Source organism: Echiichthys vipera, assembly GCF_963691815.1.
Source record: "Echiichthys vipera genome assembly, chromosome: Y".
Taxonomy (NCBI): domain Eukaryota; kingdom Metazoa; phylum Chordata; class Actinopteri; order Perciformes; family Trachinidae; genus Echiichthys; species Echiichthys vipera.
Window position 1 is genome coordinate 10,330,527 of NC_139849.1, and position 72,089 is coordinate 10,402,615.

The 72,089-nt window shown below is 43.8% G+C and overlaps 1 protein-coding gene across 1 annotated transcript; it reads left to right on the forward strand.

Moving 5' to 3' along the window:
- Positions 1-24,430: 24,430 nt before the first annotated feature.
- On the forward strand, positions 24,431-34,052 carry LOC310966237 (uncharacterized protein; the record flags this gene model as incomplete). The annotated part of the gene is made up of 7 exons (XM_083940089.1): positions 24,431-24,575; positions 26,773-26,879; positions 26,956-27,039; positions 29,692-29,833; positions 29,994-30,281; positions 30,958-31,048; positions 32,647-34,052. The coding sequence occupies 7 exons, from the start codon at positions 24,431-24,433 to the stop codon at positions 33,608-33,610; spliced, it is 1,821 nt and encodes a 606-aa protein (XP_083796215.1). The 3' UTR covers positions 33,611-34,052.
- Between the last annotated feature and the right edge of the window lie 38,037 nt (positions 34,053-72,089).

Sequence of the window (72,089 nt, forward strand, 5' to 3'; positions counted from 1 at the left end):
TGACTCACCAGGACCTCCTTCCTCACTGGTGAGCCTGACCTTTTACTGGACAGGGGTTCAGAATCCCTCCCCAGTGTGCTGGGGAGCGGAGTTAGTGACCTGGCAGGAGCTGGAGAACGAGGAGTCGGAAGCCCCTCCCCTCGTCCCTGACGTCTCTCTCGGTGTCTGGCTTGAATCCGTCTGTCCACACGGGAAGCCAGCTCGATGATATTGTCGAGAGAGGCAGGAAGGTCGTAGGACACCAGCTCATCTTTGATGTAGTCGGCCAGTCCAAGCAGGAAAGCGTCCACCTGAGCCGCCTGGTTCCACTCGCTCCGCCGAGCCCGGATGCGGAAGTCAATGGCGTAGTCAGTCACCGAGCAGCCTCCCTGTCTGAGACCCAGAAGACCCCAAGAAGCGTCGGGACCTCTGGATGCTACACCAAACACCTTGCGGAGCTCGGTGGAGAAGGCGTTGAAGGATAGGCAAGCAGGCGTGTGGCGTTCCCACTCGGCTGTTCCCCTCAGCCGAGCGCGACCAGTCAGGTTATTTATCGTGAACGCCACCCTTGCTTCCTCGGAGGCGAAGGTGTGAGGTTGCAGAGCAAAGAGGATTGAACAGTTTGTGATAAATGGATTGCAACCCTCTGGATCCCCGGCGTAGCGTTCTGGGACTCCCACTCGAGGCTCAAGGACGGGACCAGGATATACCGGAGCTGGTGGAGGAGGATGACTCGCAGGAGCTGGCAGAGGGATGGACTGGGCGAGTGTAATGGTGAGTTGTTGAACCTGGGCGGATAGCGTGGCTAGCGCTTGCTCTTAGCTGCTGCTACCTGAATGTTAGCCGTGGTGGAGGCTAACATCACCTCCTGGTGCTGGATCTGGGTCTCCACCCGGTCTAGGCGAGCCAGTGGATCCGGGTTGTGCGCTGGGTCCACACTCATGGCCAGATTGTACTGTAACGGGTTTGGTTGGGACCCAATAGCAGCACAAATACAGGCAGGTATCGTTGGTAACAAACTTTATTGGCATGATGCAGGGAATAATCAGAGTCACGCCGCTGCAGGTAGCCACAGAGGAGACTTGAGTTACACTCACTCTGAAGAGCTGAACCAGGTAACCGCCAGTTAGCCACAGGAGCCGACAGGCAGAATCCAGAAGGGGACAGGCGAGGATCGTGGTCATGGACGGAAGGCTGAGGTGGTTGTTGGCTTGTGAGTGAGTGTGGAGTTGGGGTTTAAATGCAGCCAGAGCAGAGGGCACAGGTGAGTGGAGTTGGCTTGATGAGAGGGGTGTGTCTGATTGACAGATTGAAGCAGGTGCAGAGTGTGAGGCAAACAGGAACTGTGACATTCTTCCTGAGGAGGTCCTTTAAGATATGCCGGACAATGCTGAGGATGTTTTATGATTCTATTGTGATCAGTGCGATCTTCTTCGCTGTCACATGCTAGGGCAGTGGGCTGAAGGTTGCCGACACCAACAGATTTAAAAAAAACTGATCAGGAGGGCCAGTGATGTCGTGGGGGAAGAGCTGGACACACTGACGACCGTGGTAGAGAGGAGGATGCTGTCCAGGCTCCGGTCTATCCAGGACAATGTCTCCCACCCTCTCTACGACACACTGGCCCAGCAGAGGAGCACCTTCAGCAGAAGAATCCTTGCACCCAGATGCACCCAGATGCACCACAGAGCGCCACAAGAAACTTTTCATTGGGATGCATTGTATAGTTTAATACTATACAATGCATCCCTAGGAGAGCCTGTCACCTCCTCTCCGTAATTCAGACACAACCACAGACAATTTTTTCTTTTGCACATTAGTCTGGTATTTTTGATCTTGTATATATATCACTACTGTAAATGTTCATTTCTGTAAATTTAAATTTGATCTTCATATATATATATAGTTATATATATTTATATTCTGTTTTTCTGATATATGTCCTTATAATATTTGTTGTTTGTATATCTGGAGTTTTGTAACAAAAATAATTTCCCCCTGGGATTATTAAAGTATTTCTGATTCTGATTGATGAGGTACATATTTTGGTTTTACGGTTGGCAGGATGAGGTGAAGCATGATCTTTTTTACACACTTCAAGATTATGGGTGTGAGTGCAACTGGACAGCTGGGGCCCTTCTGTGCATAGTTTGCATGTTCTCCCCGTGTCAACGTGGGTTTTCGCCGGCTTCCTCCCACAGCCCAAAGACATGCACCTGTTAATTGATGTCTCTAAATTGCCCGTAGGTGTGAGTGTGAATGGTTGTTTGTCTCTATGTGCCCTGCTTTCTTTAATGCTTTACAAAGGCAAGTATTACTGACCCCCACAAGGAAATTGAGTTTCCAGCAGCTTACAAAAGAACGAGGGAGGTAAAAATACAGTATGAGATAACCAATAAACTCTTAGCTAAATAAATACAGTATACAGAAAGTATAAAAAAAAATAAACAGTAAGCAATAAACTCTTAAGCAAATATATATGAGGTAGATGTAAGAATACAGGTCTAATAAAATTGACAAAAAGTTAAATCAGATGAGTTAAATGTAGAGGAAATGTATAAGATATGTATAAGAAAATATGTATGACTGTATATGACAGAAATGAGCAGCAAGACTAAATTATTGCACTTAAGTGGTGGATAAAGTTATTGCACAAAAAAGATAAGTGTCCAGGATGATGGCCTTAGGGACAAAGGAGTTCTTGAGCCTGTTGGTCCTACACTTGGGCAGGAGCAGCCTTCCACTGAACAGGCCCCTCTGGCTGCTGATGACGGTGTGCAGGGGGTGGCTGGCATTTTCCATATTGTCCAGCAGCAAGTGTCGTCCTCTCTGTCACCGTCACCAGCGAGTCCAGTTTCATGCTGACCACAGAGCCGGCCTGCCTGATCAGTTTATTCCGGTATGGTGGTGTCCTTCTTGGATATGCTACCCCCCGCCCAGCACACCACAGTGTAGAAGAGGACACTGGTGACCTCAGACTGGTAAAACATCCACAGCAGTTTGTTACAGATGTTCAAGCACCGCAGTCTCCTCAGAAAGTACAACCTGCTTTATGTCTTCCTGTACAGGTGGCTGGTGTGTGTTGTCTGGTCCAGTTTAGTTATTGTCCAGCCACAGCCAAAGGTATTTGTATGAGTCCACTGCCTCCACTTCAGCTCCCTCTAGCAGGACTGGTCGCGGTCTTGGTCTGGTCCTCCCAAAATCAATGACCAGCTCCTTCGTCTTGGAGGTGTCGAGCACCAGAGAGCAATCTCCCCCACCAGACTGCGATACTCCTCCTATCTGTCATCCCTGATACATCCCACAATTGCTGTGTCATCGGCGTACTTCTGTATGTGAAACAGCTCCAAGTTGTGGCAGAAGTCCGAGGAGTACAGGGTGAAGAGAAGAAGGGCCAGCACTGTGCCCTGAGGGACTCAAGTGCTGCTGACCACAGTGTCAGACGTGGTGTCCTTCAGCCTGAGATACTGTGACCTGTCAGTGAGGTAGTCTCTGACCCAGTCTACCAGATAGGGGTCCACTGCCATCCTTCTCTCTGACACACTTTATCCGGGCCTGCTTCTTTCCTGGGCCGGAGCTTCCTCAGCTGTCCTCTTACCTGGTCTGTGGTGATGTGAGGTGAGGATTGTGTTAAGGTGGAGGAGGAGGGGGGTCTTGTTGTGGTGTCGGGGGGGGGGGACACAGAGAGAGACAAAGACAGTGGGTCGTCCTCTGTTCGAGAGATTGGTGGTTCGATCTCCATCTCCCCCCGGTCCACATGTCGAAGTGTCCTTGGGCAAGACACTGAACCCCGAATAGCTCCCAGTGCTGCGCATGGGTGTGTAAATGTGGTGTGAATGGTTAGATCAGATTATATGGTATGTAGATGTCCACTGCCATCAGTGTGAATGTCTGTGTGAATGGGCGAATGTGACAGACACTGTGAAGCGCCTTGAGTAGTCAGATGACTAGAAAGGCGCTATATAAGTACAAGTCCATTTACCATTTACAAAAACAGACAGACAGACACACACACGTACAGAGATGCAAGCAACCACAAAGTAACTTGACTTAACTATGACTTACATTATATAATAATTATGCTGGCAAACATGGAGTTGAATTAGTTACATGCATTGATGAGACATGAATGATTCAGATGGACAGGATAAAAGCTCAGAATATCAGCAACAGGATTATACCCTGGCAATCTAGGCCTATAGCAGTATCATTAAGCATGACAAAATCAGCTTGAAAATAACAACATTTCTAAGAGCTTGTAAGCCCTAGCTGTAAGCTTTATCAAAGAGGAAAGTTTTAAGTTTACTCTTAAATATGGGGACAGTGTCTGCCTCCCGAATAACACTTGGGAGTTTGTTCCACAAGAGAGGAGCTTGGTAGCTGAAGGCTCTGCCTCCCATTCTACTTTTGGAGTCAGAATTTTCAGCCTCCGCGAGAAGGGAGTAAAAAACGTGGAAGGAGGCAAAAAATGCAATGTTTCGTTCAGCCACCAGGCAGCGCAAAGCAGTTGTGGATGGGTGCGTTCAGGGTTGGTCCCTTATCACACAAGTGGAGTTTGGAGCAAATCAAACTATGTCAATGTAAAATATGACACTTCCTGTTTCCATAAGGGAGGGCGACATGAGCGAGATATATGGAGGTGTTAAGGTAGTCATCCTTAGCCTGTATCTTAATTTTCATGATGATACGAGTTCATTAAAGACATTAAAAAGTCAAACATATTTTCTTGGCGAGGAATTGTGTCGAATTGTAACTTGGATTACTTAAAAAAAAGATTTTGGACTATAGAAATAAATAAAATCCAAATAATACACCACGATCTAATTGTTTGTGAAGCTTGGATTACTTTACAAGATTTTGGACTAAATAAATAAATAACCTCCAATTAAATGTTCTATTACATGGTGTTAATGACAGGCTATTTTAGAAACAGTTTTAAAATAGCTTACAATGAAATGAATAAAAATTAAATGTTGTCAAATGTTTTATGGCACTGGCTTTCACAAATAGCATTCATATTATGGCAATCATGCACGTCGATAGACCTGGGCATTCCGGGCTATAGCCCCAGATGTCTTGGAAATAGCCCCTGACCTCTGTTCCATCATCAAAAAAAAAACATAATGATGATGAAAATACGCTCAGTATGGTAAACTTTTATGTTGTTTGAATTACCAGCAGCCACAGATGCAACATTGTAGGAGTGAAAACAACAAAATTCTGACGTATCCACACTGACAAGTGATAACTTCAAAATCAAACTTAAAGCAGACTGACTTGCTCTGTTTCGGTTAACAATGACAGTGACCCTGTTAACTGGAGACTCTCAGCTGAGTGCCTCAGCGGTTGGAGATGATGAAAACAGGATTATGTTTTTAAGAGAGATACTCAGACTGTATACAAAGGAGATATGTTTTACTACACCAGGGTGACAGGTACTGGCTGGTGGCGCACCAAGTTAATCTCTTAGCTTTCATTTATTTTCTTTCAACGGCAGGACTACAAATCTCCTAAAAAAGTTTTTTGAAGTGGTGAATAACATTCTACCCACACGTGTTTACACAGGCAGGTTTCAAAGGCAAATAGATTTATTTAGAAAATGAATCAGAGATAGATATTATTAGGAAGAACTTGCTCTTCTCCTGTTTATTGTAACAACAAGCAACGAACAAAACGCCACTGACACATTTCCTCAAACAAAACTATAAAGGCTGATCAGGGAGGTGACGGTATGTTTAACATTGTAATGAAAAACTAAACATTGAGGCATTCACAAGGTCAGCTACGTTTCTACCGTCACTATGGCAACCACAGACTCTTTCAGCTGAAAGTGTCCAGTTAACGGGTCCCTGGTTAAACCCAAGAAAACGGTCAGGAGAGAAAACATCCGTCGGAGCAGTGATGTCTTCTAGACTGCACAGTTTTAGGAGACCTGCAGTGGATCAGCCCGGTCCACTTGACATCGGGTCAGTGCATGACAGTGTTTCTGAGGCTGTAGGCTGTTCTAATGTCTCATTCTGGCTGCTGGGGTCTGTGCTGACCTTTCTTAACAGAAACATTAACCTACTCAGTAGACCTGCTCTGACTGGAGTCACACATGAACATAGGTCTTTCCTTTCCTTCTCAAACTATGTCACAATTGTATATTCATCAGCTCATTACACAAATATGCCTAACCATCTCAACACATAGTGTTATCACAACTATTAAAACACATATGCACAAGTAACTGGACCACAAAGTTGTCAGGCATATTTGTGTAATACTTTGTTGCACTATTTTACACTTTGCTGACAACTTTGTGGTCCAGTTACTTGTGCATTTTGTGCATATGTGTTTTAATAGTTGTGATAACACTATGTGTTGAGATTGTTAGGCATATTTGTGTAATACTTTGTTTCACTTTTTTACACTTTGCTAACAATCTCAACACATAGTGTTATCACAACTATGAAAAAGTGCCCTGAGATTTTACAGAAACTTCTCTTCAGCTATAGCCAATGAATATTATGCATCTGAACAGTGTAGCTGACCAATGGGGATGAAAAAGTATGAACACCTCTTTTAGAGTTTTAAATCACACTGTCACAACAGTTTGTTGTATAACTGAACACATCAAAACTGAAATGCAACCTTTCCCTACAAACGGAGGAATGTAGGAATATACAGGACATATGTCTGAAAAAAGAAATACCATACCGTTACAAAGTATGTGTAAAAGCACTTTAAATTGTGGTTTGAGGAATATTTGTTGAGTCTTTTCATTGTCTCTTGGAGCATAAAAACGGCCCAACATCCGAAAGAGACTAGACTTAGATGTCCAAACACCATTGTTCCTTCACAGTATGGCACAAGGCCATTTGTTGGTCATCGTTGTGTGTCATTACTGGGAGCTTTTAAGTTTGTTACACAGATGTTGGATTTTGGGGGACATCTTGTGCTGATCAAGCTGCATGAAGATTTTTTGGAGCACTTCAAAAGTGAAGCGAAAGGATTTTGGATAAGCTAGGTTGAGTACATAAATCAAACCTAGAAGCAGGGCACAAGCTGAGGCAACCAAAGTCAGTTCATGCAACACTGCGACGCCCTCAATGACGATGCCAATGTCTGCAGGTGGCTCCTGCAATCCTTCTCCCTCCTTCCGAATCACAAAGACTGCCATGGTGAGCTGCTCCAGGTCCCTCTGAGCATCATCTGCTTCAGAGTCCTACAGAGGGGTACAGGACACAAACACAAATCATCATTAGTCTCACTTCTTACTGTGATAAAGTGTTTGGGTGACGTACCAATATGTGTTATGTGCTGGGCTATTTCTTGGCTGGGTGTCATCTAGGGCGGGGGGGCGGTGCGCGATCATTGCGGAAATAATGAAAGTAGTGGCAAACAAATACTGCATATCTCCAAAATCAGGCAGGTTTTCAGGATGCCAAGTAGCCTACTCATTTTAATGTAACAACTGCCGATGACAGCCAATGGCAAAAAGGAAAAAATATCTATCATGGACTTCATGATCGATTACCATGGCAACAAACAAAGCTTTGATTTTTTCAGGTCAGCCCTAGTGTCATCACACACCAGAAAAAGCAGAGAGGTGTATCATCTGGCAATCTAATTGTAAGCAAGAAAGCTAAAAATTTCCAACATGTCAAACTATTCCTTTGAACTTGTATAATCAATTAAGCCCTTCTTACTTACTGTAAATATGTATGTATATATGTTGTGTATTGTTGCTGGGAATTACATAATGTCAAATATGGTCATGATAATAAATACATGTCAGCAATAAAACCATGGTTCAGGTGTTATGGGTGTTCTAAAAAACAAACAACTAACAAAAATCTCCCTTTTTTAGTACACTAAATCTAGGAGAAGGCACAGAGAGATGGAGAGGGGAGGAGAAGAAGAGACGACAAGGAGGCGAAGAGAGAAGGAAAAAAGAGTAGAAGGAGAGGGGAAGAGAAGAGAGAGGGCTAAGAGAGGAGAAAGGGGGAGGAGAAGAAGAGATGAGGCGAAGAGAAGATGGGAGACAACGAGAAGAGAGAAAGCAAAGAGAAGATGGGAGGAAAAGAAGAGGAGACGAGGAGGAGAAGATGGAAGGAAAAGAGGAGAGGGGAGAAGAGGAGACGAGCAGTAGAGAGAAAGAGAGGTGGAGGAGGAGAAGAAGAAGAGGAGAGAAGGAACATGTCAGTAATCCAACTATGGTTCAGGTGTTATGTTTGTTCTAACAGTTAAGTTTTCTTCTGTCCCTTTGACAAGATGTGCTGACATATAAACTGTTGAAACTTACAAGATATTCTTTGATCAGGTCATCTGAATCTTCTCCCAGGTAGATGGTGAGGGCTTTCAGCACACATTCCCTCCGAAGATTAATGTCCACAGCCTAGAACAACAAATGTTGATTAATTTTAAGTTCTAAATTTCATAAGACAGACACCCTTACTCTTATTGCTTAACTCTTACACATACTTTTATTTAAAAACAGTCAGTCAAGCCCAGAGCTTCATTATAGAAAGAAAAGGGGATGAGTTCAGTGGTGTAGTTTTTGAGTCACTAACAACATTCATGCATATGAAAGCCATGATTAGCATTGGCCTGCCCATATTAATGTATTTATGAAGGGTTCAGATATATTTTGACAGCCCTCTTAGTTACGAAGTGTCTCGATTGATGGTACAGATTTACCTGGTCCAATGTGTCCATGATGTTTGCAGTCTTTTGGAGTGTTGCTCCTCCTTTGGCACGGATGACTTTGATCAGCTGACTTGAGTGCATGTCTAACTGGGCCATGAACTTCCCCTCAAGAGGAACAGCCATGAGCCTCTCGAACTCTGTATTTATCTTTTTTTTTAAAAACCACAAATGACAGTAGATATTGTATTATGGAATGGAATAATGTATTATGATGTCATCATGTATGCCAAAATGTCTATACCCCAAAAAGTATAACATCTGTGGAAATTCAAAATGTAAATTCTGTCATTAAGTTCAGTGTTATACAATCTCAACCACATCAAGTTATGACCGATTCATGAAAGTTAACTGCAATAAATCCTGAAGCACACAGACTTTCATCACTTCAGTTCCATTCTTACCTCTTTCTGTGTGAAGAGTGCAGGCCATCTGTCCTTGAAGTCCTGAATGCTTGGTTCTTGGTTTACCATCTCATGCCATCTGTAGGCAAACGTGTTAGCCATTTTGTCTGCGATGACCCTTTCATGGTCCCTTATCCCGATCTCTGTCAGAAGTTCTAGTCTCACTTTTTCCAGGCGGTCCAGAGTCTCACCAGTAGGAAAGGATGGATAAAAGTTAGCTTCAGAACGTTTTGGCTTCTTCACTTTTTTAGCAGGAAAAGCATCTGTAGTAGCTTTAGATTTCAAGGAGTTTACACACAGCTCTGGACACCCCTGTAATTTGAGCTGAGTCCTGTAGTTTGCCATTTTGTACTTCAGTCTTTGTTTCCAACCGTAGCAGCCATTGAATGAGCCAGGTTCTTTCAAACATGGGTGCTTTTTGATTAGGGCCTCTGCAGCTGCGCAGAAATGTGCATCCTCTGGATAGGCCTTTTAAAGGTAATTTTCTTCTGCTACTCTTTTCAGGATATCAGACAGCATTCGGGAGCTGACAGTCAACATTTTAGTAGAGCTTGAGCAGTTCAGATCTTTTTGTTAATGTCGTCCCACAGTCCTTGCATCTCCACATGAAGCATAACACTGGAGAAACAAAGAGACGCGCTTTACTGGGTGTATATAAATAATTTTGGAATAACACAGAGGCAGGGTTGGGCAATATTACAATCTGTCAATATGGTGATATGAGACTAGATCTCATCTCAGCTTTTGAATAGCATGAATACGATTGTGATGTGATCCCCCCAAATCATTTAAACACAAAATGTGTAAATCAAATGTAGCCAGCCCTCTCTTATTAGATTTCAAGGGAGAAGTTCGTGACAAAATGTAGGTGAAATAAGGGAGTTCCGCGGCAGATAATTCCTATGTAAAAGCTCCATGCCGTGGCCCGGTCCGATCGGCTGAATACGTCCGAAGGACTCCGAGCTGCACTACGATTGTCTGTGTGAGTATATGAGCACACTCACACCTATAAATAAGGTCCAGGTGTCAAATAACCGGAATTCCCCTTTAAGTTGTTGCTTGTCCGTCTATAAATATTTATCAGTTGCGTCCGCACACGACACACACGTTTAAAATGACGTGTGTGTGTGGAAAACCGAGTGAATGCTAGTATGGACGACTGCAGTCGATGTCTGACGGGCGCGGAGAGGAGGAGGAGTACGCTCTTAGTGCGACCACCCAAGCGCCCGAGAGCCCAGCTGCACGCACCCTTTCTCCTCGAAACATTCATTGAAAACAATGCATGCGGCAGCACGCTTCCTGGAGGCACCACAGTTAAAGCTTAGTTAACCTTACCTCCCACATCACCCGTGGCCGTGACCACATGAACTGTGCTCACCGACAGGCATGTGAAGCAACACGTGCGCGTGCCCGAACACGGCCCAGCTTGCCGCTATATTATGCTAATGCTAATGAATAGCTAACAGTGAGCCAACACACTGCATGAACACTCAACTTTAAGCTAACGTTCCGATATTAAACCAAGAGAGTCCCGCCCGCAAACAACTAACCTTACTAACGTTACATGTCCAAGCACAAACTACCAACAGGTCTGATATTTAACGTTAGGCTAACGTACATTTCGCTAATGTTAGCAGGGCTGAATGATAGCTGGTGTGGTTAGGTCCGTTTACTAAACATTTAACGGACTAAACAATACAGTATTTTTATATTTAACATATTAAAATATTTGTTCTACATTTGACTTACCCTCAAAGACGATGGAAAAAGTAATATCTTCGGTCCTTATTCCCAAATTGTTGGAGCCGAAAAAATGGCGTCTCAACCGTCCACAGGTAGAAAATTCTGGAGAAGGCGGAGACGTCATGACGTCAGACGCACAGCGTCATGAGAAACCTAATTGACGCAGGTTCACTCAAATGAGAATTGCAGGTTAGATGTGCACTGAGGGAACAACACATAATAACAAGTTGATATACTCCACAAATGTACAAATGCCTTCACTAAAGAAGAAATCTTAATGAAACTCACTCAGAACCTTACGTAACTTCAGCTACTGCTGAAATACACTTTTTAGAGTGTAGCGACGTGCCTAATTGCAATACTCCTTCCTTCCTCATCTGCCTTTCCAGCCTCTTGCAGAACTCGTCCACTTCACTGAAAACAGACAATATGATAAATCCGTGATTTTTGACCATTTTGATGCACTCTCCTCCAGCATCTGCTTCTTCTTCATTCTGGCTTTTTCAGCCCCTCCGTTTTCCTTTTTTTTTCTTTCCCTCCATCAGGTGTAACTGAGCAAATCAAACACGCAAATCTAATTCCTTTTCGACTGTAAGAAAATCCTCTACTCCAACCTTGCCCGCTTTCTCTCTGTCTGACAGCCGCTCATTCATCCCCATTCGTTCATTGGATAAACGCGGAGCGATCACTGGAGCGATACGCAGTTCACATTTCCCATGAGGCTTTGCTCCGACCATTCTACATTAATGTATAAACCAAAAAACAATTTCAATCGTTGATCATTTTATATTTGTGGTCATGAAAGTTATGTAACATCTGAATAAAATGATTAGATCAAGATAGGAGGCTAAACAAAAATCCATAGGCTGGATTAATGAGAGTGAGTGTGACACTGTAGCAACCATGAGTGAGATGTAGAGACACAACAAGTGTTAGATAAAGTGCTTGGACTCTCCGTTACTACGGTTTATAGAGATTTCTGAGATTTTCACAGGAACGTGCTTGATTCTGAAGAGTTTTAACTCAATGGGCCAGTCATGAATATGACACGGCTGCGCGGGGCAGTCTGCCGGCCAGTTCACTTGAGCTTATTGGCCACCTGCCAACCAGGAAATCTCCCGGTTGTCCCGATGGCCACTCCACCTCTGCCCCCAACCCATTCTCCCGCAGCACCTCCCACAGTATCTTACGGGGGACCCTGTCATATGCCTTCCACAAAGCACATGTAGACTGGATGGGCATACCCCCCCTCCAGGATCCTTGCGAGAGCCAAAAGCTCCCTTTCTCAGCCTCCTCTGCCAGATCCTTTGTTACCCTCCTTAACTTCCTTCCAGTTACTCCTGCTTCCCTCAAGAGGCGCATGGCCGACAAGCCCAAGAAGCCTCGACATCCGACCACCACTGGGTAGATGGCAGTCTTCCAGCCAGCTTCCCGACACTCATCAGCGAGCTCTGTGTACTTGGCCTTCTTCCGTTCGGAGGCGGCCTCAATCCCCTCCTCCAGTGGTACTGTGAGCTCGATGAGGTGCACAGCTCTTGCCTTGCTTCACCACACAACTATGTCTGGTCAGAGGGATGTGGTGGTTATCTCTGTGGGGGATTTGAGCTGCCTGTCCAGGTCAACCCTCATGTTCCACTCCTGGTCGAGGGAGAAAGGGCCTTGCTGTTTGCCTTGGCCTAGTGCTTCTCCTTACTCCTCCTTCCGAGACAAAGATGGGTCCTCTGCTGATGGTCGTTGTTTGCTACTCTGTCGACACTCCTCTAGCACTTCAGCTAGCTTTCTGAGGACCTGGTCCTGGCGCCATCTCTAGCGCCCCTGTGAGAGAGCGATCTTGCAGCCTGACAAGAATGTGCTGGAGGCTTGCGTTGGGGACATTGCAGAGTGCACAGGATTCTTCTCTACCAAACCACTGGGGAAGGTTCCGAGGGCAGGGAAGCGTGTTGTACGTTGAGCGAATGAGGAAGCTGAGTCTTGCCTGTGGGATCTTCCACACTTATGACCAACTGATATTCTGGTTCGCGATTCCCTCCCAGGTTGTCCAACTTCCTTGTCAACCCTGTGACACAGCCTTGATCTTGTAGCGGTCTTACTCTGTCCTTGTCACCTCTGCTACCACCATCTCCGTCCTCTCTTTGCGGTTGGCCTTGGACCAAAAGCGTGGCGCCTTTCCCCATCATAGCCCTGCTCTTCCTGCCTGCACTCTGCCCATGATCTCTCGGTGTTGAAGCCGACTGACAGCTTGGTCGACCTCAGTTTGGGCATTCCACTTGCAGCCAGTTGGAACCTTGGCATTTGCATTCCTTACGTACTCGTCTGTGGACTCCCTCAGCTCGAGTACCAACCTGGTCTTCTCTTGCATGTAGCCCAATCGTATACATTGCAGCGGCAGCTGCAGCATGTTCTTTCCAAAGAGACCGGTTTTCAGATAGGCACCGTGGCAGTCACAACCACTTTCAGATGAACGAGGTGGCTTTTCCGTCTGTAATGGTAAATTTGAATATTCCTTTTTCCTTGAGAAGCCTTTCAGACAGGCAGAACAGAAGGCTTTCCCCCCAAGATATCAGATCTCTTTTTCTTTTCTACCCATTTGTGTATTTTAATGTCTAGACCATTTCAAGTTTCGGAGACAGTCAACCGCTCACTGTCTCATGATGTATTCAAACCCTTTTGCATTCTGAACTGTGTTGATCAGACCTCTTAATTATACGGCAGGATGTCTGTGAAAAGACAAGAGTGTGAACTGTGTTGACTAGACCTGCTGATCATACTACAGGATGTCTGGGCTGATCAACCCCACAGTAGACAAAGGATGTAATACACATTCAAGGGGTGGGCTTTCCCTCAGGTATAAATGTTCAACGTTTCTTTATGCTCACTGTCTTTCTTCATTCGAACCGCTCGCATGTCGATTGACCTTTTCTTTGCAAAGAAAATAAAACTTTGTCGGCCGGCAAGAATTCGATATTTCATTCTTCACCAAGAGCAGAAAATTTCCACGACAATTTGGTGTCAGAAGTGGGATTCCTCAGGTGATCGTCTGGGACAGGGATAGGCCATCCTGGAAAAGAAAAGCTTTTCAGCCTCAAACCTCAAAATCTCTTCTGAGGGAGGACTGACCGCAAACGCTCCAGATTGTCCCTGCTGGAATTCTGCGAACAATAAGTCAGCGAAATTTATCTGGTGAGCATTGAAATGTTAACATTCTAACTCCTTGTCTTTTAAAATTTGGAATTTAATTTTACATAATATTTCTAGTTTACGTGTTATCCACAATTGCTACTGAGTCTCTGACAAAAAGACTGGGATAAGAAACGAAGTGGTCCTTGCAGAGACGTCTGTATTGAAAGTTGTCGTGCACGACCTCCGCAGCTGGAATGGGGAGTAAAGGCTCTGTTGAGGCAGGACCTCCGGAGGGGCAATAGTGGATGTAATGAGAAAGAAATATGGGGATAAAACTCTAAAATATTTAAATGTCTGGACAGCTGAGTTTGGATTCCCAATAGGGGGATCTCTCAGTTTAAAAACTATATTACTATTAGAGGAAAAACTAAAGAAAAAAGAACTAAACATGAGAAGGTAAAAGAAATTATCTGTAAAAAAAAAAAAAAAAAATTGGAAACTATAGAAGATGAAAGGGAATGTTTACAGATTTGGAAAATGGAAGCAGATGCAAGAAATAGGAGAATAATGCAGAAACAACTTCCTTTTTCACACGAAATAACTGAAACAGATGAAAAACAAGATTTAAACACAAAAAGAACATCAGACTCGCAGGTTTCTTCCTCTTTGTTTCCACAGTTGGCGGCTTTGAAGCTGGACCCAGACCTCGACGACAGCCCACCGAACCACCCTTCAGCTCCACCACCATACAACGCTACAACAGCTGACAAGAGAAGAAGAACAGATCCCTTCAGCATGACACAACAAACAAGTTCGGGAGCAGCCCATCCAGATGCGTCTGTTCAAACAAAAGATTCTTCAAACAAACCACCTTCTCCAATCGCACACAGACTAAGAAAAAAGAAGAAACAACTCAAAAAGAACCTCACATGGCAGCAATGACCATGTATAACACATCTCGAGACTACAAGACAGCCACAGCGTGAACACACACAAAGAATACACAGCCAAGACAACAACTGGAAAAACAATGCTAACGGATCTGCAAGAAGACGGCCCGATGACATCTGTTACCGCTGTGGCCAATCTGGACATTTGAGACGTGAATGTCTCACACCAAGATCATCAGTTCCACAGACATCAGACTGACGGTGGTCAGGGGTTGTCGGCGAGAGATGGACTCCTGCTGACAGGCTCAACCAACTTATGAAACCCCGAAGGAGGTACTGCACCACACTCACACACACATGTTGAGCAGATTGACACACAATCTATGGAGAGCTCAGACACAATTGCTTTAACATATGTTCAATACACATCTGATCATTTCAAAAGGTTTCCCAAACATACATTGAATATTGCTGAACAAGATGTTGTATTCTTAGTTGATTCAGGAGCCACACATTCTGTGATAAGAGCTCTAGAACTCACTACAAAACCAGGACTGAGTGGAAAACATGTATACTCTGTTGGTTCATCAGGTCAAACAATCAGAGAGAACATTACTGTCCCACTCAAATGTGAGGATGGAACATAAAGATTTCAAACATGCATTTTCTGAAGTCTGTCCCATTAATCTCATGGGCAAAGATTTAATGTGCAGATTAGGCCTTTGCCTAATCTCAACCCCAGAGGGTGTGAAAGTTCACAGACTATCCGATTTGGAACCAAGTCTTTCACACTCCTTCGTTCACCCAAATTTAAATTTGCTTTATGCATATCAATGGAAATTACATGAACTAACAGTCTCTTCTGAACTAGTCACAGAAGCTAAAAAGACAGTTTTAACAACTGCAACTGATTTCATGACACCGGAGGATCTGCATTGTACATCTCATATGTCACCAGAACCTGATGAGCCATTTGAGGAAAGCTGGATGAGATGAGATGTACACCATAACTGATTCCGTCCCACACATAACACTTGCAAAACACACATCAGATAACTGGGAAGATTTGGGCCTATTCATAAAATCATGTCAGCGCGCAGCCGATTGGCAAAAGACATGTGATCGATCTATTTTTTTATTTTTATTTTATTTAATTTTGTCACCAACACTGCAGTGTACTTGTAATGGTTTAACATCTGTTGTGCACACTACGAAAACAATCCAGCTGGTACCCGAAAGCGCTCCTAAATCTTTTTCTTTTTTGTCTGAAGAACAAGCTGCAGCTATCACCGCCCTACAGGAAGTCCCTAAGACACTGTGGGCTATTAATAAGTATGATGTTGGCCTCATCAAAAACTGTGAACCTGTTGTCATAACTCCAAAATCTGACTTTAGACCTTGCAAGACTCAATATCCACTCAAACAAGAAGCCATCGATGGCATAACGCCAGTTTTTGAGTCTCTTAAAGCAGCAGGAGTAATTATCCCCTGTGAAGACTCTCCAGTGCGAAAACCCCTTTACGTCCCGTAGCTTATTTTTCTTCCAAACTGGATCCTGTGGCTGCAGGCCTCCCAAGATGTCTCAGAGCTGTTGCTGCTGTAGAAAAGGCAGTTATGGCATCCAGAGACATTGTGGGTTACTCTGATGTAACCCTCCTGGTCCCACATGCTTTGTCCATGATTTTACTTGAACAAAAAAAAAAAACTGCTTTTAGAAATGTCTAACATCACTGTCAAAAGATGTAATATTTTAAACCCTGCCACTCTCCTTCCTACGCCTGACGACGGACAGGAACATAATTGTGTTGCTGTCCTCCAACAGGTTTGCTCTCCAAGACCAGATCTACAAGAAACCCCATTAACTAACCCTGATTTGCTTGTTTTTGTAGATGGATCTGCCTCACGTGACCCCCAAACCAGTCACAACAGAGTGGGATTTGCTGTTGTTGCTAACCATGAAACTCTTGTCTCAGACTCACTCCCTTCCTACTACTCTGCACAAGCAGCAGAACTGATAGCATTGACAGAGGCATGCAAACTGGCAAGAAACAAAACCGTACCTATTTACACTGACTCCAGATATGCATTTGGTGTTGTACACGATTTAGGCACTCTGTGGAAACACAGACAATTCTTAAAATCTGACGAGAAACCCATTCTCAATCATGACAAAGTTGCAGCTCTTCTAGATGCCATTTTGCTCCCAACCTCAATTGCTGTTTGTAAATGTCTTGCTCATACTAACAACTCTGACCCTATCTCCCTAGGGAACGCAAGAGCTGATACTGCTGCAAAAAGAGCAGCACTCCAACCCATTATCCTTAATCCTTTGTTTGTTTCAACTCCAGCCTCTATACCCAGCTCCCATGAAGCATTACAGACCTTTGCCACACCAGAGGAAAAGACGCTGTGGAAACGATGCGGTACAACACAGAAAGACGAGTGTGGCAAGGGCCTGATAACAAACCATGTCTACCTAACATTTCTCTCCTCACTTTGCAAAGTTGACACATGGATTGGACCATGTGTCAAAAGGGGGAATGTTGGATGCCATAACCCGCTATTGGTTTTCAGCTTATGTGCAGAAGTTTTGTCAATCATGTATGATTTGTGCAACACATAACACAGGTGAAGTCAGCCCTTCCACCGCCAGCTTCCACATCGCTCCATGACTTCCAGCCTGGTGACATAGGACCTGAGAAGGAAACATTGGAATTCCAAACGCTGGCGAGGTCCATTCCAAGTACTCCTGATAACACATACCGCTGTGAAGATTGCTGAAAGAACAACGTGGATACACACCAGCCACTGCAGGAAGGTTGCCGAACCAACAGAGGGACTCAGCTGTCATCCCGGACAACGCGAGAACAAACAACGAGAGGACAACACGAGGGATAACTCCATGAATTCAACAAACACCAATTAGAGGCACAGAACCATTTTCTTTCAACTGCATCATGCACTACCTGATGCTGTTCCTTTCATGGTCAGCGATGCTGACAGAAGCTTACACCTACAAACCCGCCAAGACTGTCACTCTGAACAAAGGACAAAATGCAACACTCACCTGCACTGTTTATCCTGAAATCTGGCAATCAGGACAAGTTCATGCATATTATGCCAATTATGACAAGTATCTATGCAGAGACTTGTGTTTGTTGAGTATCACCATCCGGCCCTTATCTAGGTCAGTCAAGTTGTCAAACTAAAATATTTGTAAACACTACAGCATCAAATAATTGTTTTTGTTTTTTTTGTTTTTTCTTACTTTTACTCCTCTATTTTATATTCTAAATTCTCAACTTACTTTTCTAAACCACTGCCATGATGAGTCATTTTAAAATCTACGTGAATTAATGTGTCGGATTATTAAGTTGTAGTAGAATTTTAAAGTTGCATTTTATGTTAATTTTATTCCATTTTTTAAAATGTTTTGTTTTTGTTTTACTTCTTTATCATTATTTCATTTCATCTATTTTGATTTCGCAAATATTATTATTCTTATTTCTTGTTTATGCTTTATTCTCTTCAGTTGTGATTAATGAATAATCAAAAGGGGGAAATGTAATGGTAAATTTGAATATTCCTTTTTCCTTGAGAAGCCTTTCAGACAGGCAGAACAGAAGGCTTTCCCCCCAAGATATCAGATCTCTTTTTCTTTTCTACCCATTTGTGTATTTTAATGTCTAGACCTTGTAATGGCATTTCAAGTTTCGGAGACAGTCAACCGCTCACTGTCTCATGATGTATTCAAACCCTTTTGCATTCTGAACTGTGTTGATCAGACCTCTTAATTATACGGCAGGATGTCTGTGAAAAGACAAGAGTGTGAACTGTGTTGACTAGACCTGTTGATCATACTACAGGATGTCTGGGCTGATCAACCCCACAGTAGACAAAGGATGTAATACACATTCAAGGGGTGGGCTTTCCCTCAGGTATAAATGTTCAACGTTTCTTTATGCTCACTGTCTTTCTTCATTCGAACCGCTCGCATGTCGATTGACCTTTTCTTCGCAAAGAAAATAAAACTTTGTCGGCCGGCAAGAATTCGTTATTTCATTCTTCACCAAGAGCAGAAAATTTCCGTGACACTTCCATCTTACTTGCGGTTGATGTGGGGATCTTGCTAATTTTCAGGGGCCACATTACCCTCCTGTAGAGTGTAAACTGCTAGCACCATACCTTGTACTTCCCAGGGAGTTGGCTTTGATCAATCCTTGCCAGGCCATCGGAGAGCTGCTTCATGACTGATGTTCCCATCTGTTTGTCAGATAGATCTGCACTATACTGCCTCCCCAGGCTTTTGATGGGTTGCTCTGATAGGAGTGGGATTTTTCCCCTCCAACAACAAAGATGGTGTTGTCGTTCCTGACTCCTCTTCTGAGTGATAAGCTCCGAGACTTGGAGGGCTTGATCTTCGCCCATCCTCTCAGCAGTCTTGATGTGCATGCTGCTGTCTGAAGAAGGCTGGTGACATCATCCATGTAGCTCCTCAATGGAGGGAGCCTCTGACCAGTTGGCAGTTTGATTCCTCTAACCATTTGCCTTGCCCCAATGAGGATTATCTCAAAGGCTGCTACAAACAGTATTGGAGAAATGGCAGACCCCATCGCGATCCCTACTTCAAGACGCTGCCAGCCAGTGGTGAAGTTATGTAGGGAAAAGCACATCTGCAGGTCATTGAAGTACTGTGTTACCAAGTTTTTGACGCAGGTGGGCATGTGAAAGATTTCCATGAAATAGTTGATCAGCTGATGTGGGACTGATCCATACGCATTGGCGAGGTCAAGCCAGATTACATGCAGGTTGGTCTTCTCCTGCTTGGCCTTCTGGATCTGGTCCCAGATCATGGTCGAGTGCTCTACACACCCTGGGAAGCCTGGGACTCCTGCTTTCTGGCAGTTGGTGTCGAGATAGCTGTTCTCAGGCAGGAAGGTGGTCATCCTTCTGCACTAGCACTGAGAAGAAGATCTTTCCTTCTACGTTCAGCAGGGCGATGTTTCGGAATTGGCTGATGTCTCTGGAGTCTGTTTCCTTGGGTATGAAAACTGCAACCGCTCTTTGCCACTCAGATTGAATGAGTTGCTTTTTCCAGGCAGTTCTCATCAGACACCATAGCAGCTTGTAGGGGACAGCGTTGGGGCCTGGTGCAGATGAAGACCTTGCTTTCTCCACGACTTGCCTGACTTCGCTGAGCTTGGGGGGCATGATGTTGAATTGAGCTGTCGGCTTTGCTGGCTGAGGTACGTATCCTGGACTTCCTAAGGGGACGCTCCTTTGGGGATCACTGTACTGCTCCTTGACATGAAGTTCCAGCTGCTCCCTGGTGCTCTTCTTCTCCTCCAGCAGCTGTCTGCCGTGCTTGAAGGGATCCTTGAAGAAACTGGCTTGCTCTTTTTGCTTTCCCTGGTTGCGCTCGCGGATGCGTTCGGCTCTGCGAAGCCCAGCTAGCCTTTTCCTGACCTCCTCCCACAGGACTTTCAGACCCTCCTTCTCTGCATTGGTTGCCGTCTTCAAGTGCTTGCGGAGTTGTCGAAGCCTTTGCACTAGTTGGAGGATTTCCCTTTCCCTCCTTCCCTTCTCTATCCCGGCAGTCCTCTGTTTTGGGACAATCTCACCAAACCGGTCCTTGCAGGTCTGGTATATGATGTCTCCAATCAGGTTCAGCTTCGTCTCAACACCTCCACACAGTGATCCCTCCAGGGTCTTGATCAGGTCCGAGTCCAGCGTGCGCCATGCTTCTGCTTCATTTGCCTTCGGCCACTTGAGCTTGCTTCTTCTGGCTGGTTCCTTGGTCTCTGCGTTTGGCTCCGTTCTGTCTAAGATGGTGGGCACTGGGTCTTCATGCTCAGGTGGGGGCTCATTCTCCACCAGGGGACCTTCCTCTGTGACTCTCTTGCCTTCAGCAACATTGGGTCCTTCGGCTCTTTGGTTTCTGCCCTGGCTTTTGTCTCACCTGCTCTCGCAGTGCAAGATTGCTTTTGGCCCTTCTGTCCACACCTTTTTTTCCCCTGGTGGATCCGTAGCCCTCTGAACATGGTGACTTTCTCCCATCCACATGCACACCCTCGGAGGATCTTCTCAACATTTACTGGAGTTCTGGTGTTCTTGTTGTCCGAGTCCATTGCCATCGTCACCGTGTGGTCTGTCCTATTGGGCCCATCTTTCATCCCGCCTCTCAGAGGGCCCATGGGTTGTTTTCTTATGTGTATGTAAACACATGTTTAATGAATCTGGATATTTGGCCATCGCAATTGTTATTTCTGATGGCTGTGGTGGCCGTTTTTTAAAATGGCCACCAAAGCCATCCGAAAAATGGCCACCGGTGGTTACTGGGGAGGAATGCTTTGCCTATCTTACATCTGCTGTTTCATGCACCACAAATATCTCTTAGAGACATGTTAAAGTGACAAAAGATTTATTACACTCTGATAGAAAATAACTTTTTATTCAATTTTATTGGGTCTCAATATTCCCATTCACAGGCTACAACCTCCTCTTTGGCTTGTATTCTTCTGTTGCTTCTGTTACAATGCTAGATTCGTTATTTTCAGTATACTGAATGTACAAAATGGATTAAACACTGACCTTTAACTTTGAGTTAATGACAGATATAAGAGATATTTTATTTGTCTGTATATATTTGGGTAGTTCATTCAGTTCTTTCATTCTCAGGAGACTTTTAGCTCATGACTTTGTCTTTGTCAGTGTTGGGTCAGTTAGCATTTCATTACGATGTTGTTGCTAGAGGGCACACAGTACCCAGTTTATATCCGTTTTAGGCTTCTTAGGGTACATCCACACTAATTGAAAACAAAGTTTTTTTCTGTTGTTCTTTAACTCGAATGAGACTCGACTCAAGAAATAGCTGCGTCCACAGAAAACCAGTGAAACCGATTCAAAACGCTGTAGTACACATGCCAGGCCTGAGTGTGGCGCTGTAACTCATCTCATCTCATCTTCAACCGCTTATCCGGGGTCGGGTCGCGGGGGCAGCAGCTTTAGCAGGGGACCGCAAACCTCCCTTTCCCGGGCCACATTAACCAGCTCTAACTGGGGGATCCCGAGGCGTTCCCAGGCCAGTGTGGAGATATAATCTCTCCACCTAGTCCTGGGTCTTCCCAGAGGCCTCCTCCCAGCTGGACGTGCTTGGAACACCTCCCTAGGGAGGCGCCCAGGGGGCATCCTTACTAGATGCCCAAACCACCTCAACTGGCTCCTTTCAACGCAAAGGAGCAGCGGCTCTACTCCGAGTTCCTTACGGATGGCTGAACTTCTCACCCTATCTCTAAGGGAGACTCCAGCCACCCTCCTGAGAAAACCCATTTCGGCCGCTTGTACCCAGCTTTCATGACCATAGGTGAGGGCAGGAATGAAGATTGACCGGTAGATTGAGAGCTTTGCCTTCCGGCTTAGCAGCCCTCAGGTTCACAAGGACACACAAACCTCTCCACCACGATAAGGTGATGGTTCCCGGAGAGGGGCGCTGTAACTGCCACAGGAATACACCAACAACAGAGAAGAAGAGACAGGGAGACGCTGTGTCTGTGTGTGAATACAAACACCGGAGAGTTTTTCCCAAATCCTCCTCCATCCTAGAGAGAAATGTGTCCACTGTTTCTGGTGTTAGTGGAGACTTTTGTGGTGTTTTGGTCTCCGTAGTTAGTGTCCTCAACGAGCAGAGGGTGCTGCTGTGAGCCCCTTCCCCACCCCAAAGCACCCAAGGGCAGGCACTGTCTCACTAGATTTAAAGACTTTTCACACCTTCTTAGCAACTTTATTTATAAAAAGAGACTACAGACCAATTTAGCGACTTATTCAGAGCATCAGGGAAAAGGGAGAAATATGTGGTCGGCCTAATTCATTCCTATGCCTGTGGCTCAGAGTCCAGTAAAATATATATAACTGTAAACGGTCTATGGGTCGTCTCTCTCCTCTCACGCAGCAGCACAGTTGTTTTTATGTTAAGCCGCGGGGGTTAGAGGTCCGAGGTGGGGCGATGACGGCATGGTTTAACAAAATATGCGGTTTCACCATCCAGATGACAGCGCCATGGGGGGGGTTTCAAATCTTCCCACGCTGGGACCTGGTTTTAAAAGATCCCATTTTCAAAGCTGAGATGGACCAATTCCTGTCTCTCAATGTACAACACAAATGACTGATATCTGTCCCCACTGCCTCACCTGAAAAGGAAAGGGAAAAGGATTTGATGGTAGACATTACTGATGACCAGTGCAGGGACATTTTAAAACTGTTCCACTCATCCTCAATCTGTGCCAGGCACGGCCTATTACAGTGGAAGGTGCTTCATAGATCCCATTTCACCAACGCTAAACTGGCTTAGCTATACCCTAGTCACAGTAATGCTTGTAACCGCTGTAAGCACTCCCCAGCTGACCACGCACATGTTCTGGACGTGCCCGAAACTTTTTGGTCCGATATGTTTCAGACCCTCAAACAGGCTCTGAACACAAATTTAGAACCAAATCCCCTAACTGCTCTTTTTGGGCTCCCTCCATCTAAAAATCTGCCCATTACTACACAACATGTCCTTGCCTTTACCACCCTGCTCGCCAGACGTAACATTCTCCTTAAATGGAAACATGTTTTTCCACCGACTCATAATAGTTGGATACGTGATATTTTACAGTCTCTACGGTTAGAGAAATTAAGGTTGTCACAGAGGGGATTCCACCAAACCTGTGACCCACTGCTGGCTCTTATTAGTAATAGTCTTACTGTTACTCCTGATGATGCTGAGGACACTTCCTAGCACTTGGAAGAAGAGATTACCCCCCTTAGTTTTCACTCTATTTGTTTTCATTTTAATTTATTATCTACTTGTGTTATATGTTGTTTAATTATTTAGTTGGTTACTGTGACCATGTCTGACATGGCTTTTTGGTAGGGATAGTGGGATTCATGTTGGGTTTTTTTGTTTTTCTTCCTGTTTCTTAACTTTAAGGCAACAGTTTTACTTTTTCTTTTTATTCTCTGATCATCTGCAAAATTCAATAAAAAATGTGTGTGTGTGTGTGTGTGTGTGTGTGTGTGTGTGTGTGTGTATGTGTGTGTGTGTGCGTGTGTGTGCTTTCACACCCAACAGCCACTGATACATGTTCCAAGCTAACAAGCTAGCTTCAGTACCTAATTTTACTATCTTGCTAATTTACTTTTCTGCCAAGGCCCATGATGATTGATTTTCTCTTTAGCCTTTATGATGTTCATAGCATGTTTTATATAGAATAGAAAAGAATAGAAACACTTTATTGATCCCAAGTTGGGAGATTGCATATTCATAATTATAACAGGTGAAATTAAATATTTCGGCATACCTTGATGGACAGTTCACTGCACTGCTTGGTCCCAGGAAGCAAATGGCTAGCTCATTTGCTAGCTACCCCGATGGCTCGCCGTATTGTGGTGGGGGAAATGATATGTATATGGATGTTTACATGCTTATAAATCTATGAATGCACTGTAGGAGTGAATGGCCCTGTTCCAAGATGGCCGTCCGGTAGGCACGCCGCTCTAGTGGACGACAGCACACGCCATAAATACTTACGACATAACTGCGCACGCACCAAACAGCTAGGGTAAAACATGGAGGACGGTAGTGTGTGTAACTGTTCGCCGCTGCTTGCGGAGTCAGACGCTCAAAATAACACCACTAGTTCCCCTAACGGGGCTTCTGTCACAGATGCTGGCATAGAATTAAACACAAAAATAGATAGTACCCAGGCTGAAGGTGAGTTTTGTCTAGAACGTGAAAATTCAGCCGTGTGGTGTCCTCTAACTTAGCCAACCATAGTGTTGTAGCTAAATGGCTAGCCAGTTCAACCATCGAGTTAGCTACCGTTTACTTAGCTAAATGCGCTAATGTCAACTTTCTAACGTTAGGAGTCAGGCTCAGTATTTTTTTTATCGGCCTGTGCGCACATAACTCGTAAAGGGTAACTTAAACCCCACGAAAACCTTTTAAAACCGAACTCAGGCTACCCAAATAGTGAAACCGTATGTCGTGGCTGGCTAGGTGCTAACTGTCTCGAGCTAATGTTGGTGTCTGCACGCCTGCAGACTCAGGTCAGTCTCTTACCAGTGGTTAACAGTGCTTCAGGTTAGCTGATTGGGCAGACGGCATCTTTTGGTAGCCTAGCTAAGCAAATAACTTAACCAATTAGTGGGAGACATTTAATTTGAGCTTCTCTGTCGTAACAGCACATGAATGTTAGCTAGTGTCAACAGTTATAGTCTAAAATGTAGTTGTGTCAAAATATATATTCTCAGATCTAATCATCTAAAAATAGCCATCTGTCCCTCATCTAGTGGACTTTCTCACCAGTAGAGTAAAAAATGCGTAATTTGAGATATATCTGTGCCCTTGATAACTGTAACTACAGGGATTATCATTTAGGAATTATAGTAATTAAAATGTATCAGCATACTTTAATATTTCCGGCAGTAAAATTTTAAGTGTGCATTAATTGTTTTTCCCATGGCAGTCTTTCGTTTATTTGAGTTGTAGATATTTTACATAGTTATACAGAGGGAAATGCTGTAGTTTGCTGCATATTGTCTTATCGCATTACAATGAAAGTAAAAAATGTGCCAGCACACCATATAGGCTATTAGTATTGGGACTTGAGATTTTATCAAAGTATTCCTAAATCTTTAATTTTATTGCCTCAATTTTCCTAACCTCAATTTCACATTTGATGGGGCAGGAATGGTTATTTTCAGTAATGATTAGTATTCAAGTATTTCTTTTGACAATGGTTTATGCAGTGACAATTTACCATGAGAAACATCAATATTTCATTTACAATTATTGTGTATATATAGAACAAAAGCTAGCACATATTTGCAGTTGAAACATTTTTACTGAATAAATTAATATAAGATAATTGATCAGTCAAAATCAAAAATCAGTATTTCATTTTCAGTTACCACCAGGCATACAAGCATATTTATCAAGTCCTGTCCTATGATTAGCTCAATACAGGATGCTTTGTCAAACCATGAAACAAACCTTGTCATTGTTTTGCTAAATTGTAAAGTTGTGTGAATGTATTAATTATTTTAAGCAATGCTGTAAACAAATTGAGTTTAACAGTAATATTTCGGTTCCTAGTTATTGATGTAATTTTAACATAATCAACCTGCTTCTTCACAGTTTAGGAAAACTAGCCACACTCCTAACCAAATATTTATCCAAACAGTTGAACTATTATGATTAATAAACATTTAGTGCTAAAAAATTGTTTCAAGTGAAAAGGAGCAGAGCATGATATACTTTATAGATGCTATCAGGGAAAAATGCATTCAGAGACTGCATGAATGCAGAAGTGCAATAAAAAAAAATATTCATCAGACATTGAACATGTAGAATTTATTAATTCAGTTGAACTCAACACTGACCCTGCAGTGCCATACAGCAAAACCTCTTAACACTTTATCATATTTTCTACCATGTGACATTTACTGTATTGCACTATAAGAGGTCAGTGTTGAGTGGGAATAATTCTATTCATTACATTTTAATGATGGAAAGATCTAGTTCACAGCTGCCCCAAAGAATCCATTTGGTAAATTATAATGTTATACGATCATCAATGTACAAAGACGTTACAGTACGTATTGTTTTTCCTGCTATTGTCTTGTGTTGTGCATAATTCCTGGCATACAAAAACAAAATGATTTTGAATGTAGGATGAGACCTTTCTCTCATTCAGACAATGAAAGTTGTACAAATTAGCATTTAATGTTACAGATTCTAATTTTGTGTGGAGACACAATGCACCAGATTTTTCTCAAGTAGCACAACTATATATTATATAAGATTGCATTATGTAAAACTAATTAAACAATGAATGTAATATAATTATTTAATGGCCCTTGTTCTCTTTGTATCAGTTGTAACAATGAAAGTATATTCTGCCACACAGGAGACAAGAGTGAACAGGAACTGTTAAAGCGTCTCCTCACTGACGACTACTGCCATGTGTGTGAGGCTGTGCTGCTCTTTGAATCTCAGCGGCTCTCCCACTATGAGGTGCGTGCTGCTTTCAAGGCACTATTCAGGAAACTGTGGTCTTTGTAATAATGTCTCCCGTTTCCCCTGACTGCAGGGAAAGAAACATGCTCAGAGACTTAAGGTGTACCTGCAGGCCAAGAGAGGTGAGAAGGTGAACAAAGAGTCCACAGCACCCCAGGTTAGCACTCACTCATACATTTCACTCTTCACATATTTAGGTGCAATCTTAATCTGTAATGTTGAACAAAGAGTGTAACAGAAGAATGAACATAAACCTTAATGCTGCAAGCATCTAATGGTAAGTAGTCTAAGGGGCGAAGCTTTTGTGGTGTCCTTCTCAATTGGATATGATCACATCGTGCACAGAGAAGGTTTTAGGGATCGTCTATGACGGGTCAGCAACCTCTGTGACACAACGTGCCAATTTGAAATTTTCTTGCCATTAATTTTGCCAGTATCAACAGTAGCATAATATTAAAATAGAACATTTCCAACATACCTGGAAGTTGATTCTATCCACAGGCCACAATAAATCACGTTTCAAAGATACTGCATGTTCCCATTCACAAAAGTGGCCTGTATCTAATTTTAAAACACTGCTTTCAAAACCTTGTTTAAACCATATTGCACTGAGTGGAAATGCAGAGACAATGGTGCATTAAAAAAATCTCTATTACATCAGAACGAAAAAGCCACAACATTTCAAATACATAGGCAAACAGCAACATGTTTAGCTAAAAATAAGTGTGGGCTGAGGCTAAAACAAATCAACAGATGCCTACCAGTCAGTGTGATCCCTGGCCCTGCTTTGCTTGGCTAAGCTCTGTTATCTGGGGCTTGTTTGTCACTTTTAGTTGCAAACATGCCTCAGAGTGGTCCGTCGTTAAACGACTGCGGGTGGGACGGAGCATGTTTTTCATGTGTGAGAATACCTGCTCACAAAGGTATGTTGACCCGAAGACAGACAAGAGAGCCAGTGCAATGTTCCGGAGTCAGCGGAACTTCTCTGGTCCAGATGTCTATCATAGTTGCATCCAAATCATGTCCATCAAAGCTGGCTGGCTTGATTAAGAAAGAAAACATTGGTTCGTACCTTTTTTTAAATCCCCAAAGCGGGTTGAGAACTCCGCCTCAGGCTCACGCATGTATGCGGCTCTTTTAGCGGTGCTGATGTTGCATAAGAGCAGCTCCAAGTAGCGGAAAGTGGAGGAAGCAATGTCATTTGAGAATATTGCCAGTTTACAGACAAAAGCCGCCCATGTCTCATACATGTCCAAAACAGTTTGTCCTCCACCTTGCAGTCTAAGATTAAGCTCACTGAGGTGTCCCGTAATGGGTCGGAGAAACACACACAATCCACTTCTCGTCCTCCAGCTGTGGATCATTTTGGCCTTTTTCAGGCAGAAAGTCCTTGATGGCATCAAAGCACCTGACAAATCACTCTAAAAGTTTCCGCAGCTCAGCCATCTCACCGCTGAGTGGAGAGGGAGATCTGTGTATGCGCTGTCCATCTCCTCCAGCAGGGATCGAAACTGTCGGTGTGTCAGCGCAGATGGTTTAACTAGGAAGTTGACAACCTTTACCACCGTACCCATACCTCCATTAAGATCTGAATTTGACATTTTTGCACACAGATTTTCTTGGTGTATTATGCAGTGGAATCTTCACGATGGGGTGGCCGACTTTTTCTTCAATCTGTTTGACAGCTCCTTTTCGTCTCTCAACCATGGCGCATCCGCCCGCATGGTCACTGTAAACACTTTTCTGGCGTCCGTTTCACAAAGCAGGTTCTAACCCTGAACTCTGAGTTGATCTACTCTGAGATAGGAAACTGAGTTTTCGGTTCCAGCTAATTTGAGTTAGTTTGATCAACTCGGAGTAGTTTGACCTGGAGTTAAGTGCGTGCACCACAAGTATTAAAAAAACAGCATCAATGAAGCCCCGATTCGACAACTCACCATGGCAACGGGGAAGAGGAGGGCGACACTACCACTGAAATTGGAAATATTAATGCTCTCGTACGGTGAGTTTGATCACGTTTTTCGCCATAAGTGTAACACCCTTGCAGCAGCAAAAGAAAGGGAGACGGGTCAATGCGTTTAAATGTTGTGGTTGTAAATGTTGGAAATGTAAGGACGGATGAGGTTGTGTATGTAAATGATGGACTGTGACGTGAAACGGTACCGCTCAAAAAGATAATTGTCTGGAAATGCAAGAACATCTATGCTCGGTCTGATAATCATCTCCTGACAAATATTTAATTCTCTGTGCAATAATGCTGCATCTTCATCCACGGGATCATTATCAGAAGGACATGCCATGGTAGTGAAAATAGGCGCCATCTAATATAACTTCTAATGTAGGCCTACTGATTTTTGCAATGATTTTCTCAGAAAACAGAAGGAGCTATAGAAGAACTATACTACTGCAAAACTCGCCCGTTGACTGAATGAATGAGGAAATCAAATACCGTGTGTGGCTGAAAGAGGGCGGAGACGCAGAGAAACTTGAGGTTTGCTGAGAAAAACCTGGTCCCGACCAGGCTAGGTTCATAGAGGATGTTACCATGGTAACTGACCGAGAGCTTAAGATCTTGCTGTCACTCAAACATAACTGGGCAAGGCTGGTATTGTCTTTTTTTGTTTCTCGAAGCCTGGGACCTTAATGGAAAAATTTGAATAACACAGAGAGGTGCCGGCGTGCCATTGATTATGCGGTGGCATGCCTAAGGTTGCCGACCCCTGGTCTATGACATCTTTAGACATTGTTTACAGTTTACAGCAAGAATGACAAGCTCTTGACAAGCCAGTCTTGTGCCTGTTTTTTGCAGCGGACCATGACTGCTGACAAGGACCATTTCTGTGAGCTGTGTAACATGGTGTTTAGTTCCCATGTGGTGGCAAAATCACACTACGAAGGCAAAGTCCATGCAAAAAATCTTCGTAAGCAAGGCTTTCAGCCCCCAGGCAAGTGTGGGTTGGGTGATGTATTATAGTGATCTGAATTTTAATTTTCAAAGATAACAATACATTTAGTTAACATTGTGATCCAACTGTCTGCTCAAGTTCTGCCTAAGTTCAGATGGTTGGACACAAATGAAATTTAATTGATGTTTTCTTGTTGCAGTTATAGACAGATACACAGAGGTGCGCACTTTACCGAGTCTGACTGGGGATCCTGATGATGCTGACCAGAAATCAGCCACAGAGTGTGGCACTGAGAATCTTCTCGACCCAACAGCCTCCACACCTACCCCCAGCGCAGAGGTTGATCTTAAGGACCCTAACAAGTACTGTGCCCTGTGTGCTGCTTCCTTCAACAATCCCCAAATGGCTTTGCAGCACTACAATGGACGCAAACATCAGAGGAATCAGGCCAGACAAGAGCTGCTCAAAGAGCTTGGAGACGATGTGCAACAAGGTAACACAGGCTCCTGGCTCTCAGCAAAGCAGTAATGATACAATGGGCATTAGACCCCATTGAGTGTATTTTAACTTGCAATACTGATGTGAAAAAATTATATATTTATTGTGGCACATTTGTTAGACATGCTATTTTGTCAGTGTCCTTTGGTGTAACTGAGATACGAGGAGACAAAATCAGCAGAAGCTGGCAACAGCATGAGAGCCCAATACTAGCACATAAACGACCAAAGACGAACAAGACAAACTAAAAAAAATATTTGAAAGAGCAAATCGCCTCAGGTAGGTAAGAGATTTGCAGGTCATTTTCTGGTTTTGACAAGAGGCATTTTGTCTAACTTTGGTATATAATAAACAAATAAATAATAACATAGAATTACAATTAGTTAGTGGCTGTTTGCAGGTGTTAGACAGATGTTTGCTTTGGGTCTCATGTTGTTTTGTTTTATTTTTTTAAAATTTTCACTTGTAATTCTGTATCACAGTAGAGAAGACTTAGAGACCCCCAAATGCGAACATGTGAACCAAAAGTTATTATTTTGATGAGAGTAAGAAACTAGCTCGAATGAGAAGAAAGCAAAGGAAGAAGTATATCTGGGTGCTTATAAGCCCTTATTTGATAATTTATGCCAGTTTTCCCTCCTTTCCCTCCTCACCCACTCTGTTGTTTACAGCCGACTCCCTGATGTGCCAGATGTGTAGCATACATTTTAACTCTGTGGAGATGTACCAGGCCCACATGCAAGGAAACAAACATCAGATTAGGTAAAATCAAGAATTTTCTCACTAACATTTGATGTCCACTGTCAGTGTCATCTTTTATACTGCACTTAAAATGTAACCTCTGCTACACTGCACTTCTCCTTCCCTTTCTAGGACTTTGGCCATATTTAAGCTCCATTAAGTGATTTTTGAGAAGTATTATTACCTAACCTCTGCAGATCTATGTAGCTTTTAGCACCTGTTTCGGTTTTCAGCCAACATATTAATACCGTATTTTCACGACCATACGGCGCACCGTACTAAAAGGCGCAGTCTCAGTTATGTGTGCCATTACTGTATTTAACACACACATACGGCGCACCGGATTATAGGGCGCGGGTTTTATATACCGGTACATATTCTCTACTACGTTTAAATACCTCTACTGCGTATTTAAAAATAGAGCGGGAGCAAAACTGAGTATGTATTTCATGTATTTATTACATGTATTTATTACAAAGTATTTAATCAAAGCCATCAAAGTCATCATCCTCTGTTTCTGAATTAAACAGCTGCGCTAAATCAGACATGCCAGTTTCCCCTTCTTCCCTGTCAGAGTCACGTTCCGTGCCTTGCGGCTCCTCGGAAATGATGCCGGCTTTTGCGAAAGCTCGAACAACAGTGCCAGCAGACACGTTAGCCCAAGCATCTACAATCCATCCGCAAACTGTGGCGTAACTTGCCCGGCGCTGCCTTCCACTTTTCGTGAAACTGTGGTCTCCGTCGGTCATCCATCGCTCCCACGCCGCTCGCAGCCTTACTTTAAACGGCCGGTTCACGCCGATGTCGAGCGGTTGAAGTTCCTTTGTCAGACCTCCCGGAATAACAGCAAGCACAGCGTTCATTTGTTTCACCTTGTTTTTCACATCGGCTGTGAGATGGGCACGCATGGAGTCACAGATTAACAGCGATGGTGATGCGCGGAAAAAACCACCTGGTCTCCTTACATACACCTCCCTCAGCCACTCTTTCATCATCTCCTCATCCATCCAGCCCTTTTCATTTGCCTTAATAACGACTCCAGCTGGAAAAGTCTCTTTAGGCAAAGTCTTCCTCTTAAAAATCACCATAGGCGGCAGTTTCTGTCCATTTGCGTGGCAGCCAAGCACAACAGTAAACGAAGCTTTTTCATAGCCCGTTGTGCGTATCGCTACCGTTCTTGTCCCCTTCTTCTCCACCGTGTGACTCACCCGGATGTCGAAAGTGAGCGGCACCTCGTCCATGTTGGTGATGTGGCTTGGCTTGGCTTGAACGTTCTCACGGTGGTCTCAACAACGTCCGCAGTAACACACATAGGGCGCACCGCACTATAGGGAGCGCCGCACATTTTGAGGAAAAAAAAAGACGTTTATATGCGCCTTATAGTCGCGAAAATACGGTAGTTTGAATGAGTTCCATGGCTGTCTTACTTACTCAAAGGAGGTGGCTGGCATGCAGAACCTAGCCCACACTGGGAGCATAAGAAAGAAAATGAGTTAGTCCGCTCACTGAATATTGTAATCTTACAATAAACATTTTCCATTTTTTTGCAGTATTCAGTATGCAAAATACCTATGATTTTATCATGCATACTTAATTTCTGTTTGCATGTTCTTGACCAGGGAGAAGAAGGTTGTTAACCTTTGCAAATCCCAACAAAAAGACTACAACACATTTGCAGATGAACTGGCCGATTACATTAAGGTTCAGAAGGCTCGTGGAATAGCCCCAAAGGCTGGTCAAACCCTCCCTCTGGGTGACACGCAAAAGGAGGATGAGGAAAATGGAGTAGAAGAGGACGCATTAAACAAGGGAGGTATCATAGAACTGAACAAACTTATCCCCAACCTTCCTCCCACCTCTAACCCTCCTCATCACTCTCGGCCTGGTTGTTACTACCCTGTTAAAGGGTGGCTTCCTCCACATCAGGGCCGTCCCTGGCCGTCCCATGGCTACCCTCCTCCCGTCGTCCCAGGCTCAAGCTCTCCACTGTTCCCGAGTTGGCCCACAAAGAGGAGGCGGCGAAGAAAACAGTCGAGCTCCTCCTCGTATACTACATCGTCCTCTTACTCCTCCTCCTATAGCATTAACACAAGTGACAGTGATGACAGTGAATACAGTTGCAGAGACAAGAAGAGGATTAGAAGATCCAGGAAGGAGAGAGAGAGGAGGGCAAGAGATGACGACTCAGACAAGGAGAAAAGGAGGAAAAGACAGAGGAGGGAAAGAAATGACGACACAGAGGAGAAGAGAAGAGAGGAATCTGGAGAGTCGGAGGAAGAGAGGAGGAAAAAGCGAAAAAATCAAGGCAAGTGGAAAAAACGAGAAAATAAATCCCAGGAGAAAGACTTTGAGGCAGAGGGAGGGGGAAAGACAATGGGCAGTTTAATGCCAGAAGACACGATGGACAATAGAAAACAGACTGAAGTGCATATTCAGGCTAAAATTAATGTTGAGCAGGTAGAGGGTGGACAGGACAAGCCAGACAAACCTAAATACATGAAAGAGAAGAAGAAAACAAAAGAGAAAGTCGACACTAGGACTGAGGAGGAGAAGCTGTGGGATGACTCCATTCTGGGCTGTTAAACTCAAAAGGTGTTGTTTAATTGTCTGTTGAACTGCTGACATTTAAGCAAAACATGAAGTTATCATGAGCATGACATTGAATATCTCACAAACTATCAAAATATTTTTTAGAGCAGTTAATGCAGTTTTTACTAACTGCTTTGATAGCCTGAAAGTGTTGTTCTCAAAAGTTGTGCTAGCTGGCTAGCCAAGTTTATTCAATTTTTGTTTTATAAGAAATTAATTGTTTGGTTCTATCATACATCCACAACTACAATAGCTTAATATCTTGGATTTAATTAATTTGCACATCTTTATTACTATTGTTGGCTGCAATATTTAAGATTTTTTTTTTTTTGCCTATCATTTGAAATGATCATGATGTCCTCTTGATGTTTTGATATGTCAATATGCATCTGTATCTGTGCTTCTGGCAAGGATTTGATAGACTGTGATCCCTTTAGCCGCCCATTGTTGGCACTGTTGAGCTTTACTCAGAGCACCAGTAAAGCAAATAAAAGCCCATAGATGTTGGAAGCTTAGTTATTTCATTTCTTCTGAATGTCTGTGTTCTTTCACTGAGAAACAAATAGGCTGAAAGGATGCTGCTCGAGTACATCTCATATTGCGTAGCTGGGTTCAGGGCATGTTGGATATGATTCAATTTTATTTACAGTGCTAAATCATAACAAAAGTTATCTCAGGACACTTTACAGAGTAGGTAAAGACCACACTCTTATGACTTATTTATGATTTACATGGACCCAACACAGTGGCGTTGTAAACCTTCCCTTTAACAGGCAGGAACGTCAGACAGACCGAGCTCTATGGAGGACGGACATCTGTCCTGACTTGTTGGGGAGGAAGAAAAGTAGAGAGAAAAACACAGTCCCAGAGATGCAAGCAACCACAAAAGTAACTATAACAATAGTTAAAGTAATGTAGTAGGGAGTAGGGAGCAACCTAAAACATGCAGGACAGTAGCTCTCCAGTAGCAGGATTGGGCACCCCTGGCCTATAAGATATTCCTTTATTAGTCCCACAAAGGGGACATTTCCATATTACAGCAGCAAAGTGGACAGCAAACATTAAGAAACAATAAATTCTTGATATAGAAAAATATAAACACAGTGAAGTATAAAATATAAGAATAACAGGAACAATATGGACAATATTTTTAAATGTATAAACTCACACTAAGGCGCAGGGGAAAAATATTACTAATACTTGCACATTGAAATTTAAATTCGTCTGGGCCAAGTATTTCACACTGAAGTGAACCCAGTTGGAGAACATAATAGTGCAGTTATTGTCATTTATTATTAATGTTTTGGTGTGTGTGGTCTACTGGGAGCAGTACTGATTGTACAGCTGACGGGAGTGTGTAAGCCTGCGGAAATCCACCACCAGTTCTCTTGTTTTCCCTGCGTTGTTCTGGAGGCAGTTCCGCTGGCACCAGTCCTCTGTCCTCCCCATCATCCCCCTCTGTGATGAGGTTGACGATAGTCTCAACTTCTGCAGGTGACAGGTGGGTGAGTTGTGTGAAAAGTCTGCAATGGAGAGGGTGAAGAGGAACAGAGCCAGGACCGGCACCTGTACTGCAGACAGCCATGTCTGACACACAGTCCTGTGTCCTCACATACTGTGGACAGTTGGTGAGGTAGTCCAAAATCCAGTATGCGAGGTGACAGTCCACTCCTGCGTGCTCCAGCTTATCCCTCAGGAGTGCAGGCTGCATTGTGTTGAAAGTACTGGAGAATTAAACAAGGCTTCTCCAGGTGAGCTCGGTGTTGGAGGAAGATGACTGCTTCGTCCACCCCGATGGCAAGCTGGTAGGCAAACTGAAGCGGGTCCATCGATGGGCTCACCAGGGGGCGGAGATGGACAAGGACCAGCCGCTCCAGGGTCTTTATCAGGTGGGATGTCAGTGCCACTGGCTTGTAGCTGCTGAGGTCCTTGGGGTGCGGCGTCTTTGGGCCAGGTACCATGCAGGATGTTTTCCACAGCTGTGGTACCCTCCCCTGCTTCAGTTTGAACATGCATTCAGCTATCCTGCATATTGGTTCCTTTTGGCAAAACTCTGCTGATGTTCTGCTGCAGCTGATCCTCTATCTTCCACAGAAGTTGATGTACTCTGTGATACAGTCAGTGAGACTGTCGATGTCCTCCCCATGAGAATAACAGAGTTCATCCCACACAGTTGTGTCAAAACAGTCCTTCAGAGCCTCGTTGGATCATCTCTTCACTATCGGGCCACAGCTGGTTGCCTGTGTACCAGAGGTTTGTACACAGGCGGGAGATGAACCAGGTTGTGGTCAGATCTTCCTAGGGGAGGAAGGGGTGATGAGGTGTATGCCTCCTTGTTGTTGGCATAACACAAGTCCAATATTTTATGTCTCTGGTGCAGCATGTGACATACTGGGTGAAAGTTGGCAGAGTGGAGGATGGAGAGGCATGATTAAAAGTCCCCAGAGATAAGGAGGAGGGCCTGTGGGTGCTCTGTCTGCAGCCTGCCTGTGTAACAAGCTGCCACTAGAGCGGCGCCATCTTGAAAAGCAGCATCATTAAGCATAACAAAATCCACTTAGGCCCTGAACATGCAGGCTCTAAGAGAAATTGAATGCCAATAACATAGCTAAGGACTCATTAGTCCTAACTATGAGCTTTATCAAAGAGGAAAGTTTTAGTTTACTTTTAAATTTGGGGACGGTGTCTGCCTCCCAAACAACACTTAGGAGTTGGTTCCACAGGAGAGGAGCTTGATAGCTGAAGGCTCTGCCCCCCATTCTCGTTATCATTCCCTGCATTCTCAGCGCAGCGATCTAGTCGGGTAATGCGGTACTATTCCAGCTTGACCGCGTGGACCGCGTGGACCGTGATACACGACTCTCTGGCAAAACAAAGGGTGGAGGTATTTGTTTGTACACCAACAATGGCTGGTTATGATGTAACGGTCATGAAGCGGCACTGTTTTATTATTAACTGCAAGCCATTCTACTCTCCACGTGAGTTTGCTTTGTTCATTCTGGTCGGTGTTTACATTCCACCGGAGGCCAACGTGCAGGACGCACAGCGCACACTTGCTGACCAGATACTGGCTGTGGAGCGGACCTATGAGGACTCCTTAATTATTGTCCTCTGGGACTTTAACAAAGGAAACCTTAGCCATGAACTTCCCAAATACAGACAGTTTATAAAATGTACGACCAGGGAGGGGAACACTCAGTAGTTGAGTTGAGGGGGGATGAGGGGGGATGGCATCCCCCCTGAAATAAAAACGCTCAAAATCATCCCCCCTGAAATAATCATCCCCCCTGAAATAAAAACGATCAAAATCATCCCCCCTGAAATAAAAACGATCAAAATCATCCCCCCTGTAAAACTGCCACCCCCCCCCCCCCCCCCCCTCAATCACTCCCATTTTTACAGTAAATGTTGGACATATAACTTATAATTATATGATATTATTTTGGTTGAGTAAAATAAATAATAAAATCTGAGGGCACAACTGCGCACACAAACATGCAATGACGCAACATGATTGTTATTTTCAATTGGTTGACGCCTGATGCCAGAGGGAGCGGCATAAGATGCAGCAAGAGCGACATCCTGAGGAGTAATTGCACTGCAATGTCAGCATGAAACGAGCGGCTGGACAACGCGATGTCAGAGACTTTTTTAAAAAAGAAGAAAATTACAGGTGAGCTATAAATCAAGACTCAGGAATCTCATTACTTTTTATTCATCTACAAAAGTCGCCAGACTTGCCACAGGTTGCATGCACAATAACAACACAGCTAGTTTTCCAAACTAGCCGTGTAGCCTCCAAGCTAGCTGAGTTAACTCACGTTAACATTAATCAAACTCATCATCAGGCAGTGAAATAATCCTGCTTCATTAAAAACGACACATACAGAGAAATAAAATCATCTGAGAAACACATTAAGACTTGATTATTAAATCAATAATAATAAATAATATAATAAATAATAATAAATTAACAAGTGAAGATGTTAGCTAAAATTCTGATGTTCAAGGCAGGTGACAAAGAGTATCTCCAACAAGTTTTTTCCCCCTCCTGGGACCTGTTCTGTGGCCTGGCTGTAACTTAACTTAATATTACAGAGAGTGAATATGATAAATGTGATAATCTATATACTGTACATGCTGTCTCTTATCCAAGAGCAAGTTTGTATGCTTTTAATCATTTGTGAAACGTAGCCTATTAGCATGACATGTCTGCTCATTTTATCAAACCCAATAATGTTTTTTTCTTCACATAGAGGAAGGAGGATCAAGAGGAGAAGGAACAGGAGGAGAAGGAGCAGGTTTGATGGTTTAGACCAAGGACTATGTTAACAGGGGATTCCCAGTAATTGACTGTTTCTTTCTATACAATGACTGAAAATCTGAAGGCTGTCAGTCATCTTTTAATGTAATTAGTAATTTTTAATGTAGAAACTGATTATAACAACATTTTTTTTACGATTACACAAAAAAGTCTGGTGCAACCTCTAGTTTAGACACTTGCCTTTTTCAATTCATATGCAGACCTACAGTATATAGCTCATTATGTCAGTGCAAATTAATCTATGCTTGATTTTGTTGTTTTTGTAGTGGAAAGACAGAGAGAGGGGGTAGCAGCAGGGCGAGACAGTGCTGGAGAAAGCATCTCAGATTCTGACAACCCATGTGAGAAGGGAGAGAGCGGTGATGGCCAGGAAGCAGCAGAGAGACGAAGAGCAGGAGGGCCAAGAGGAGGAGAAGGAACAGGTTTGATTATTCTTCATGTTAAGTTTAGACACTTTTTTAAATTCATACATAGGTCTGCCACCTACTATAGCTCATTATGTCAGTGGAAATTAGGCAAATTCTTTATTTTGGTGTTTTCGTAGTGGAAAGACAGAGAGAGGAGGTAGCAGCAGGGTGAGAGTGCACAAGAAATGAGCATCTCAGAATCCGGCGACCGTGAGAAGGGAGAGAGCAGTGACGACCAAGATATACCAGACTGCTGGACATTAAATGTGTTTAGAGAGAAAATTAGGCTATATCCATGGCTAACAATCCAAAACAAAAAACTTGGCTGTCTAGCCTGCCAAAAGATAAAAGCACTCGGGCCAAATGCAGAAGTCAGCCACGTGCATGTTGCTGAAGAGTGGTCTAAAGTAAAAGTGACAGCCTCAGGTGCAACCAAAGCGGCACAGCTGCAGTCTCTTCGGAAAAAAATACACAAACATAAGATGTCTGACTATCACAGAGCGGCAGAGAAGACCTTGGAAAAGGCAAAACAAAAAACAATGGAAACATTGAGTTCTGAGATGCAGAGAGATCACTTCTTATCCACTGACCGAGTGTTTCGCACAGTATACAAGATTGTGAAATCTGCAAGGCCTTTCACAGATCTACCCACTGATATTGATCTGCAAGTCTTGAATGGACTAGACATGGGTAGAACTTTACATTCTGACCATTCCTGTGCAGAAATCAGCCAACACATAGCAAGTGAAATGAGAAAGAAGGTAGTTACAAAGGTAATTCAGAGTGGAACAAAATGTTCTGTTCTAATAGATTAATCTACAACTGTCAGTAAAAAATCAGTTTTGATTATTTACATTAGAGCAAGCCTAGGGATAAGTGAACAACCACTAACATTCTTCTTGGATCTAGTGGAGTTGTCTAATACCACTGCAAGTGGAATTTATGAAGCTCTGATGAATAACCTTTCACACCATGGCTTCTCTGAAGTTATCATGAAGGAGCATTTTATTTGTTTTGCTTCAGATGGAGCTTCTGTCATGCTTGGAAGTGAATCAGGTGTTGCCACCAAAATTGTTGAACAGTTTCCCAATGTGTTGGTGTGGCACTGTATGAACCATCGTCTTGAGTTGAGTGTTGGAGATGCTGTAGAGGAAATTGCAGGGATGAATGATTTCCAGTTTTTCTTTGACAAAGTATACAGTCTCTACCATGCATCTGCTAAAAACCGCCGTGAGCTCAGAGAATGTTGTGAGGAACTTGCATTGCAGTGTCTGAACATAGGGAGAATTCTCAGCACTAGATGGGTGGCTTCTAGTTTTAGGACCATTAAAGCTGTATGGCAACAGTACCCTGCACTCCACAAGCACTTTTCTGATGCCTTAGCTGATCGTAAACGAACCTCAACACAGAGGCTGAGGCAAGTCTCAGGCGGCAGATCCGTGTGTTAAGGTCAATGGCAGAGCAACCTGGACCAAGGACAGAGGAGGCTCAGACAGCAGTGGATCTGAAGCTATTCAAAGGAGTGCCACTGACAAATAATCTAAGGTACAGCAGAGAAATAAACCAGCAACAGTTTTTTCATGCCTTGGCAAATAGTATTGAGAAGAGAATGGGTTGTCTGCCTGGTAAACAGAGAAGTAAAGAAGAATACCAGAGCTTTCTGAACAACATCAAAGCACTGCACCCCTCTAACTGGCCAGATGAGTGTGGGGTCCGTTATGCCGAAAAGGAAATACAGGAACTCTGCTCCTTTTTCAATCTTGATGATGGCAGACAAATTCAAAGAGGAATGAGGGAATACATTGACTTGGTCAGACTCAAATTTGTTGGTGAAGTGAAACCACCAGCACCAAAAGAGCTGAAACCCCTCCTTCAAGCAGTGAACACGCTGGTCATCTCCACAGCTGAGTGTGAACGTGGGTTTAGTCAGATGAACATTGTAAGCACAACTCGAAGCACCCTAGAGGTAAAAAGCATGTCAGCCTTGCTTTTTATCATGTGTGTTGGCCCTCCACTCAAAATGTTCAAACCAGATGTCTATGTCAAGTCTCGGCTTCAAAGTCATTGCTTAGCTAACAACCAGAAAGCAAGAACCCGAAAAATCGTCGACAAAAAACATGATTACGATAGTCTTTGGAAACTGTTATGAGACACTGAGAAACTAAAAACAGAGGAAAAGTGTTGTAAAGTGTTGAAGTTGTAAATTCTGTTGTAAAATACTGTCTTTAAAAAGAGATAATTGTTATGATGAAATAAACTTGGCTTGATATGATTTGAGAGGATTAAGAAGTCTTATTTTCAGTGTTTTCTTTTAATAATGAATTTACATGAATTACCCCCCCCCCCCCCCCCCCCGGCCGCCTTTTTTTTTAAGGTGAAAAATATTGACCATCCCCCCTGAATTTTTTTTACAACTCGACTACTGGGAACACTGTTACACTACAGTCAGTAACGCCTATCACGCCGTCACCCGCGCTGCACTGGGTCACTCTGACAATGACATGGTCCACCTGATTCCTGCCTAGAGGCACAAATTAAAACTTTCTAAACCTGTGATGAGGAGATCAAAGAAGTGGACCAGGGAGGCTGCGGAGGATCTGAAGGCGAGTTTGGACTGCACTGACTGGGATGTTTTCAGGACTGCTTCCACCAGTCTAGCTGAGTACACAGAAGCTGTAACCTCATATCAGCTTCTCTGAGGAATGCTGTTCGCCATCACGCACCAGGGTGTCTTATAATAATGACAAGCCCTGGTTTACAACCAGACTCCGGCAGTTGAGGTTGGATAAGGAAAAGGCTTTTAAGGGCGTACTCACACTGTCTTTCTGTCCCGGGACAAAACCATCCACGGCCCGCTTGAAAGAGGTGGGCTTTAGCAGAGCCGTTTGCACATGTACGAGCACGAGCGTGCGCACGTGTACGAGCACGAGCACAAGCCCTACGGCGGTAGCAGTATGTGCGCCTGTTCGGACATAGAAAATAGAAGGACGGACCATGCACGGACATTTAACAACAACAACAATGGCGGTGAAAGGTTCACGTCGGTGTGATGCGGAGGTGGAGTGTTTCCTGCAGATTTGGTCGGATGCCCTTAGGGCGCACTCACACTGTCACAATGCTTCTTGCTGTCCATATGTCATCACGTCGTAACACGTCACACGCATTGATCGCGTGTGTGTGGCTTTGTTTACAAATCTTTCCGTGGACCTCGGAGTTTTTGTGCGTCTTGTCGACTGTTTTTCAATATTTTCATCCGACCAAATCTGCAGTAAACACTCCACCTCCGCATCACGCCAACGTGAACCTTTCACCGCCATTGTTGTTGTTGTTTTTAAATGTCCGCGCATGGTCCGTCCTTCTATTTTCTATGTCTGAACAGGCGCACATACTGCTACCGCCGTAGGGCTCGTGCTCGTACACGTGCGCACGCTCGTGCTCGTACATGTGCAAACGTCTCTGCTAAAGCCCACCTCTTTCAAGAGTGGACGGCCCAGTGTGGGCTAGGCTTTAGCTGAAAAAACGGTTTTGTCCCGGGACAGAAAGACAGTGTGAGTGCGCCCTAAGAGTGGTAACAGAGCAAGGAGGCCAAGTACAGGTTTAGCAGGGCAGTGAGAGAGGCTAAACGACTGTACTCGTAGAAACTCCAACACCAGTTCTCCAACGACTCTGCCTCTGTCCAGAGAGGGCTCAGGCAGTATACCAACTACAAGCCAAGAGCCCCCCTCTCTTCTAACAACCGTCCCCCTGCCAACAACCTGAACAGCTTCTACTGCTACTACTTTGAAGACAATCAGGTCAGTCCTCACACCATTCCCCTGCACCTCCCACCAACACCAGGCCCCTAGCTCTACTCCCCCCACTACAACAGAGGAAGAACAGCTCCCATCGTCACAGCTGCCCTCCACCTCCCCCATCCACCATCAACACCTCTGTCTGTACTTGAGAGAGACGTTAACAGGCTCTTCAAGAGGTAGAATCCCCACAAAGCTGCTGGGCCAGACTCCGTGTCTCCATCTTGCCTGAAGCATTGTGCAGATCAGCTATCTCCAGTGTTCACGGACATCTTTAACTCCTCACTGGAGACATGCCACGTGCCAGCATGCTTCAAGGCCTCTACCATCATCCCAGTTCCCAAGAAAACAGGACCCACAGGATTAAATGACTACAGACCCGTCGCCCTGACATCAGTGGTCATGAAATCTTTTGAGCGCCTGGTACTGTCCCACCTCAAAGCCACCACAGATTCACTACTGGACCCCCTGCAGTTTGCCTACCGAGCAACAGGTCTGTAGATGATGCTTACTCGGCTATCCACTTTGTCCTCCAGCACCTGGACTTCCCGGGATCCTACGTCAGGATCCCATTTGTGGACTTGCGTCCCGGCTCAGGAGACAGGAAGCAGCACGTAAGGCTGGGAAAGCACACCTCGGACACCAGGACGATCAGCACCGGCTCCCCCCAAGGCTGCGTTCTTTCTCCCCTGCTCTTCTCCCTGTACACCAACGACTGCACCTTCAGTCACCAGTCTGTTATACTCCTGAAGTTTGCAGATGACACCACCCTCATCTCTGGTGGGGGTGAGTCTGCCTACAGGTGGGAGGTTGACCACCTTGTGACCTTGTGCAGGGAGAACAACCTGGAGCTCAATGCTTCCAAAACAGTGGATATGATAGTAGACTTCAGGAAGAGCGCTGCCCCATCATCCTGCGTGACTCCCCAGTGGACGCTTCCTGGGCACCATCATCTCCCAGGACCTCAGGTGGGAGCTGAACATCAGCTCCCTTATCAAGAAGGCACAACAGAGGACGTACTTCTTGAGGCAGTTAAAGAATTTTAACCTACCACTCACAATGCTGGTCCACTTCTGCACTGCCATAATTGAGTTCATCCTCACCTGCTCCATCACTGTCTGCACCTCCCTTCTCTTCAGGATCCTTACTCCTGCAGGACCATGAAGAGAGCTAGGAAAATAGCTGCTGACCCCTCTCACCAGGGACACCCCACTCCCCTCCGGCCGAAGGCTGCGATCTATCAGCACCAAAACCTCCTTCCACAAGGACAGTTTCTGCCCCTCTGCCATCAGGCTTTGGAACACAGCTAAAGACTCTGACTGAAACTTATGGACCTACGACTCACATGCGATGCACCAAATGAATCAGATGAATCATCCTTTAAAGTCCTTCGACATCACTTATTTGTTTAAGATTTTAAGCTACAGTATATGGACTAACAATTTTTGTGTGGTTCATTGCAGTAGATCAGATATTTGATTGCATTAGTGAGCAGAATGGTGCTCTTCATGTGGCTTGTTGGAAGAGAAGAACAGTATCAACCAGGTTGGAGCAAAAGTAGTGTTGTAAATCAATGACGTTTATGAAACAAAGGTTACAATATTGTAACTCTAGTTCTATTAGCACAGGCAGAGCCCTCTACTGGACTCAATAGGTAATACTCTGCTCCGATAACAGCACTCATTCACCCAATGAAATTTGCATAAACGTAGCCGACCAATCAGGATGTGCCTACCTGAATACGTCTCATTCAGTATGTAAGGAAGTACACACCACTGTCTGCTATCCTACACCCTTTTCAGAGAGCGACATAGGAGTGACGGCCCCTAGGTAGAGGGCCCTGCCTGTGCTAATAGAACTAGGGTTACAATATTGCAACCTTTGTTCCATCTCACGCAGGCTCCGCCCTCTACTGGATTCTAAGGGTACAGTGGGTGGAGCCTGATGAATGAGTTGATGTTGTGATACAACACTGGCCCAACCACACTGGCCCTGACTGTCTAGAGGTCAGATGCATCAGCCCACCTACTCTGTATAGCCTGAACTGTGGAGAAGTAGGTGACCCCAGTCAACCCATGTAGTATGCAACTTTACTGGGCAGAGCCACTGTCCAACCTTGCAGAGATCAAAAAACTAGCAAAAGACACCCCGCACACCACATTTCCCAAACCAGAGAAAATGTTCTAGTTCATTACTCAAGTAGAAGTATACAGTAGATATTGGGTTTTAAAAAGTCTTGTGTAGAAGTAGAAGTATGAACTCCAAATCAATCCAAAGAGGTGCAAACTTGGAGAATGACAGGAGCCTCCACATTGGGGTATACAGAAAACCCATTCACAAAGACCAATATCTACTGTTTGACTCTCACCACCCCCTGAAAAACAAGCTTGGAGTTATCAGAACCCTGGAAAACAGAGCTGATAATGTACCCACCAGCTCACAGGCCCAAGGGGAAGAACGCAAGCACCTGAGAGGCGCCCTCACAACTTGTGGCTACCCCAGCTGGACCTTTGTGAAAATGGCAGCTGCTTCCAGAAAGAAAACCAAAGTGATTAAAAAAGAAAACGAAAACAAGTGAAACAAGATAGTCATCCCGTATGCGGCTGGGGTATCAGAGAAACTCAGGAGGATCTTCAACAAACATTGCATCCCTGTGTATTTCAAACACAGTAACACACTCAGACAGAGACTAGTACATCCCAAGGACAGAACACCACACACCCACAAAAGCAATATGGTTTATGCTATCCAATGCAAAGATCTCTACACTGGAGAGACAAAACAACCACTGCATAAATGCATGGCCCAACACAGGAGAGCTAAGTCCTCAGGCCTGAACTCTGCTGTCCATCCTGACAGGACAAATGGTTTGAAAGAGGAATAAAATAAGCCATCTATGCAAAAGTAGAGATACCATCGCTCACAGAGGAGGAGGTTTGAGACACCACTTATCTCCAATTTACAATGCTGCCCTTTCATCCCTTCCCAGGAGATTCAACAATCTAACCTCAAAGAACAACTGTTCACAAATGGCCTCCTGTGACTCCTTAAGACCCAATAGAGCACTAACTAAGTCGAAACCAACTTCCCAACAACTACTGTCACTCCAACGACTTGGAGCACAAAGGATTTCAGTTGCTTTTGACTAAAATTGCTTTTGGGGATAACAATGACCTGGACAAATGAGAACATTCATAGGCTCACTTCCCCACCTCCCCCAAATAAACGTTTTTCTAAAGGCCATAATGACTACCATGTAATGTTAAAATGTTAATGTTGAAGTTATTGAGTTTTTCAAAACCATTAGCTCGTGGTACTTGGGTGCTCAGAGCTTGCAGCGCATTTGTAAGGAGTGTTTTTTTTGCGTCCAACCATTTCAAAAAATTCTTCAAGGTACGGCCAGGGATGTAGAAGGGTTGGCTGCTCTTCCTAGTTACCAACCTTTCTGCTGGTGCTTGGTTGGGAAATTTACTGCTTATCGATCCAGTATGTTAAACGATAAGAATACTAACTTTTACTGCAGCTCAATACCAACTTTATTCGCCATCTTGGCCTGTCACCTACAACAACAACCGCATTATTTAACACCACATCCGGTCCCTTCACAATGAAACATTATCTTTTTCATACAGGTTGATATTTGTCTAACTGAATATATTAGAACAGTACAACAGTACACAGTAAGCTAACAAACTCACTCCTTAAAAAGTGAAAAGTGTGCCTTGCCCTGAAACGGTTACTACCCATCTCTGTCATTTTCCCTGGACATAAACCTGTCAGAGCCATCAAGGAGGAGTTCCACAGGATTGCAGGTGAATGACGTAGGGATCTATTAAATGAATATCAAATGATATTCTTTTATATGATATTTTAATTTCTTTCAGGATTTCCCAGTGTGATTGGCTGCATAGATGGCACACACATCCCCATCATGGCTCCATCACATAATGAAGCAGATTATGTGAATAGGAAGTCCATTCACAGCATAAATGTGCAGGTACATGTGGACTGACTACTGTTTCAAAATGTTAAAGACTGCATCATAGTTCAACATCTGTCATTCTCTGCACTGTCAAGATCGTATGTGATGCTGCATATATCATTTCCAATGTGGAGGCCAAGTGGCCTGGGTCTGTTCATGACTCAAGGATTTATCGAGAGTCTAACCTGAGCAACAGACTGCAACGTGGTAAGCAGCCTAAATATTTGCATAATACTTCACTTGTCTCCCTCCTTTTAATATAATCTAATGTATCCACTATACATTACAGGAGAGTTTGATGGCCATCTGCAGGGTACCCATGCCAACCTAGGCTGCTGACCCCTTACCCTGACCCTGAACCAGGCCCCCAACAGAACTTCAACCGGGCTCACTGCAGGACGAGAGCCCGGGTTGAGATGACCATAGGCCTGCTGAAAGCCCGTTTCCAGTGCCTACGTCACCTCAGGATGACCACTGAGAGGGCCTGTGATATTATTGTGGCATGTGTTGTTCTTCATAATATTGCCACTGTTAGAGGAGAGCAACACCCTGCCCTACAAATTGAAGAGCCCGATGATGACCCCATCCACCTGTCAGCTATGCAGGACGGCAGAGCAGTCAGAGACGCCATATGCCATCATCACTTTAGTGATTGAATCACCATCACCACCCCCACCACAGCAGTCAAATAAAGACATACTACACATTTCATTTGGTCTTCTTTATTTCCTGCAAATACAAGAGCTAGTTTAATTAATGTTCCAATATAGTTAACATAATTAACATGATTCACATGTGACCATGCACCTACCTCTAACTTGTGCTCCAGTATTTTAATTTCTATGTCTGCCTTCCTAATCTGCCGGTCCAAGTAGTGGATTTCTTTGTCGTTTTTTTGTATTTTTTTCAGCAGGTGAATTTTGTAAATATCTTTGACTGATAACTGGGAATACATACAAGGAGGATATTATACAGTTGCACATGAATTCCACAGATCGAATCTCTGGTGTTTACTGAACATCCATCTCACTGTGTCAATCTGTGCAGTGGAAGTTAACGGGCCCTCCTGGTGCTGCCCAGCCATGCCCTGTTAAAAAATGATGAGAATGTGTTAATACTTTAGTGTAGGCTAAATGTCACTCTATATTCCACCAGAATGTTAAGAAATGTAAATCGGAAGAGAGCTATCAGTAACATATCAAGATGTTACCTCTATAGGCCTTTCTGGATTCCCCTCTGTAAAGGCAGCAGATAAAGTTTCCTCGTACTCTTCATCCTGGATGAGTGATACTTTTCAGTATATTTAAACTACCATTTGACAAAATCTTTGAAGTATTGCCTACTTACAATTGCAAGGTCTGTTGTGGCGGGAGGGGGCTCCACCATCAGAATCGGTTGGAACAAAAGTAAAAAAAAAAAGTCATGAAAGGAAAATAAATATTTTTATGAATAGGCTTAAAATATATATATATATATATATTATAGGTCTAGGCATATCAAATCAAATCAAATCAACATTTATTTATATGGCGCTTTTCATACAGAAAAGTATCGCAAAGTGCCTTACAAAGATGTACAGAACAAGAGAAACATCAAATAAAATCAGGAGAGGAAAGTTAAAAGAACCCAACCCTCCCACAGTCATGCACAGAGACGTACACAAATGTATATACGTTCATTCACACATTCACATAAACACACACAGCCATGCAGGCACACAGATACACAGACTCACACCTACACCAACGCTAGCTGTCACGACAGAGACATGGCTGGGCAGCGAGACCTGAGGTACAGAGGAGTCTAGAGGAAGCTACCTTTTGGGGGGCCAACCACACCGGGAGAGATCCCAGTCCAAGGTCACAGGGAGCACCGCCACAGAGACCACCCCAACCCGAGCAGACAGGAGCCTCCGCACCAAGGTGCAGAGCCCTCTAGCCGCCCGGGCCAGAACCGTTCACGGGACAGCACCCCCCCGCGGCCAAGATCAGAGACAACTCCCAAACTGGCCGGCCCCCTGAGGAAACACTGGAGATTAAAAACTGTTGCCTAAAACAGTAAAGGGTTAAAATATGGAGGCTAAAAACGAGGGACTAAAACATAAAAGCATAGAGGCTTAAACATGAAATAGAAAATAAAAGCATGAGGACATAAGACATGAGGACATAAAAATAAATAAAAGCATGAAGGCTAAAACACAGAGATTAAAACAGTAAAAATGGATAAAAAGTGCTCTGATTAGCACTGCCTAAAAGAAATCAATTAACTAAAAGCCTGGTTAAAAAGATGGGTCTTAAGCCTCTTTTTAAAAACCTCAGCAGTCTCCGAGACCCTGAGGCTCTCCGGCAGGCTGTTCCACAGTCGGGGCCCATAATAACTAAAAGCCGCCTCCCCGTGCTTTTTTTAACTAACCTGTGGTATGGTTAAAAGGCAGGTGCCGGAGGACCTCAGGGTCCGCGTCGGCCGATAAGGTAAAAGCAAATCAGATAGGTAAGAGGGCCCAAGACCGTTAAGACACTTAAAAACTAGTAGAAGAACTTTAAAATCAATCCTGAAACGCACGGGGAGCCAATGCAGCGACTTTAAAACTGGTGTTATGTGCTCCCGCCCTCTGGTCCTTATCAGCACTCGTGCAGCTGAGTCTTGTAATAATTGTAGATTCGAAATGCTCTTTTTAGGAAGGCCAGAGAGCAGGGCATTACAGTAGTCTATACGACAAGAGATAAAAGCATGCATCAGCACCTCCGTGCTGGCCTGAGAGAGAAACGGGCGGACTCTGGCTATGTTCTTAAGATGGTAAAAACCTATTTTTGTTATATTTTTTATGTGTGGAATAAAACTGAGCTCAGAGTCAAAAATCACACCCAGATTTTTTACAGATTGTGATAGTTTAAATTTCTGTAACTTTGGTAAAAGTTTCTCTTTCTGGCCCTCAGGACCAATGAGTAAAATCTCTGTTTTGTCCTGTAGGAAAATTTCCTAAATAAAATGCAATTAAAAAGGACATCAATAGGTCCTGTGTCATCGGGAGACACATGAACCAGTTAAGAACAGTACCAGAGAGGCCGACCAGGTTCTTCAGTCTATCTAATAAAATGTGATGGTCTACTGTATATGCTGGTTAAAACTGGTGATTGAAAAAAACACACAAAAATGGTCAGACACAGCCAGGTCCACAACAGAGGGCGAACCAATGGACAGGCCATAGGTTATGACCAGGTCCAAGGGGCGCCCCCTGCTGTGGGTCGGCTGCGTGACATGTTGATTAAAATTAAGGCAATGGAGAAGGTTTAAAAATTCTCTCGACATAGGATCTGAGGAATTATCTATGTGTAAATTAAAATCACCGGTTATTAGTATTCTGTTATACATACTATGTGTTATTGACAGTAGCTCTGAGAATTCACTGTTAAAAGAGGTGGAATAGCGGGGTGGTCTGTAGACTGTCATACAGAGGATGGGGGGGCTGCTAAAAACAAAGGCATGATACTCAAATGATAAATATTTGTTAAAAAAGACTTAATTTGACAACATGGTGTCTTTGGTGATTGACGCAGTTCCGCCTCCTCTCTGTCCCCCTCTAGTAGAAAATAAAAAGTAAAAATTTGGTGGGGAAGCCTCAGTGAGAACAACAGGTGCATCAGTGCCAAGCCATGTCTCTGTAAGGAGAATGCTGTCTAGGTTGTTATCTAAAATTACATCGTTTATGATAAAGGATTTGTTTAAAAGAGAGTGCACGTTCAGCACAGCTATTTTACTGTCTGTGTTGAAGGTGCGCTCATCATGTCTTTCTAAAGGAACGTTAAAAACACAGCATGGTCTAAAAACAGTCCTGGGTGTAATTTGTCTGTGTGAGAATTTGGTTTTGATGGTGTGGATGTTGTTCTGTGCCTCAGGTGCAACTGAACAGGGGGGCGTGTGTAGTGTAGGAGGGTGAGGGTGAAGGTGAGTGAGGGGCAGAGGGGGCGTGTGTAGTGTAGGAGGGGGGGGGGGGGTGAAGGTGCGTGTGGAGCAGAGGGTCCGTGTGCACGTGTATCAGTGGTGAGTCAGTGGGTCGTTTGTGCAGATTGTACAGCGTACTGTAAATTAGCCGAAAGGATGCGGCTACCCAGCGTGCTGGGGTGGAGGCTATCGCTCCTGAAGAGCTCTGAACGGCCCCAAAACAGGTTAAAATTGTCGATACAACCAATGTTGAGGGCTGTGCATGCTGATTGGAGCCAGCTGTGGCGACTGAACAATCTGCTAAAACGCCCTGCTCCACAGACTACTGTGGGGATTGGGCCAGAAATAAAAACAGACTTACCACAGGCACTTAAAAAGGATAAAAGACCATTATGACATTTTATAAAAGCACTTGTGTCTTGGGGGGTGAGCTCAGAGGATGAGCTTCCTCCAGGCATTCCCTCAGCCACTGGCCTTCCTAAATTCTGGCTTAGGGCCAGCTCCTCTGCCTGCGTTAGAGGTGGCGGTGCTGGGCCACCACCCGTTTTACGGGCGTCTGCTTTCTTTCTGTTGGCTGAGTAGAAGTCTGTGTTAGTTTAAATAGGCTTATTATTTAACAGAACATAATATAGATGAGAAAACATTTATGTATGTGAAATCAGCATTATGTTGGGGATAAAACAACTGTAAAGTCAAACAGCCACTTAATATTTACTTTACAATGTAAAACATGATCAAAATGAGGTACCCCCATGAGAATAGGCCGAGGTCTTACCTGTTTGAACAATGTTTTTATGTTTCATCTTAAGCTGCTGCCAAGTGCGCTTCTGCCCCGCGGGGTTGCACCTAAATTAAATAAATTAATAGGCTACCACTCAAGCAGTTCTGTAATATTATTGTGATCGCACAGAACTACATATAAACTTATGCATTGACCCGAGCAGCAATGTTCTCTCACGCCGTCTCCCACTCTTTTGCTGCTGCAGCGGTGTTACACTTTCTTCTAAAAATGGGCTCAAACTCACTGTATGAGTGCATTAATATTTCCAATTCCAGTGGTGTGAAAAACTTAGCCCTCCTCTTCCCCGTTGCCATGGTGACTCGTCGAATCGGGGCTCCATTGATGCTGTCTTTTAATACTTGTGGTGCACTCAAGGTGAAACTACTCCGAGCTGATCAAACTAACTCAAATCAGCTGTTCTGGAACTGAAAACTCAGAGTTTCCTATCTCAGAGTAGATCAACTCAGAGTTCAGTGTTAGACTCGACTTGTGAAACGGACCCCAGAGCTTGTTAAGTCAAATCTTACAGGTTTGTTGAACATCACTGCTCTGTCATTTTCCATATCCAGTATTGTCCCTGCTCTTTTCATTGAGTCCTTACTTAAAACTATGGGAATTTCAGCTGGGACGACATCAGTTTAAATGTAACATCCAGTCTCTCCGATTTTTGCAGGAATTTTCAAATTTTTTTTGGAATGTATCCCTTTTCCATCTCCAAATCTGAAGGGTCTTTGACTGTGTGTCTCTGTTTTCTTTACCTCATTTAAGAGCGTACTCACACTGTCCTCCCGGACCGAGACCCGGACTTTAGGGTACTTGTCCCCCCTCCCTCTCCCCCCCGCGCCCCAGCCCCGTTTGTACTCACACTGCCAGGGCCGGCCAATGCTTCTTGCTGTCCATACGCCATCACGCCGTAACACGTCACACGCATTGATCGCGTGTGTGTGGCTTTGTTTACAAATCTTTCCATAGACCTCGGAGTTTTTGTGCGTCTTGTCGACTGTTTTTGAATATTTTCATCCGACCAAATCTGCAGTAAACACTCCACCTCCGCACCACACCAACGTGAACCTTTCACCGCCATTGTTGTTGTTGTTAAATGTCCGCGCATGGTCCGCCCTTCTATTTACATGTCCGAACAGGCGCACATAACGATACTGCCGTAGGGCTCGTGCTCATGCTCGTACACGTGCGCACGCTCGTGCTCGTACATGTGCAAACGGCTCCGCTAAAGCCCACCTCTTTCAAGCGGGCCGTGGACGGTCCGCTGGCCGCAGTTGAGCGCGGAGCCGGTCCACTCACACTGCTTAAAGGTACTAGGCTTTAGCTGAAAAAACGGTTTTGGCCGCGGCCAAAAGGACAGTGTGAGTAGGCTCTAACTCTCTCTCGCTTAGCTTAGTGATGTAGCTATCCAGCCATTGTTGACCACACACCGTCCGTGTGCATGCAGTGTCAATAATAGCTGAACTAAAACACTCTGTCACAAAGATTTCTGCTGCAGAGGGTAAGTCTTTTTTGTACAGAGTGATATTGCACTCCTAAACTTGACCATTTACACGGTCCTCTGTTAACTTGACTTGCTCACTTTTGTGTGGATAGTCCTTGGCCCAGTGAAATGTGGACTGACACACAGCACACTTTGATCTCCTGCCATACCTGTCCAGTGGGTTTGTTTGTGGCCATGACTTGCCTCTCTCTCGTCTCTGCTCCGTGATATATACCGTTTCTTGGTTAATTCCCATGCCGGATGCACCAGCCGGATTCCCTCCAAATATCCTCTTCAGTGCCGACTCCATTGATGCAAAAGTAAGATCTGTGCATGCTGTAAGGGCTAACTGTCGGTCTTTTGTGTCCAAACATGCAGTATCCAACAGTTTAAAAAAAGCCAAAACCGCATCAGGAAGTTCCATCTTGTACTTGCGCATCCGAGAGTAACGTCGTTCAAAGTTTATGATGTAGTCCGCCATAGACGTATTGCGGTCTCTCTTAACCAACTTTATTCGCCATCTTGGCCCGTCACCAACATCAACAACCACATTATTTAACACCACATACGGTCCCTTCACAATAAAAGTTATCTTTTCCATACAGGTTGATATTTGTCTAACTGAATATATTAGAACAGTACAACAGTACACAGTAAGCTAACACAGTTCTTTAAAAGGTACTACTTATCGGTTCTCTATTAGAGGAAAAAATGTAAAAAAAAAAAAATAGAAAGAATTGAACAAATTGAGAAATGAATGAACCACAGCTTTAATTTCTTGTACCTTATAATGTACTAAACAAACTATACAGTAATAAAAGCCAAATGATCAGCACAGCTTTGAAGAGATGATGTTATGATACTGTATGTCAGAAATCAACAGCCATGTTTAGCAATTCACTATATAACATTTATATATACAGTGTATACACATAACAACAAAAAATATAAAGTGGTAACATGAGCATTACATTATTACTCCCGTGTTTTCATAATAGGCTCTGACCATAGACTGCTGTATAAAAACTAGCATAATATACCACTAGCATAACTGCACATCCCTGAGGTGGATGGGGAAACAGGAGAGTTGTGAGCGCTGCTGTCAGAAACGGTGCATTTATCCGTCTGAATATTCTGCACTTTTAGATGTTTTGAGAGTCTGCTCGTGTCCCTTTGCATGCAAAATTTTTGTTGCACTTATTAGCATTATTATTTGTGTCAGCTTTGGTGAAATAAAGCCTCACTTTAGACCGCTTAGTTCTCTCCACCATTTCTAGTGTTGTGTGTGAGAGAGGGAGACCCCGCCTTCTGCACAGGAGCAAGGCCTCTGACACAGACTCTGTTCAGGAGCAGAAATGCCAGAGCCTGTTGATACTATGGTATTTCAAATTCTTGGCACGGTTCAACACATGATCGTGCTACACCAATAAGTTAGCTGCTTTTTGTCAGAATGGCAAGATGGTGGTTAGATTCAATGTTACAGATAAAGAGGAAAACACCCGAAAATCCTCTTAAGTGGGCCAAATGGATTCTAAATAGTGCTGAATACATAGGTGGACTTTGTCATTTAGATCAATAAATGTGTGTTGTCATGCTAAAGGTGCATTTTTTCAGAGAGTATATTTTTCTTTCCGGTACGGTGCACCCCCTCCAAATCTTTTAGTGGTACGCTGTCACCCCTGGTGGTGACTTAAGGGGTCAAACACTGTTAGTTAACCCTCATGCCTCCCTCAGAAAAAAAGGCCATTTTTCGCAAGTTTTAAAAAATGTTGTGATCATTTTGGCTGTGTTATGGCTTGTGGCATAAATTTTGGTACTCGATTCAAATCTGAGCTTTAAGAAAAACATCAAGAAGATGACAAAAACTATTAAATACAACATGGCAAACTTTAGACGGATTAGATCATCTCTATCTCTATTCAGAATATTTTTAAATTTATGTACAGTTTACAAAATCCTAAAAGGCTTGGCTCCTACCTGTTTGCGCGTGTTCGTCTGTTACCGCGGTTCTGTAAGATCCACAAGAATAGCTTCTGCATATAGCTGCACTGTCCCCTTTAGCTTTTCAGCATTTGGACAGGCAGCCTTCTCTGTTAAAGCTGTCACACAATGGAACACTATTCCAGACAACATAAAAACTGTGACTTACTTGGTAGTTTTAGAGCCGATATTAAAAAAAAGCACTTAAAACTTTTAAAACAATGCACCCATTAACTTTTTTACTGACCGTCATGCGTTTTTATTTCAGTCACTTTCATGTACCTATGATAAAATCGGTCTCATCTTTGTCGCACGTTTCCTCTCGTTGCACAACAGGTATGCGCACTGCTGTTCTCCTTCCCATCTAGTGTGCCGCAGGGCGCATCGGTGAAACGGTTCTCCTTTTTGTTGCTGTAGTGTGGCAGGTTGCTGTCGCCGTGTTCCGCTGGAAGCCCTCCTGGGTGTAGTTGTGCGTCCTCGTGGTAAGTCGTCGTTGTCCGCCCTACTCTTTCCCTTCTAACCGCTGCTCGACCCCCGACTAATTAACATTCTATGCCACAGTTTGGATCAGGCAGAAGCCGTGTAATAATTCTGCTACCTGGCCTGCTGTGACGCTGTGCCCGTGAGGTCCATTTCAACATTCATTCATCGCCACGGCTCCCTGGACGACGCTGCTGTTTTGTGTGGTTCCATTGTTTTGGCTGCTGCTGATTTTAGGCAGCTGTTTTTTTTTCATTTAACAAAGAATAATTTTTGTAGTTTTTTTCTAAATTGAGTTTGGGTCCAGCATCCCCCTCACAGAGCTATCAGAGCCCTAATGCTGGGCTCTCTGGGGACTGCTGCAGGGGTTATTGACTTGAGGAAAAGCTTGATTTATTAATTTTATTGTTAAGTGTAAATTTGAGTTCTTTGTTTTTTCATCGTTTTTGTTTAATCGTATTTGATGTAATTGGTTATTTTGGGTTCCTTTTTATAATTTGTGCGTGTGAGAGAGATACCAGCCAGACTGTGAGGCCATTTTAATTCTCCCTCTCTCCTTGTGGACAGGTGCAATCCCTGGTGGCGGGTTCTTTATTTCTCAGTTTTGTGGGTGTGCAGTGTCACGGGTGATATTATTATTTTTGGGTTTGTTTCTCCCTCCTCTTTGGTTTTAGGTTGCCGTGGCAAGCCCAGCTCTGTCCATCCCCTTTTATTGGCCCCATGATTACTGTGAGATGGCTTGGTAAATTTTGAACTTAAGGAACCCGTTGTACAATAAAATTATTTCTATATTTTGAACACTGTCTCCTGGTGATTCACGGACCTGTGTGATCTTAGTCTCCTAGCAAAACAGTAACTACCTGTGGCATTGTTCGGCAACACTCACCCTTAGCTACCACCATGCCACATAATGGTGGGGAAGAAACTTTAATTCTGTTTAATTACAGCTGCAGAATAAATATGTGAAAGAACACTTGTTTGCTCACTATAACACACCAAGCAAAGTACATTTTAATTGCAACTTATAGTCCTTATACTTAGGTCCTTTGTTGAAATTGTTCATCCTCCTCTGGGGAGCTGTTTCACAAAACCTATAGAACGGAGTAGGCCAGGATTCATGGTTATCCTGGTCACTTTAGTCATGAATCACTTGCACACAAGTAGAGGTTCAAAGGTTACAATGGAGATTTATTATGTGCTGTTAGCACTGTTAGGATAACAGCCAAACTTGATAATGGATTGGAAATTTGTATGTGCCCGCAAGGATACATTATCAGTTATATAATCTTTTATTATTTTATTTTAACAGAACAATTTAGCCAGTCTCATAAGAATCATTCTTTTGATCGTGTGTTCATATTGTCAAAAGTTTGCTAAATACTGTAGACTATGTAGGTGCAACCGGCATCCCTAAACTGATTGTTCATTCCTGGATTAATGTGAACTTTCAGTTTGATTATGAGTAGGCCTCAGCCTGATCAAACAAAGGGAAAGACTAGGCCCAAAAGCCTGGCAGCCTTTGTCCCTGAGGTCATGGTCACAGACAAAGGCCTACCATTCAACTCACCCCCAACAGGTCACACCCAGGTGTGAACTCTCCAAGGGACCCTCAAACTGACAGTCCATTGGCTGACCTGACCTCTGGGGATGACATCAGTGCCTATAAGTGCGGAGTCACAAATAACAAAGTCCAGTTGCTTTTGACTTAAATTGCTTTTAGGATAACGATGACCTGGACAAATGAGAACATTCAGTCTGTAGGACACCACCTCTCTCTCGAGACATCTCCCATCTCATGGACTGGTAACTAATCACCATCTGGGCATTGCTACATGTTATGAAACTGTATGAACGGCTAAGCATAGAACTGTGACTTTGGTATAACCTGAATAAGAACTCCTGAGATCTTCAGCCTGCTGGCTTTTGTGTAACTAAGGGCGCACTCACACTGTCCTTCCGTACTGGGCCCAAACAGGTTTTACGGGTAAAGCCTAGTTCGTTTGACCAGTGTGAGTGCAACCGCTCCGAGCCTAGCTGCGGCCAGCTGGTTGTCTACGGCCCGTTTGAGAGAGTTGGGCTGTAAAGCGTGTTTGCATAGTACGAGCACGAGCTTGTAAATACACTGTCTGCATTAAGTTTTTTCAAGTATAGACATAATTTTTTCCTTTTGATCAAGCCCTTGATATTGAATGGTATAAGTTTAACTGGATTCATCCTGGGGTGTATATATGATTGTTATATCCTCTATCGCAAGGCATGTGATTCACAAGAAAAGAAAAAACAGCCAATGGTAGTGGTCACCGATATAAAAAGTAATCCTTTTGATAAACAGCTTTACGAGAAATAGACCCATTAAATTGTCAAAACTAAAAGTGATGCTGCTTGAGTAATAAATTAAAGCGTTCAGTGCGTGATGCCCCTCTCGTATGGTAAATATTAAAGTAGCCGTCTTCAAATGCGGCTCCATGGATTCCAGGTACAGGGTCTGTGACTAGAATGGACCGATTGTCTTTATCAGTTGGTTCCCCGGTCAGAAAAAAAAACTAAGTAAAAACAAGTGAGGGATGGGGGAGAGAAACACCGTCAGTAAAAATTAACTTGTGTAGCAAAGTCCTGGCGGCATACAGGCTGCGCTGGACACGGTACCATCAAGTTAGGAGCAGCCTATGCAAATCGCTCAGTGTAGAATAACTTAGCTTCTTTGGGTTTGTTGAAAGTCAGGCTTTCTCCCTCTTCAAGGGTAAGCCGGAGGCGGGAGGAGTGGAGGAGCCTGAAGCGCACTTCTTTGTGGTACAGCAGAGTTTTTCCCTCATTGAAAGCATCAGGTTTTTTAGACAGGGCTGCACTGAAGTCAGGGTAGAGCCTCAAGATGTTGTCCCGGTAGCGGAGCTCGTGTTGTCTGGCCCAGCGCAGAGCCCATTCTTTGTCTTGGTACTGATGAAAGCAAATTATGAGTGTTCTGGAGGCAGCTCCTCCTCTGGGCTTAAGAAGGAGAGAGCGGTGGGCTCTCAAGTTCTGGAGGCTTGTCAAACACTTCTGGGCCCATGGTTTCCATTAGCATTTTAGAAACAAACTGTACAATGTCTTGTCCGGTTTCACTGCCTTCTAGCACGTTAACAATGCGTAGGTTGTTTCTTCTTAACCGGTATTCTAAATCATCAACTCTGTCCAAGAGCTGTGCGTTGTCGGACTCCAGTTTACGAATGACTGCCCTCTGCTGTGCATTCAACCGAGGTGGGGCGAGTCTGGAATGAGTTGACCGTCTCATGTAGTGCATCCACTGATGCTTGCAGGGGTGTTATACTGTAGAGTTCTGAATTAAAGTTGACATATCCTCCTTGAGGCTGGAGCGCTTTTTAGCCAGCTCCACAGCCAGCATGTCCAGGGAGAGGTCCCTGACATAAGCCAGCTCCGGCTTAGCAACGCTGTGAGCAGCCGCCGCGGTAGCTAGCTTGCTGCTAATGGTGTAATCTCTCGTGGACAGAGGTTGTTGTATCGCTGTGTTTTTCTGTTTAAAGTTGCTAATCTCCTTTTAAGCTTTTTGATATTTTTGCACATAATCAGCTTTTGAATATTCTTTTCAATTATTCAACTTTTTTATACTTATGCACATGTTAAACATTTTTATATTCTTTCCAAATATTCAGCTTTTTCATATTTTTGCACATTTTCAGCTTTTTAAATATTCTTTTCAGATATTCAGACCTTTCATACATTTTTGACATATTCAGCTCTTTAATACTTTTGCACTTATTCTGCTTGTGAATATTCTCTTCAAATATTCAGCTTTTACAGCTCTTCTGTGCTGATTTTTTCACCTTTTTTCATATATTCAGCTCTTTTCATATTTTTTTTTATAATGCAAACCAATGGAGATCAGCTAAAAATACTCTTTTACATGTCCCTCTTTGAACCTCATCTAGTTCCACATACAGTACTTCCACCTACAAGACTTTCATCTATAAAAAATCATCAGACAGTTTTTTTTATATCTTTTACAGTTTTTAAATGATCGGTGTTTAAATATGATGCTGTTTTCAGACTTTTTTTGAGTTTTCAATGGGTGTGTGTTGGACGGAATGTTCAGCCACAGAGTGGGGGGCTAAACTGTTAGAGTGAAGAACAACAGAGAGAAAATCTCTCTTAAACTGCTATGATGTCCACAATTTTTACTCATCCTACATCATTTTGACATTAAAATGTAGGAGAACATGTGCCCTTTCTAAAGATGTAGCTTTGGAAGCAATTGGATTCATATATATGGCACAGTGAGCCTCCAAGTAAAATAGTCACGAAACTGCCAGAGATCTAAGCGATCAGAGTTACATTCTTTGATCTTAAAGCAGGATACTGAGGTGCAACTCAATGAATCCCTATGGGCTTAGTCTGAGCCTGCTTATAGACAGCACTAAGCATCACCGTGGCAACCTGTCACTGCTGCTGCAGGCACAGGTGATTCATATGACAACATCTGTGCAGTCAGACCATCCTTCAAAATAAAAGTCTGCTTTTGATTGGCTATTCCAGAGCTGGTCTCTGATTGGCTCTCACAGAGCTAGCTTCTGATTGGCTCTCACAGAGCTGGCCTCTGATTGGTTCTCACGGAGCTGACCTCTGATTGACTCGGGGGCTGGCCTTTCATTGGCTCTCTCAGAGCTGGCCTCTCATGGGCTTTCACAAAGATAGCCTCTGATTGGCTCTCACAGGGCTAGCCTCTGATTGGCTCTCCAGAGCTGGCCTCTGATTGGCTCTCACAGAGCTGACCTTTTGCCTAATTTCAGATTCTTTAAGATTCTTTTCAAATATTCAGCTTTTTATACTTTTGCACAGATTCAGCTTTTTAAATATTCTTTACAAAGATTCAGCCCTTTCACATATTTTCACATATTTAGCTTTTTATTAAAATCCTCTTTAAATATTCAACTTTGTTATACTTTTGCACGTATTCAGCTTTTTTATATTATTTTCAAATATTCAGCTCTTTGAATATTCTTTCCAAGCATTAAGCTTTTTTTCTGTGTAGCTTCGGCATTTAAGCATTCCCACGTATTTTCCACAGGAAATACATTTTCAAGTTATTATTCTTCCGTATGTTTTTTGGCTCTTCCCAACTTCAACATACCTTAAGCTACAGAAACCATTCAATTACAAAATGTTCAGCTTTTTCAGCTCTTTTGTGCTGATGTTCAACCCTTTTTCTGCCTTTTATACTTTTCATATATTCAGCCTTTTTCATATTTTTTTATAATGCAAACCAATGGAGATAGAAAAAAAAAGATAAAAAATACTCTTTTACATGCCCCTCTTTGAACCTCATATAGTCCCACATACTTCCACCAACAGACTTCATTCTAACTTTAAACGAACCACAAGACTTTGAACTATTTAATTTTTTTTCAGTTTTTTGATATCTGTTACAGTTTTTCCATAATCCCAATTTATGTTTTATGATTCTTTTAGACCTCGTCAGAGTTTATAATGAGTGTGTATTGCACAGTAGAGTGAAGAGAATCTCTTATCTCTGCCACACTGTGGCGGTATGACTTCTATCGACTAAACTTTCTCCTCTTGCTTCCACTACGTTCATTTCTCCGATATGGTATTATCTCAAAATGTAAGCATTCTGGTTTTCTTTCAGAGAATGTGCTCATTGTAGCACTAGGACTTACAGACTTACAAGAAGTCCCTTTCTGCTCTATTTAACTGCAATGTTAAAAATTGTTCAACCGAACGATGAGAGAGAGGTAACTTCATGATTTAAAGACCGTGATTTAGCAGTCATTTTTTAGTTTTTCCACACAAAAAACATAACTCCATGTTGACCAAACCACCACCTAATATAACTTCTAATGTAGGCCTACTGAATGATTTTTATACGTTGTATAAAAAAACTCCCTTTTGCAAAAAAAACGCAGTGCAACACACATTGGCCCTCATTTATCAAACGAACGTACAGCAGAAAAAAGTGTGTACGACCATTTCCTGGCAAACTGCGGCATTTATCAATTTGGACGTGAGCGGGAGCTACGATCAAATCTCACGTCTGGCTGAGGTCGTGTACGCACATTTCAGCCTGTGTATTTGCGGTGCAGCACAGCAAAATCTGGCTGAAAATAATGAACAAACCTCAGCTGTCATTAAGCATAAGCCGTCACATATTAGGAACAGATCAAAACGGATTCTTAAAACGAATAAAAAAAATAAAAATTGTTGGAGCAATTGATTGTACTCATGTGCGTCTGAAGGCACCATCCATGAATGATTACGCATTCATCAATCGCCCAAACTACCACTCGATAAATGTACAGGTGATTTGGGATGCCAAGCTATCGCTTTTAAACGTGGTGGCCAGGGGGACACACACGATTCTTTTATATTTCAAAACAGCTCGGCTCCAGCCCCCCGCGACCCCGACAGGGACAAGCGGTTGAAGATGAATGAACGAAAAGGAAAGCGCACTGCAGAGCCGAAGTCATCTCCTCGGTTAGTGGCTACCCTCGATAAATTGCATTAAATCAAACAAGGTATCAGATGATTAACATTTTGGTGTGGTTCTTCTAGGTGACAAAGGTTATCCTCTAACAGAATACCTAATAACCCCACTGGCAAACCCCGCTACAGAGCAGGAGCGCAGGTTCAACGCACACGGGTCACAGTGGAGCGCTGCTTCAGGTTGACTGCCTCCGTTATTCTTTTCCATACAGCGTTTTTATGGGCCCCTTTTATTCCACTCTTAAGACAAAAAGCACATCTTTATTTTGCTGCATCTTGGATGTCAGGATGCTGATCTGTGTGTCGGAAAAGTTTCTTTTCATACCAGTATTTCTTCTCTCCGTGTTTGACCTCAGTGGGCGAGGCCTCCGAACCAGGAAAATTTAAGGGCGTAACATGTTAATGACGATCGAATTCAGCCGCCACATTTATCAAGGCCCGCTCTTTCGAACGCTGAGATTGGTCAGACACGAATGTATCATAAATCACACGTGGGTCCTTTCCTACGACCAATTCTGCGCTCAGATCTGCGCCCGTTTTCAGGCAAGATTGATAAATGAGGGCCAATATCTGCTGTGATATGAGAGCATGACTTTTGTTGTAAATGTTGGTAATGTAAGGACGGATGAGGTTGTGTATGTAAATGATGGACTGTGACGTGAAACTGTACAACTCAAAAAGATAATTGCCTGGAAATGCAAGAAAATCTATAATCAATAGTTTGATAATCTCCCGACGAATATTTAATTCTCTGCGCAGTAATGTTGCACCTTCATCCACGGGATCATAATCAAAAGGACATGCCATGGTAGTGGAAATAGTCGCCACCTAATATAACTTCTTATGTCGGCCTACTGACTGATTATTGCAATGATTTTCTGAAAAAACTGACGACAGAACTATACTACGCCAAAACTCGCCCGCTGACTGAATGAATGAGGAAATCAAATACCGTGTGTGGCTGAATGAGGGCGGAGACATAGAGAAACTTGAGGTTTGTTGAGAAAAACCTGGTATCACCGGGTGATAAGGTCAAAATGTCAGTCCTAACTGAACTCGTCTGGCAAGACATCTATCTATCTATCTGTCTGTCTGTCTATCTGTCTGTCTGTCTGTTGAAGAATTAATAATCATGTGTTAGCGTGTGTATTGTAATGATTGTAATGATTAATGAGAGTGTGATAATAAGATGCAATAAGTATAATCATTTAAGAATGTGATAGTATGTGCCTCTGCTATTATTTGACCAGGCTCAAGCTTTTCTGCTTTCTCCAAAAGCACAGGAACTTTTGGCAGTCAGTCAAGGTCACAAACACAATGAAATAGCCAGCTTGCACAAACGCAAGTGGCAACTAGGTTGAGATTAGTGATTTGCTGTACGTGCTGTGCTTCCTTCACAGATAAAGAAGAAGACTCCTGCTATACAGATGATACTCCGACGCGTGGGGAGGAAGATGGAGGCTGGAGGAACGGCTACTTCTGAATTAAACATATGCACGCACAAGCAGACACATAACCATGCCTTTATAACAAGTTTATATGCTGGAGCAGATAGAATAGAGATCAGGAACTTCTTGCCTCTCCTCACGGGTACTGTGTGCTCACAGTTACTCTAGATAGAGAATAGAACATTTCTCCAGACGTCTGTTTCATCCGATGACCCTCCTGCTAATAAATGCCTGCTGGCGCACTAAACTACCAACGACTCTGCCGACTCCAGAAAGCCTCCTGTAGAATTTGAATTACGCAATATATACTCTGTGAGGTCCTTCTGATTTGACTAACGTATTGTGTGTAAAATTCCTAGACTGTCTGTCTGTCTATCTGTCTATCTATCTGTCTATCTATCTGCCTGTCTGTCTGTCTTCCTGTCTATCTATCTGTCTGTCTGTCTGTCTATCTATCGGTGTATCTATCTATCTATCTGCCTGTCTATCTGTCTGAGCACAGAGCTGGCTTTTTGCATATTTTAGCTTCTTTAATATTCTTTTCAAATATTAAACTCTTTCATATTTTTGCACATATTCAACGTATTAAATTTTCTTTTTAAATATTCAGCCCTTTCATACATTTGCACATATTCAGCTTTTTTATACTTTCGCACATATTAAGCTTTTGAGTATTCCCTTCAAATATTCAGCTTTTTATATTTTTGCAAACATTAAGCTTTAACATTTCAGCATTTAAGCCTTCCCACGCATTTTCAGCAGAAAATGCATTTTCTAGTTTATCGACTGTTTTACAGCTGCAACAGTAGTGACCACAGACTTTATGGTAGCGATGTAGTATGTTATGACGGAGCCTATGACATGGAGACGTTTAACTAACTTGGTTGTGATTGGCCAGTGAGTGCTGTCTATGTATACACACAACTTGACAACGGTGTTAGTCCAGCCCATGGTGCTGATTTGGCTCATATGCGTTTTATACCGAGAAACCGCAGTTTCATGTCATGATGCTAGACAAATCAGTCAACTCTGTGGAGTCTAAGGTTTGGACCAGGGCAACAACGAATATATTTCAGACAGCCCCAGCCTCAGGGGGTCAATAAAGGGGGTCAACAAGTGCCTCCTTGTCCTCGGCTTGTGTCACGTGACGCGTGCATGCTGCTGCAAGTGACGCGCTGATGTCTGTTTACGTTCACACTGCCATCTAGGAGTATAAGGAAATTCTTCGGACCACCGGCGCCACAATCTAAAACTAATACTGCACGAGCGACAGCTGAGCAGAACCGTATCCCCACGGCGGAGAAGGAGCTGGAGGAGCCGGAGGAGCCAACAGCTAGAGAGCAGCCGCAGCTAGCTAGCGGTAGCAACACAGAGGCACAAGCCCCCCCCCCAGCGGAGCGGGAGCAAGCTGATTATAGCGCCAATCCCAGCTGCAGCGGGCTCTCCCAAACCCAAGCCCATGATCACAGTCAGGGACAGAGTGGAACACAAAAATCCACGTGTGTGTGTGTGTGTGTGTGTGTGTGTGTGTGTGTGTGTGTGTGTGTGTGTGTGTGTGTGTGGGTGTGTAAAACTTGCGGTGCAGACCGTGATATGATGACACCGCCCCACTGAGGAGGGATTATGAAGAACTCAGCTCTAATGTTTTGCTAATTCTCAGCAATGTCAAAGCTTGAGCTAACTGTTTTCCTATCAACTCTCCTGCATCACTAGTTGACGCCTGGTTGTTTCGGAATAAATCTGTGATTTTTGACCATTCTGATGCACTCTCCTCCAGCATCTGCTTCTTCTTAATTCTGGCCTTTTCAGACCCTCCTTTCTCCTTTTTCTTCTTTCCCTCCATCAGGTGTAACTGAGAAAATCAAACACGCAAATCCGATTCCTTTTCGACTGTAAGAAAATCCACTACTCCAACCTTGCCCCTTTCTCTCTGTCTGACAGCCGCACATTCATCCCCATTCGTTCATTGGATAAACGCGGAGCGATCATTGGAGCGATACGCAGTTCCCATTACCCATGAGGCTTTGCTCCGACCATCCTACATTAATTTATGAACCAAAAAACAATTTCAATCGTTGACCATTTTATATTTGTGATCATGAAAGTTCTGTAACATCTGAATAAAATGATTAGATCAAGATAGGAGGCTAAACAAAAATCCATAGGCTGGATTAATGAGAGTGAGTGTGACACTGTAGCAACCATGAGTGAGATGTAGAGACACAAGTGTTATATAAAGTGCTTGGACTCTCAATTTCTAAAATGAAAGTGATCTTGGTGGTAGGTTTAGGTTTCCCATTTCTTTTAGATTCTAAAAATACCAAAAAAACTGGACTGACACAAATGAACTAACATAAATGCAGAGTAGCATGATTTTTATCAACTTCTCCTCTTTCTACTCAGATATGGCTGCAGTGTAAACACAGGCTTCACAGTGACAGAAACTAAAACGTCTCTGTCCGTTGTCAGTTTTCTGTGTCAACTTTTCTTTTTTTCAGAGTAGAAAGAGACATTGATGTTGTGATTTAACCAGACAGAAACGATTGAGAATAACAACAGAGCGGAGCTCAGCGAGCTGCTGCCAAGAGGATTCAGAAACCCACGAAGAAGAGCGTGGCGGGAGCGTGAGTAGCATTGTGGGGCGCCGGGATTTGACACGCTGAGATGGATACCAGAGAGGACAGCGGCCATGAAGATGCTACGTTGCACCTCATAAACCGGACGGTAAACATGTGTCCCTAACCGTGACAAGCATACCGAACGGGACAGATTTTTTTAATAAACCGTTCCACTCGTTTGAAACCACCATAATGTTATCTTCTGCAGTTATGAAACTTTCAGTGCCCCTTTTTTATCAATTTAAGTTATTATTCATTGATTTATTTAGTTTATAATTATTGTTAGGAAATCACGATGACACCATAAGTGAGGATATGTGTATGCGTGTATATGTATGGGGCACAGGAGCTGCAGATAAAACTACAAGGATTCTCTGTTTGAGCTTGATATAACTTAGAACCCTAGATTGCTACATTATTTTGGCTCATATCTTTAGGTATCTGATGTCTCAGAGGAAGTGCTCAGGGCTCCAACATGTATCTTAGTGGTCAGAGCTACTGATGAGACTGGAGCAGGGCTCCCTCTAGAGGACCGGAAAGCTTTGTCATAAATTGTGCGCTTCGTGAGTAGGGTTGCCAACCGTTACTTGAAAAACGGAATCGTCCTGTATTTAGAAACAAATATATGCATCCCGTACTGAGCTGAAAAGGGACGTACTTTGTCCTGTATTACCATGAGAATCAAAAATAGTATGTAAAATGCCAATAGAATGAATGAATGAAACTTATTCTCAGCATGTCCTGCTCTGTGACCAATGAGCTGACAGCACACTCACACACGAGTATGACGAACCAGAATCCCGCTCATCTCATTGGTCAATGTATTGTTGCTTGCAGAGAAGATACTGGAAGACAACAAAGCAGCATGGACCGCAGTGATGCCGACAGTACTTTACAGGTCTCGGGCGGTACATCTTCTAGCAGCAATTACTCCTACTCCTCTGAGAAAAAAACAGAAAAGAATGTAAAAATACTGAGAGGAATGGTTCGAAGGAAAAACATGAGTGGAAAAAGTGCACGATAACATCTATGAAGCGCACTGCGCTGTGTGCCGGCGGACTTGGACTAACTGGCCTAAAGCAACAGGCTTCCAGTGTTGGGTAGTGGACACACAAGAAACATAAGGGACACCAAAACTAGGGGAACCTGAGACCAATTTATTGTCCACCAGGCAACTCCAGAGGCAGATACAGTTGAAACCAGAAGTTTACATACACTGTGCAAAAAGATACATAACACTTTTTCCTCACTGTGTGAAGTTAAGCCAGAGTAAACCTCACATGTTTCGGGTCAGTTGGGATTTCATTTTGGTAAATGTCAAAATAATGAGAGTATATTTTAGATAATTTTTTCTTACTTTCTTCAAGGTCAAAAGTTTACATACATTTCCTTAGTATTTAGTAGCATTGCCTCGCCCGGATCATCAATGTGGAGCCGAGTCGTCAAGAAGGGGAAACAGAAGCGCATTAAGGATTACCAACAAGGATCAAGCACCGGCAAGTCTGTGGTGGGACGGAAGAAAGCTGGCAAAACTATTGTGGGCACTGGAGATGCAGGAGACATCAAGGTGATGATAACTAAACGGGTGAGTGTCTTTGCAACTAGGTTTTCACCCAACAGAGGTGCTGAATTACCGCGCTCATCTTGAGAATAAACTGGGACGTGGCGTGTCATGTGAAAGGATTCTTACTGTCAACAGCAGATCTGCGTCCTTTAAAATATCAGCTGAATGCAGAGATGTTGGCGATATGTATAATCCGGAGCTCTGGCCGTAAAGCTGGAGTCATTGCTAATGCGGCTACTCTATCTGCTGGGGATATGAGTGTGCTCGCTACTGGCAATAATGCCTGAATATGAAACTGCTATGGATATAAGCATCCTGTCATACAACTGTCGTGGCCTGCGCTTGGGCCAAAGTGCAGTGGATAAAGCTCGCCGCATTACTGTTGATCAGTTGTTGGAGCACTGTGACATTCTGTGCCTACAGGAAATTACAGGATTTAAAAGGGACTAAACTCCACCAGTGACAGTTTTCATGGTGCTGGTGAGTCCACCACTGACCTCAGTCTGGGTATAAAAAGGGGCAGAATTCCAGGAGGTGTGGCAATTCTGTGGAATAAGAAACTAGACTCAGCGATAAATGTTATCAGGCTTGGCGTGGACTGGTGCATTGCTATACACTCCAGTCAGCGTGATAAGGAATTTATCATTTTAAATATTAACACTCCATATGAATGTCAACATAATGAAGAAGACTATGTAAATAAGCTTGCTTTTATTAGTTCCTATTTACAAAATGAGTGTCTCACAAATATTTTCATTGTTGGGGATATGAATGCAGATATTTCAGACAAGAGGTCAATTTTTGCCAACCACCTAAATCCTCTCTGTACAGATAATAACCTGGTACTGTCTAGCAGAGAGCTTTTGCCAGCCGAAAGCTAGACACATAAGTGAGGCTTGGCACACCACGTCCTGGTTAGACCATTGTCTCTCTGCAGCTGATGCTCACGCTTCTTTGGCACACATGGAAATATTATACAATGTATCCACCTCTGATCATATTCCTGTAAAGATGGTCATCAGATCTGAGTACATACCTGCAACTTTAAAAATGTGAAACTAATTCTAATCTTGGCAAATTGGACTGGTCCTCTCTTTCATGTGAAGACATTGCTTCCTACTGTAAATATACTAATCAGTTATTGAGCAATATATGTCTCTCTAGAGAGGCACTCATATGTAAAAACAGTAATTGTACAAACACCAAACATAAGACAGATATTTCTGCAATGTATACTGATATTGTCTCAGCATTACTTGAAGCTAGTAAGCCTCGCCTTAAGCGCATAAAGAGAGGAAAAGTTCAGCCTGGTTGGAATACCTATGTGGCTAAATTCTATGCTAAAACTCGTGAAGCTACTAAATCCTGGGCAATGGCTGGTAAACCAAGACAGGGGCCCATTTTTTAATATAAAAAGAGTACAAACACAAAATATAAATATGCAATACGTTTCATTAGTAAAAACAAGCAATCTTTGAGGGCTGACTCTATGGCCAAGAAACTTCTTACTAATACTAAATAAGATTTCTGGAAAGAGGTGAAACGCATTAATAACTGCAAACCCTCCTTACCATTTACAGTAGATTGAGTCTCTGGTGCTAGTGCTATTGATGAGCTCTGGCGAAGGCATAGTAAATTGTTTAACTGTGTTCAGACTAATGACCATTGTCACACTCCGGCCTAGAGTGAGGGTAGTCTGCCGAAAGGCTGACTGTCTTGTGACCATTTTAAGGCTAAACCACCCCTATTCCAGAGTCCACTTGAAGAAAAAAATGAAATGTTTTATTGTCCTTTTACATTGTCCCTTGACAGCAGCGCTTCCACCAAAAAGCCCCCCCCCCCAAAAAAAACAGATATTCACAGTACTTGGGTCCACACAGCCCTTCACCGACTGACTAAGCAGTGTCAAACGCCTCAATTTAAAGGCCTAGCCCCTCCCATGGACCATACCATCTTTAATTGAAATCGATAGAGTTATCAATAATCAGTAATCAATACAGCTCTCTGACGAGCCCTTCTGTCATACCAGAACTTCTGGTCCTGTTGCGCCCTCTCCAGGTGGACCTGGGCCTCCTTATGGTACCCCTAAGGCGTTCCCGCATTTGAAGTACATAGGACAGGATACCTTCTGGTGCTGGTTTCCTGGTGGCCTCCCACTCTATTCTCAGTAGATCCAGGGGCCCCTGCACAGGCCATCCATAAAGGAGCTCGAACGGGGAGAAGCCAGTTAATGCTTGAGGTACTTCCCTGTAGGCAAACAAGACAAAAGGTAACCACTTGTCCCAGTCACGGCCGGTATCTGAGACAAACTTACGCAGCATCTTCTTCAGCGTTTGGTTGAATCGTTCAACCAAACAATCAGTCTGAGGATGGTATGGGGTCGTCCGTATGCCTTTAATGCCAAGCTCTTTCTGCAGCTGTTTCATCGTGCCTGAAGTGAAGTTGGTAGCTTGGTCCGTGATGATCTCATCTGGTACCCCTAAACGAGAGAAAAGCTGGAGTGCTCCGATGATCTTGGGTGTCTTTATGTTTCGGAGAGGGAAAGCTTCTGGGTATTGTGTGGCATAGTCACAGATCACAAGTATGTACTGGTAACCAGAGCTACTCTTCTCCAGTGGGCCAACCACATCCATGGCTATGCGTCGGAAAGGGGTACTGATGATAGTAAATGGGCGTAATGAAACCTGCTTGGCCTTGGTCTGTGTGTTGACCTGACAGACTGGGCATGTGGTGCAAAAGTGTTTGACATCAGTAAACATTGGCCAGAAAAATCGGGACCCCAATCTCATATTGGTTTTCTGTTGCCCTAGATGGCCTGCCCATGGTACGGTGTGTGCCAGATGTAATACCAGAGGCCTACAACTGGTTGGTACCACTAAGCGCTTACCTGCATCCCCTGTTACATACAGAATGTCATTTTCAACCATAACCCTTGGATCAGAGTCTTGTTTCCCCTCCCCATCCTTAACCTGCTTGTACAAGCAAGACAGAGAAGGATCATACATTTGCAACTGGGTTATGTCATTGGGGATATCCCAATTGACACTCACAGGCTCGGGGTAGGTCTCTCCCTTTGTGTGGGTACCTTGCATTCTTTCTATGCGACGCTGTCGTCGTGATTTTCTTGGGCCTTTGGAACCACCCTCACACAGATCACCATCAAGATCTGGGAGGGGCTCCAGGCCAGCTTTTACCTGAGACCTTGTTACCATAGCACACATTTCCGCTTTTGGTTGTTTTCCGGCAATTAGGTCTTGTAGGATTGGCAAATCCCTCCGCAGGATGCAATCAACAGCTAGCTGGTCAATAACCCCCACTTGTAGCAAAAATGCATGCCCATCTACTACTATGGTAACCTCAGATGTGGGGTAGGTTTTTTGATCCCCATGAACACATTCAATGTCAGCTTTGTTCCCATAGTCAATGCCACTGTCTCTCAGATAGCATTTCTTAATCAGTGACATGGAACTCCCGTTATCTAACAAGGCCAACACCTGTACTCCATTTACAGTAACTGGATGCAAAGAGGCATCCTCTGAACACATGGTATCTCGCTCTAGACACACTTCTGTGTAGGGTACATAGCAATAACCAGACAGTTTAGGTTTTTTTTAGAGGGCAGTCTGAGGCCTTGTGGCCAGGCTGCTGGCAGCAGTAACAAATTATTTCCCCACAACTAGCATTCGCCTGTTGCCCATATCTATTAGCCCCCCAGGCCCCTGACTGGCGCTAGTCTGCTGTCCCCCTCTGCTGACCCACACCTTACCTTGGGTCCCATAGTAACTCAACTTCTGACCTTCTTGCTGGCCGTCTCCTTGTCCTCTGTTTGGCGGCCGCTGTTGGGACCTGGTCAGTACTAGCCTCCGGGCATTGACATACTGGGTTGCAAGCTTTGCTGCCTCTAAACCGGTGGTGGGCTCTCTCTCCTTTACCCACATGCAGATGTCGGATGGAAACACTCTTAGCAGCTGCTCCAACACGATGGCTTCTCCGATGTCCTCCACGCTGCACTGGTCTGGCTTGATCCAACGATTTCAAGCGTTGGTAGGTTTCAATCGGCGCCTCCCTGTGGGGTACAGCTGGTTTTCTGAAACGCTGGTGGAAAGTCTCAGAAGAAATGTCAAACTTAGCCAACAAAGCTTGTTTCAGGTCTGGATAGGAGTCAGACCGCTCTTCATCCATGGATGAATAGGCCTCCAACGCCTTTCCCGTCAGTAAAGGCACAAGTCTGTATGCCCACTCAGTCTCTGGCCACACCCAAGTTCTTGCAATCCGCTCAAAGCGGAGGAGGGAGTTTTCAATGTCCTCACCAAACTGGAACGGAAGCAACTTCTGGTCCTTCCGAGGAGCCGGTACTACTGGCTGCGGCTGTGGTACTTGTGGTGAAGGCGACTGACGGCAACCGCACATGGCTGTCCGCAGACCTCGGAGTTCCCCTAAGATTGCTTCTTCCCAGTCCCTCTGAGAACCCATAAACTGACATAGCAGAGTAACCAACCCCTGCTGTGGCGACGCTGCACGGGAAGGCGGGAATATTGGCTGGTCATCATCCCATTCTGTCTGGGATAAGGGTTCCTCCTCATCTTTATCATCATCCCGTTCAGTCTGCCATTCTTCACCCTCTGTGGCTGGTTCAGGTTCTGCTTTAAGTTTAGCCATCTTGCTCCTGGTTTGTATTTTCCTTCGGTCCCCCCCTAGGGACCTTTCGGGTGGCCATCCCACCACTGCTACCAAATGTCACTCCGGCCTAGAGTGAGGGTAGTCTGCCGAAAGGCTGACTGGAAAAGGGGTGGTTTAGCCTTAAAATTTTGACAAAAAAAGTCACAAGACAGCATCCACTTGAAGAAAAAAATGAAATGTTTTGTCCTTTTACATTGTCCCTTGACAGCAGCGCTTCCACCAGAAAGCCAAAAAAAAAGATATTCACAGTACTTGGGTCCACACAGCTACACAGCCCTTCACCGACTGACTAAGCCGTGTTAAACGCCTCAATTTAAAGGCCTAGCCCCTCCCTTGGACCATACCATCTTTAATTGAAATCAACAAGTGATCAATTAGTTATCAGTTATTTTCCAGACCCCAAATCACTGTCATATATACATACATTACATCTAACCACCCTTAAAGGCAGTCATCACCACATTACAAAAGGCCTCAATCCAGAGATGCCTGTACAAA